Genomic DNA, 72,089 nt, shown 5'->3' with positions numbered 1-72,089 from the left:
CCTTAGAATAAGAATGCAAATTTTGCTTAACATGGAAGACGCATTTCTCTAAAATAAAGTTTTTTTCCTTGTCCAAAAGTCAATAAACTTTTGAATGAAGTTGTAATGTCCTTATAAGTAAGTGATTTTACTTAAAAATGTGTATCATAACATGAAAGATAAAATTTTTGAGGTAAGGTCAACGTGACTGTAATAATTAAGAAAAATTCTTTAAATTTAATAAAATTGTCTTTAAATTTGTTTCCTTTTTTTCCTTAAGATATGTTTTTCAACACTTTATTTTAAAGACGCTTTTTTACTTGAAACATAGCATAATTTCTACTGGAAGTCGAGTCTTAATATGGAAAATAAAATTGTCGTTAACTCCTTTTTAAAGGATTTTGATAACATCTGACGAAAAAAATCTAAAAAAATGAAAAATTAACATTTGCTTCCTAGAAGCAAGTACATAACCCCCAAATTTAAAAGAGAATTGCGTCTTTAAAGTATCCTTACTTGTATTCTCCGCTTCTTTGGCTCGGAATTAATACCCAAAATGTTAAAGTTAAATCCTTGGAACCGGGCAGGACATTCATATTTGCTTTACTACTGTACTATATCCTAGCATTCTCTTATTTCTGATATTAATTCTCGAAAATTTAATTAAAATTATGGATAGTTTCAATTTTGGTTGAAAACTGTGCACTGAAAAAAATATTGTCGTGAGGTCAAAGATTTCATGTCTTTAAAATACGAATACAAATTTTGCTTAGCATAGAAGACGCATTTCTTTAATATAAAGCTTTTTTCCTTGTCCAAAAGTCTATAAACTTTTCAATGAAGTCGTATTGTCCTTATAATTAAGTGATTTGACTTAAAAATGGGTATCTTAAAATTAAAAGAACAATTTATAGGCTAAGGTCAACTTGACTTTAATAATTCAGAAAAATTCTTTAAATTTAATGAAATTGTCTTTAAATTTGTTGTCTTTTTGCATCTTGACTACAAAGCAAAAAATCGTTCAAATATAGGACATGTTTTTCAAAACTTTATTTTAAAGAAGTTTTTTACTTCAAACATAGCATAATTTCTACTGGAAGTCGAGTCCTAATTTGGAAAATAAAGTTGCCGTTAACTCGTTTTTAAAGGACTTTGATAGCATATGAAGAAAAAAAGGCTGAGAAAGCGAAAAATTTTAATTTGCTTCCTAGAAGCAAGTACACAAAACCTAAATTTAAAAGAAAATTGTGTCTTAAAAGTATCCCTACTTGTATTTTCCGCTTCTTTGGCTCGGAATCAATACCAAATTTTTTAAAGTAAAGACGAAATCTTTGGAACCGAGTATGCTTTTTTCAGTACATTTATTTTAATTTTTTCTCATATTGAAAACTAATGACTTGATTTGTATTATTGCATGTTATCTACTTTTTTTGAGAACGAACATTTCTTAAAAACGCTGTTCGAAAATGTATTTTTACAATAAAGGGGAAAAAAGCGAAATTAGGTAACACTAGATCTGAGTAAGAATATTCGTAGGTATACCACGGACTGATTTCGATGGAGGTTGTTGCAAACATAAACATACACACACACATTACAAATATAACAAAACCTCTAGTCTACGTCTGTTGCAAAACAAAAAAAAAAACTTTCGGAGAGTAGTTACCAGTGCTGCCGCTACTACTTCAATCGAAGTATTTTGCTTCATTTTCACAAAATTTACTTCGTCACTCCTTCTCCAAAAAATCTGCTTCACTTTTTGTTCTGCTTCAAATTTTTAAATTTTTCCCCATATTACCCCGATATATAATTATGGACCTATATATAATTATGGACCGATGTGGACCAATTTTTGCACGGTTGTTAGAGATCGTATACTGAAACCATGTACCAAATTTTAGCTGGATCGGATGAAATTTGCTTCTCTTAGAGTCCCCGAGAGCCAAATTTGGGGTCCGTTTATATGGGGGCTATACGTAAAAGTGGACCGATATGGCCCATTTGCAATAATATCCGACCTACATCAATAACAACTACTTGTGCCAAGTTTCAAGTCGATAGCTTCTTTCGTTCGGAAGTTAGCGTGATTTCAACAGACGGACTACTTCAACTTTATTCAATCTACTCCACTTTTTTCCAAAATCTACTTCACTCAATTTTTCACTAGTGGCAGCACTGGTAGTTACCCCGATATATAATTATGGACCTATATATAATTATGGACCGATGTGGACCAATTTTTGCACGGTTGTTAGAGATCGTATACTGAAACCATGTACCAAATTTTAGCTGGATCGGATGAAATTTGCTTCTCTTAGAGTCCCCGAGAGCCAAATTTGGGGTCCGTTTATATGGGGGCTATACGTAAAAGTGGACCGATATGGCCCATTTGCAATAATATCCGACCTACATCAATAACAACTACTTGTGCCAAGTTTCAAGTCGATAGCTTCTTTCGTTCGGAAGTTAGCGTGATTTCAACAGACGGACTACTTCAACTTTATTCAATCTACTCCACTTTTTTCCAAAATCTACTTCACTCAATTTTTCACTAGTGGCAGCACTGGTAGTTACTTCTACTCTGTGTATAGATTTTCAATTCCAATCAGCGTTGTCGTTTTGGACCGATCGGACCAAAAATGGTCCAAAAGATTTCTAATTTTTAAATTTGGTCCGATGGTCGGATCAAATAGAATTTGGTCCATTTTGGTCCACTTTCATAAATTTGGTTGCTATCACATATTAAATAGTAGATGGTGCACCGCAAAGAATATTGTCGGGAGGCCAAATATTTCACATGCTTAAAATACGAATATGAATTTTGCTTAGAATAGAAGACGCATTTCTCTGAAATAAAGTTTTTTCCTTGTCTAAAAGTCTCTAAACTTTTCAATGAAACCACATAGTGGTTAGGGTATAATGGTTAGGGTATAATAAGTGATTGATTTTAGACCACAGTTGGTCGAATTCTATCCAAAAGGAACATTTGCATTGCCTTTTTGGCTACGGCTTTTGCTGCGTCGTTACGACTGACACACATTATATTTATGCTTACATAATATCTCTTTCATCTGTGTTATCAAGGAATCTGCAATATTTCCTTAATCTCTATAAAACTTTATTGTAATCTAAAAAATAATCGTTCTAATTTTTCAACTAAATAAATATTTAATAAAAAATTTGCTGGAAAAAAATGTGTGGTTTAAACTTGTACAAAAGAAATTAATCTCTAAATTCTTTTCACTTACTTGGTATGTAAGCTCAAATGATCAAAATAGATTTCCTTATAGCCACATAACCGTTTATATAGCACCTCGAGTTTGTTGGCTTTGTATGAATCTTCGCAAAACTTAAAATTCAATACATTCTTCTTTATGTGAAAATAATTAGAATAAGTGACTGTATTTTATCAGCATAAAAGGAATCTTGATGCCTGACTATGTCTAATGTCTAATAAATTCTTGTGGTTTTCATTTGATGTGGTTTAAGGATATTCTGAGTAGTGGCTAACCACCATTCAGTTTACTCACAGTTCCATGTGGTATTTAAATGTTTTCCATTCCTGTTATTTATTAGCAAGTTGTGCATCATAAAGGCACCCGAATTCACAAACATTGCATTAAAGTACACACAAACATTTACGAAAGATTTTCTACTAAGAGGTGATATTTTCTGATGTAGACGATCATGTATTTCTATGATAATAAGAAGGTATATATGTCATTAATATAGAAAGCCGTATCAGTCAAATTATCGCCACGGCCATGTTTTTCATGGAATTTTGTCATCGATAGTCCAACAAATTCTGTCCTTTAATTCTTCAACGGATTCTGCTTTGTTCAGACCATATATTTTAGATTGCTACAAGGGAAAACGCGCAAACAAGATCATAAAATATAGTTCTAAGTGGCCAATTGTGATAGTAAAGCTGATAGTTAATTCGAGGGCTTCCTTTAATATTTCGGGATTTGGTAACCCTAGCATTGCAATCTGTCAACTGACAGCTATCGCATACTCAGAACTTTTTAACATACGATATTTATTTGTGTTGTTTACAGCCACTTAGCAGCTACATCTCACCCAATCAGTTGTTATTCCAGAAACCATTGATGTTGTGAGCCAACTGATATTGCAAGATCGTCCTGTAAGCTATCGTGAGAGTATCTTAGGCATAGGTGGGACCAGCTTGCTTTGGATGCCACACAATTTGTCAATCACACAAAAAAGGATCGTTTCGATTGGTCGAAAGAAATTCTCCAAAAATGAGGTCGCGGTGTTTCGAAACACGTTTATGACATCGAGGCAGATGTTGAAGCGTGGATTTACGCGTATGAGCCCGAAAGTAAATAGCAGTCGACTGTATGGGTATTTCAAAATGGGTCAAATTCAATAAATGATCGCCTGTTTTTGTACCCTCCACCATAGGATGGGGGTATATTAACTTTGTCATTCCGTTTGATCCCATAAAGTATATATATATTCTGGGTCGTGGTGAAATTCTGAGTCGATGAAATCTGTTGAAATCATGCTAACATCCGAAAGAAACAAGCTATCGACTTGAAACTTGGCACAAGTCGTTTTTATTGACTTTTACATATAGCCCCTAACAACCATGCAGGAATTGATTCATATCAGTCCATAATTATATATAGCCCCATATAAACCCATTCCGAGATTTTGTTTTAGAGCCTCTTGGAAGAGCAAATTTCATTCGAGTCAGTTGAAATTTGGTACATTGTGCTGGTATATGGCCGTTAACAAACATGCCTAACTAGGTTCATATCCATCTATAGTTATATATAGCCCTCAGATGAATCGATCCCCAATCACAATAAAAAATTGGTCCATATCAAGTTCATAATTGCAACCCCCATGTAAACGGCCCATATCGATTCGTAATCGTGCAAAAGTCCATATCGATTCGTAATTATTTGTAGACTTACCTATACATAACTTTTTTGTCTAATTTATACCACGTATGGACTTACTCACAATTTAGAAAACGATGTTAAGAAGTTTTAAGATACCTTGCCATCGGTAAGTATTACCACAACGCAAGTAATTCGATTGTGGATGACAGTCTTTCGCAGAAGTTTCTACGCAATCCATGGTGGAGGGTACATAAGATTCGGCCTGGCCGAACGTACGACCGTATATACTTGTTTTTTTTTTTTTTTTTTCTTTGCAACAAATCTGGACTTGTCGCAATCGTACCACTAGAATACTGCAGAACAGTCAATTGTTTGCCAATTGTCTTCCGAAAAATCAGGAAAACTAACCGCCGCAGACGGATTACTCTTCACCACAACAATAAGAGCTCTCACACATCGGGCCAAGCAACTGAAATATTAAGCACTCAAAACATCGATTTGATGGGTCATTCACCGTATAGTCCTGACTTGACATCGAATGATTTCTTTTTATTGCCGTACATAAAAGATAAAATTATAGGTCAACGTTTTTCAACACCTAAAGGGCGGTTGATGCGTCCAATATGCATTTCATGGAGATACTTCAGTCAGAGTGGCAACTGGTTCAAACGCTTGCCAACGTGTATAGATATTAATGGGGAATATTTTGAAAAACAATAAAGCAATTTTCGATGATTAATCCCGAAATATAATAGGCAACCCTTGTACAGACATGAAAATTTTCTAGTAAAAGAGCAATGATCTTGTTGCTTGTACTGTCGCAATCCATTCTCTGTAACTGTCCACCCAAACTCATGAGCAGAGATGAGCACGTGAGCACGTTCGCGCACATTCACAAAGGAAATCCGTATGCACGCACAAAAAAAAACTAAAGACTCACACACACGAGTTGAATATTTTTATTCACGTCTACTCACGATCAGAAGAAGGTACTAAAGCACAAAAAATATCGTGAATCACGAAAACTCTGGAGATTTACATAGTGAACAATTAGCATTGACTAAAGCCATTGAAGTCTCAAAGGGGTCACCGACGTACAAAAGAAGTTAGACTCGAAAGATCCAAGGAGTTGCTTCGCTTGCACGAAATTGGCCAGTTACCACATTTGGGTTTTTACGACGAGAAGCCGTTCCAAATGGAGCAGTTCAAGTGACATTTCTGAGTGTTTCAAAGCTTCTTTAAGTGGTTTCACTGCAATATGGAACGCCGTTCGGACTCGGCCATAAAAAGGAGGTCCCTTGTCATTGAGCTTAGCAGCACTCACTGATAAGAGAGAAGTTCACTACTGTGGTATCTCAATGGACTAAGTGAGCCTGAAATATTGGGCTGCCACTATATCTAACCATGGTTGCTCCCCACTGTATCCATATTGGCAAAACTAATACTGAATATTATGGGAAAAAATCTAAAAGACAATAGTGAAGCCCTGGGATGACAAAAATTTCGGCCGCAGACCAAAAACATTCCAAGAGAATTCTGAACGCGTTAACTAAGACTGGCTTAAAAGGCTTCATTGCTACAACACGATGGACACCAACATTTTCGAATCTCAAGACGTGCCATTTTAGAGATTAAGGTTGCCTCTGACAAATACCAAAGGGTCGATCATCTCAAGACAGCTCTTTGCCGGGAATGGAGCAAAATTTCGCAGAGCCACTTTCGGGTAGCGTGTGATAGCTTTGTAAGCATTTTGAATGTCGTTATTTGTGCCAAAGGTATACAATTCGTACAAATCTAAATTGGTATAAAAATTTTAAGTTATTTTGCTTTTGACCAATAAAATATAAAGAATTAAAGAGAACACAGCGTTCAACTTTTTTGCATTACATATCCACCAGCCTTTACATCTAAGTGAATAAACTCTAATAGTTTAATTTTTTTTTCACTGTACACTCACAGACATTCAGTGAAAGCGTGTCGAACCAAAATTGCAGACGTTAACAAATTTTGCTACCATAATGCCATCAAATTGAATGAAATCCCCCTTCCTCTCCCTCTCTGACATATGGTGAAATTTTGTAAAGCAAGTCTTGTGAATGATGCGAATGGGTAAGAAAAAAGAAGCAGAAATCTCATTCTTTCTTTAATTTTATAATACAAATATTGTGTTAAAGCCCATAACTCTGTTAGTCGATTTCGCAAGAACAAAAACGAAAATGAAGATACAGCGGTAGAGCAAAACCCCAAAGTATGTGAAATTTGAGGCATGTGCGTAAGGAATGTAACCCACCAAAGAATATAAATGTTCAACAACTGTTAGGTGTGAATCATCCCCTTGGGTTATATTTATTAGCACGTCAATGCGGGAAAATGAATGCTTTATTTCCTGCATTTCCTAAATTTTTTAAACCTGCTTATGTTGGGATTAACTTTTAAGGTCTTAACTCCAAACATTCCACACGAAATAAAAGCTTGTGTTGCAAAAAAAAACTGAGTCCATTTTGAAATTTTTGGGAGATTAATTTGAAAGTTGCAATATGATGATTAACTGAAAAACAGAAATTATCGGTAGAGGTGATATTTTTGAAGAGTGCAGGTATGTCAAGTTCTATATATTTTCTAATATAGACTTCATACAATCAATATCTCGCTTTGGCGTAATAAGGACCAAGAGAACTTATTTCGATTGGCCCGATTCGGAATATGAAAATTATAAGCCTCTACAACGAAAAACGACAAACCAACATAGGATGGAGTATATACGAATTATTTTACATATATTTTATCGAAATATTCATTTCCATTCACGTAAATAGTGGGTATATATATATTGAAAGACTCTAGATCACATGATTTCTTTTTTTTTTTTTTCTTCGAAGGTGGACTATATTGGTCCATACTTCTATTGCAACCACTACACGATGGGAGTGTCAAAAGGTTGCAGTTGCATTTGTCACCCAAATAAATATCAATTTCCGATAATGTAAAGGGTGATTTTTGTATGTATTATATTTTTGGCGTAACTGGTTTAAACAGTTTTTTTTATACCCTCCACCATAGGTTAAAGGTTAAAGTGGCAGCCCTATTAAATTCCAGGCTCACTTAGACTATTCAGTCCATTGTGATATATATATATATATATATGATATATATATATGATATATATATATATTATATATATATATATATATATATATATATATATATATATATATATATATATATATATATATATATATATATATATATATATATATATATATATATATATATATATATATATATATATATATATATATATATATATATATATATATATATATATATATATATATATATATATATATATATATATATATATATATATATATATATATATATATATATATATATATATATATATACCTGGAATACCACAAGTGGCAATGGTTAAAGCTCTCCAGCGTTTAAATATGAACAAATCTTTTGTTTCGTCGTACCATTGCTCGTTACCGTGATATTGACAGTGTGGCATCGCGTTCAAAAAGTGGACGAAAAGAAACGGAAACAACCCAAATTGGAGCAAAAACTACGGATTTCACATGGGCTTTTCATAGGACGAATGTCCACCATTTCAACAATCGCTGCACTCAATTTACATCATTTATTAAGGTCCGAGGTTATTATGATCCGAATTCAGTGTTTTGGATATGAATTAAAACTGGTTTTTGATATTTTGCCAAATAAATAATTTTCACAATTTTTTATGATTTTTAAAGCATTATAATGCTTGTCCGAAACGTTAGGAGTAAAACATATTCAAAAATTCGCAATTTTTCTAGAATTGATTTATCTTTTTTTTTTTGAACAAAATTAAAAAAAAAAAAAAAAAAAAAACGAGTAAGGAAAGTCTAAAGTCGGGCGGGGCCGACTATATTATACCCTGCACCACTTTGTAGGTCTAAATTTTCGATACCATATCACATCCGTAAAATGTGTTGGGTGCTATATATAAAGGTTTGTCCCAAATACATACATTTAAATATCACTCGATTTGGACAGAATTTGGTAGACTTTTACAAAATCTTTAGACTCAAAATTTAAGTTGGCTAATGCAGTAGGGTGGAACACAATGTTAGTAAAAAAAATACGGGAAACATTTAAATCTGAAGCAATTTTAAGGAAACTTCGCATTTATCGCTCGATATATATGTATTAGAAGTTTAGGAAAATTAGAGTCATTTTTAAAACTTTTCGAGTAAGTAGTGGCGATTTTACAAGGAAAATGTTGGTATTTTGACCATTTTTGTCGAAATCAGAAAAACATATATATGGGAGCTATATCTAAATCTGAACCAATTTCAATCAAATTTGGCACACATGACTATATTACTAATTGTACTCCTAGTGCAAAATTTCAACCAAATTGGGCCAAGACTGGCTTCTGGGGCCATATAAGTCCTTATCGGGCGAAAAATATATATGGGAGCTATATCTACATCTGAACCGATTTCAATCAAATTTTGCATACTTGACTATACGACTAAGTGTTATGTTTGTACAAAATGTCAAGCAAATCGGTATAAAACTCTTGCTGCTGGCTCCATATTAGTGCATATCGGACGAAAGATATATATGGGAGCTATATCTAAATCTGAACCGATTTCTTCCAAAATCAATAGGGTTCTATTTTGACCCAAATTAGGAACATGTGCCAAATTTGAAGGCGATTGGACTTAAATTGCGAACTAGACTTTGATCACAAAAATGTGTTCACAGACAGACGGACGGACGGGCGGACAGACGGACATGGTTATATCAACTCAGGGACCCACCCTGAGCATTATTGCCAAAGACACCATGTGTCTATCTCATCTCCTTCTGGGTGTTACAAACATATGCACTAACTTATAATACCCTGTTCCACAGTGTGGCGCAGGGTATAAAAATTCAGTGAAGCCAACCATTTCAAACTGCCATGAGGCACTTCACAGCGAATAATATATCTTGCTTATATTCCATGAGAAAAAAATCCATTTTCGTGATTTTCGCATTTTATCCTAAAGATAATTTTTCATTTTAAGATTTTCCGCAAACACGTATTTGGTATTGGTGTCATCCCATATTTTCACAATAAAAAAAAAAACTCAAATTGCCAAAAACAAAATAAGCTTACAATAGGAAGAACTAAGTATATAAATTACCTATGCCCCCAAGCCATTACTCTAGATGATTCAGAGTTCTACCTTAGAAAACATTGCATAAGAATAATTTATTATCATAAAATGCTCGAAGCTTTGATAGCAAATGAACGGAACAGGAAGTTGTCTAGCTTGAAGGTGCAATTGCAGGACACGAAGAGAGCAAAAAACGGAAGCAACGACTATGACACAACCAACGAGGAGGATATGAGGAAGGACAAAGATGAAGTGTTCACAAGTTTGATGATATTTCAAACGCCCTCCCGCCAGCAATTGTAACGCAATAGTATTGTGTACATTTTTGTAATGGTAGAACTTAGTAATGCAAAACCTCCAACAAAATAAAAAAAAAAAAACAACGACAACAACAGAAAAAAAACTCAGATAAATTTTGTGCTTAATCTACATTTTGCATTGACAAACATTTTTTTTGCACATTTACCATTGCCACCAATTCCACTGCCACTGTCATTGTCATTGCTAGTCAGCCAGTGTTGAGCACAGAAATCATCACTGCCTTTAAGCGAAGACAGGCCGAACAGCGAGTATGTTCCCCTACACTCTACGTTCTCACACAAACAAGCAAACTACAGTTGTATTGAAAAACATACAGTGACTTTGTTGTCACAAACCATGGTATTATTTCATTCATCCATCTTCTGTTGGTGTGTGTCAGCTACGCTCAGAATGCAATCCATTACAGATAGGTTTTTTATACCCACCACCATAAGGTAATGGCGCGGTAAAAAAAGTTTGCCATTCCGTTTGCAACACATCGACATATAGATTTCCAATCATATAAAGTAAATATTTTCTGAATCTGAGAGAAATTCTAAGACGATCTAGAGATGTCCGTCTGTCTGTTGAAATCAAGCTACAGCCTTCAATAACACAGATATTCGTGCGAAATATGGCTCAGATTAGGGTTTGTAATCAGAATCAAAGGTTGACTTTTCGGCATTTTAAAAATTTTGAAAAGTCGACTTTTCGAATTTTTGACTTTTTGGAGAAGTTGTCTTTTCGACTCTTTGATAATTCTCAAAGTTTGAAAAGTTCGATTCCTTAAAATATTCGACAATTTTTGAAATAAATAATTTTATGAACACATACTATCACACCCAGCAAAAACAGCGTCGACAAAAAAGTAATGAAAATATTCTTTTTGGATCCGGAAGTGGTGCAAAATTGACGCAGAAGCGATGAATTTAACGTGGGCTTGTCATAGGACGGAAGTTCTCCATTTCAACAGCCGTTGCACTGAATTTGCATCACTTCTTTAGGTGTGATCCAAATTCAATGTTTTGGATGTAAATTAAAAAATTCTGTGATATTTTGTCAAACAAATAATTTTTATAATTTTTTTATAATTTTTAATGGATTCTAACGCTTGTCGGAAACGTTTGACCTCAAATATTTTCAAGAATGCACAATTTTTTTGGATTGGATTTAGCATTATTTTTCGACAAAATTTAAGTGATTTGTACCATTTTATGAATTCTTACTCCGTTTTTAACGTATTTGAAACAAAAAAAGTTAAAATTACCCATTAAAAGTATGAAAACAACCAAGTTATAAAAAAATTGAATTAAAAGAACTTCCTGGGTAGTTAAAATAAAGAATATCATTGGGAGTGCATCTGCTGGAAGTGCTTTAAAAGTTCTGCCTTTGGAAGAACTTCCAAATTTTTTTGCTGGGGAGTTAACAGAGAGAACTGGAAGCCACAGTGGTGCAATGGTTAGCATGCCCGCCTTGCATACACAAGGTCGTGGGTTCGATTCCTGCTTCGACCGAACACCAAAAAGTTTTTCAGCGGTGGATTATCCCACCTCAGTAATACTGGTGACATTTCTGAGGGTTTCAAAGCTTCTCTAAGTGGTTTCAGTGCAATTTGGAACGCCGTTCGGACTCGGTCATAAAAAGGAGGGCCCTTGTCATTGAGCTTAACATGGAATCGGGCAGCACTCAGTGATAAGAGAGAAGTTCACAAATGTGGTATCACAATGGGCTGAATAGTCTAAGTGAGCCCGATACATCGGGCTGCCACCTAACCTAACATAGAACTATTTGTACTTGTCGATTTTCTAACCAATTTTAAAGAATATCAAATTTCGATAAATCGAATTTGAAGATTACAAATGGTCGGTTTTGACAGAAAGTCGCTCAGTCGCAAGGTACCCTTATAAACAAAGCTTCATAATATTAACGAAATTTGTCATTATTAATGTCCATTCACATAGTCCCAACAAATGTTTTCGTTATATTAGTGAACAAATGGCGTTGGCTGAATTTTAATTAAATTTTCTTCCTGTGTAGATGTTCGCCTCTCAAGCGGTAGTTTAAGTCCAGATAGGTCCATTATTTGTATAGCCCCCATATCGCCCAATCTCTCTTTCTGAGAATCTAGATGTCGTATTTTTATCCGATTCGCATGAAATTGAACATCTGGAGAGGGCCTAACATATATATTGGTTTTGATTTTCCCCAAAATCAATAGGGATCGTCTTTGAGCCGAAAAAAGACCCTATGCCAATTTTGAGGACGATTGGACTTTGCACACAAAAATACATCGGCAGACAGACAGACGGGCATCGCTAAAACGACTCAGAATTTAATGCTAAGCCGATCGGTATTCTAAAAGATGGGTCTATGACTAATCCTTCGCGGCGTTACATACAAATGGGAGCCACCGTGGTGCAATGGTTAGCATGCCCGCCTTGCATACACAAGGTCGTGGGTTCGATTCCTGCTTCGACCGAACATAAAAAAGTTTTTCAACGGTGGATTATCCCACCTCAGTAATGCTGGTGACATTTCTGAGGGTTTCAAAGCTTCTCTAAGTGGTTTCACTGCAATGTGGAACGCCGTTCGGATTCGGCTATAGATAGGAGGTCCCTTGTCATTGAGCTTAACATGGAATCGGGCAGCACTCCATTGTGTGGTATCACAATGGACTGAATAGTCTAAGTGAACATGATACATTGGGCTGCCACCTAACCTAACCAACATACAAAGGCACAAACTTATTATACCCTGTACCACAGTAGTGGTGAAGGGTATAATGAATTACTTCTCTCCCCCTAAAAACCCTAAACATTTTGTGTAGTTGTTTTCTATATAATTCATTGGGGTCCTATTTCATTTAGGTTTTGGGGGCTAATTTTCGGAACACATTATACGACTTTAAAATCGCGGTAGTCCAAGTTAGACTCTATATATTGAATAATGTCTCAAATCCCACTTTGGACTATGTCCATAAAGATTTATTTTCATAAAGCAAGCGGGTCCCAAAAATGATATGATGTTATTCCACAAAACACATACAGATAATATTTTATTTAGGGTTTGGGGCTCAGAGAACTACCTTCTGACTAAATCATTATTTGATAACAAAATTTGAATCACTGCTTCCTAGTTGTGAATCATTTGGAATTTTTGGGAAAACGGGCTCCTGCTACAAAAAAATTTATCAAAATTCTACACAGGTCGTTCCAGGTAGGTTTCGGTGTCTTCTCAAAAGACATGTACGGAGTACAATGTCATCTATATGCGATGGAAAAAGAACTCTTTGGGTAACTACTCTGGCCCACATATAAGCCGAAGGAAACTTTGGATGCATATTGCTTTAAGGACCTGGTACTGGAGCACAGGGAAAAACTATAAGGATGGACAATGACAAAAAATAAGAAATGAAATGAACAGTTGTAGTGGTCCTCTAAAAACAGGCTGATTAACCTACGCTAGCTCACCGACGTCAGTTAAAAAATTAATTGATCTAATTAAAACTTAAATCGATTCAATAATTTATTTAATCAAAAATTATTGAAACAAGCATTCCTTAACTTGAATATTTTCTCAAATTTAAATAAGATTTTAAATTAAAACAAGTAAGTAAAGTCTAAAGTCAGGCGGGGCCGACTATATTATACCCTTCACCCCTATGTAGGCCAAAATTTGTGTTACCATATCAACTACTTCACATTTGCTGGAAGCTATATAAAGGAGACATTTTTTTTACTTTTACAAAATCTCTAGAATTAAAATTTAAATCGGCTAACGCTATCCAGTTAATTGGAGGAAACTTCCATTAAAAATGGGTCTAAAATGTGTAACAGTCTATCATATTTCCCCAACTCTGGTGTACATATATATGGGAGCTATATATAATCTGATTTTGACTAAATTTGACATGTATAGTTAGAATAAAAGTTCTGCTATCTATGCGAAATTTCACGTAAATGGGAGTATAAATTTGGCCCCCCTGGTCATATGAGTGCAAATCGGACGGAGGATATATATGGGAGCCATATCTAAATCTGAACCGATTTCAACCAAATTTGGCACAATTACCGATCATATGAGTCTAAATCGGACGAAAGATATATATGGGAGCTATATCTAAATCTGAACCGATTTGGCTGATAGATTTTCGAGGTTCAAAAAATATTTGGATGTACGGCATTTCAAGAAAATCGGTTAATAAACACGCTAACTATGACCAAATCGGGGATAAATATATATGGCAGCTATATCTAAATCTAAACCGATTTTTTCCAAAACCAATAGCGATTGTCTCTGTCCCAAGAAACGGCCCTATGCCAAATTTGAGAACGATCGGACTTAAATTGCGAGCTGTACTTTGTGCACAAAATTACATATACAGACAGACGGACGGACAGACAGTCAGACAGACAGACGGACATCGCTAAATCGACTCAGAATTTAATTCTAAACCGATCGGTATACTAAAAGATGGGTCTATGACCACTATTTCTTGGCGTTACATACAAATGCACAAACTTATTATACCCTGTACCACAGTAGTGGTGAAGGGTATAAATATTGATGACACATTTTTCGAACACTCATATTTTACGAGGGCTGCTCGGAAACTTCTTAGCCTATCAATGAAAGAGAATAGTTAGTTTTTCAAAAATATTTTTATTTTTCAATATAATCTCCTGAAACTTCAATACACTTAGTCCAACGCTTTTCTACCAATTCTATCCCTTGATTAAAATGGTTTTCCTCAAAGTCTTCAAAATAGTGGTTTACAACTGTAATTGCATCTTCATTTGAGGTAAAACGCTTGCCAGCAAGGATTTTTTTTAGATTTGGGAGCAAGTAAAAGTCACTGGGAGCTAAATCAGGAGAATAAGGTGGGTGGTCAAGCAACTCGTACTTTAATTCGTTGATTTTAGCCATTGTTAAAACACTCTTGTGTGCTGGTGCGTTGTCTTGATGAAAATTTATTTTTTTCTGTTGTATGCCAGGTCGTTTTTCTCGTATTTGTACATTTAATTGATCCAAAAGGTTGCAATAGTACTCTGAATTTATTGTTTTACCCTTTTGCCGATAGTCAATCAATAAAATACCTTTGAAGTCCCAAAAACCGTTGCCATAACCTTACCAGCCGATTGAATTGTGTTTGCCTTCTTTGGGGCACTTCCTCCAGCTTCAGTCCATTGTTTGCATTGTTCTTTTGTCTCTGGAGTATAGTGGTTGATCCATGTCTCATCCATAGTTATGAAACGACGCTTAAAATCCATTTTATTTCGCTTAAAACGATCCAAACAAGCTTGAGAAATGTTCATTCTTATGCGTTTTTGATCGACTATTAACAAATGCGACACCCATCTTGCAGAAAGCTTTTTCATCTGCAGTTCTTCATGCAAAATTAAAAGGACTCGATCATTTGAGATGCCCGTGATATTAGCAATTTCACGCACTTTTATTCGTCGGTCATTTAAGACCATATCATGCACTTTGGCTACAATTTATGTTGTTCTTGTTGCTGTTTTTGGACGTCCACTACGTGGTTCATCTTCAATGCTTGTTCGACCATGTTTATATTCACCAACCCAATTTTTTACTGTTGCATATGAAGGACCACTTTCACCTAACACATTCACCATATCATTATGAATTTCTTGTCCCGATAAACTTTTTTATGTAAATATTTAATGACGCACGCATTTCTAATTTTTCCATTGTAAAAAAATGGCGGATGCGTCTTTTTTGAACACTTGTTTCTGTATGAAGGAGTTGCCAGATCGAAACAAAATTTAACATGTGTTCATAAAAAAACACTTAATTTTTTTCTGTTTATAGGGCGCTTTTTGTGCTAGGATAAGAAGTTTCCGAACTGCCCTTGTAGAAGTGACAATATTTAAATTCACAATATTTAAACAGAAAAATATTTATGAATATTATTTATTGCCCAAAAATTTTTCCCTTTTAGAAGGTTTCTCCATAAAAGCGATCTCGTTTTCGTGTCTAAAGAAATTATTATAAATACCTGATGGATCTAATTTACACCAAACCAATATTGTATACCTGAAAGAAAATTAAAAAAAAATGTTACAAAAATGTATTAATTTTAACATGAAAATTGATTTTTTAAGTTGCGGTAATGCTTGACGATGGCAATGTATCTTAAAACCTCTTAACACCGTCTTCTAAATTGTATGTAAGTCCATACGTGGTATATATTAAATCAAAAACAAGTAAGGAAAGTCTAAAGTCGGGCGGGGCCGACTATATTATACCCTGCACCACTTTGTAGATCTAAGTTTTCGATACCATATCACATCCGTCAAATGTGTTGGGTGCTATATATAAAGGTTTGTCCCAAATACATACATTTAAATATCACTTGATTTGGACAAAAGTTTATTTATGATTTATCGCTCGATATATATGTATTAGAAGTTTAGGAAAATTAGAGTCATTTTTACAACTTTTCGACTAAGCAGTGGCGATTTAACAAGGAAAATGTTGGTATTTTGACCATTTTTGTCGAAATCAGAAAAACATATATATGGGAGCTATATCTAAATCTGAACCGATTTCAACCAAATTTGGCACGCATATCTACAATGCTAATTCTACTCCCTATGCAAAATTTCGGAGCAAAAAATTGGCCTCTGTGGGCAAATGAGCGTAAATCGGGCGAAAGCTATATATGGGAGCTATACCTAAATCTGAACCGATTTGGCTGATATTTTGCAAGTTTTTCGAGATTTTCGAGGTTGATATACACGCCAATTATGACCAGATCGGTGAAAAATATATATGGCAGCTATATCTAAATCTGAACCGATTTTGCAAAATCAATAGGGATCGTCTTTGAGCCGAAACAGGACCCAATACCATATTTTAGGACAATCGGACTAAAAATGCGAGCTGTACTCTGCACACAAAAATACACCAAAAGACATACAGACAGACGGACATCGCTAAATCGACTCAGAATTTAATTCTAAGTCGATCCGTATACTAAAAGGTTGGTCTATGATTACTCCTTCTTGGCGTTACATACAAATGCACAATCTTATTATACCCTGTACCACAGTAGTGGTGAAGGGTATAAAGATCGATTAAATACGTATATAATTCAGTTTGACAAAATTTTCTATAGAAATAAAATTTTAACAAAATTTTCTATAGAAATAAAGTTTTGACAAAATTTTCCATAGAAATGAAATTTTTCATAGAAATAAAATTTTGGTAGATTATTTTTGGCTCGAGTGGCAACCACGATTATGAACCGATATGGTCAAATTTTCTTGTGAGTGGAGATCGGCTATATATAACTATAGACCGATATGGACCAATTTTGGTATGGTTGTTAGCGGCCATATACTAACACCTCGTTCCAAATTTGAACCGGATGGGATGAATTTTGCTCCTCCAAGAAATTCCGGAGGTCAAATCTGGAGAACGGTTTATATGAGGACTATATATAATTATGGACCGATATGGACCAATTCTGACACGGTTGTTAGAGACCATATACTAACACCATGTTCCAAATATACACTGGATCGGATGAAATATGCTTCTCTCCGCAAGCCAAATCTGGTGATCGTTTTATATGGGAGCTATATATAATTGTCAACCGATGTGGACCAATTTTTGCATGGATGTTAGAGACTATATGCCAATACCATGTACCAAATTTCAGCCGGATCGGATGAAATTTGCTTCTCTTTGAGGCCCCGCAAGCCAAATCTGGGGATCGGTTTTGTATGGGGGCTATATATAATTATGGACCGATGTGGACCAATGGTTGTTGTTATACCAACACCATGTACCAAATTTCAGCCGGATCGGATGAAATGTGCTCCTGTTCGAGGCGCCGCAAGCCAAATCTGAGGGTACGTTTATATGGGGGCTATACGTAAAAGTGGACCGATATGGCCCACTTGCAATACCATCCGACCTCCATCAATAACAACTACTTGTGCCAAGTTTCAAGTCGATAGCTTGTTTCGTTCGGAAGTTAGCGTGATTTCAACAGACGGACGGACGGACGAACATGCTCAGATCGACTCAGAATTTCACCACGACCCAGAATATATATACTTTATTGGGTCTTAGAGCAATATTTCGATGTGTTACAAACGGAATGACAAAGTTAATATACCCCCATCCTATGGTGGAGGGTATAAAAAGATCGATTAAATACGTATATAATTCAGTTTGACAAAATTTTCTATGGAAATAAAATTTTAACAAAATTTTCTATTGAAATAAAATTTTGACAAAAATTTCTATAGAAATAAAGTTTTGACAAAATTTTACATAGAAATGAAATTTTAACAAAATTTTTAATAGGAATAAAATTTGAACAAAATTTTCTATAGAAATAAAATTATGACAAAATTTTCTATAGAAATAAAATTTTGACAAAATTTTCTATAGAAATAAAATTTTGGTAAATTTTTTGGCTCGAGTGGCAATCAGGATTATGAACCGATATGGACCAATATTTGTGTGATTGGAGATCGGCTATATAAAACTATAGACCGATATGAACCAATTTTGGTTCATATCAAATTTGAACCGGATCGGATGAATTTTGCTCCTCCAAGAAGCTCCGGAGGTCAAATCTGGAGAACGGTTTATATGGGGGCTATATATAATTATGGACCGATAAGGACCAATTCTGGCACGGTTGTTAGAGACCATATACTAACACCATGTTCCAAATTTCAACCGGATCGGATGAAATATTCTTCTCTTAGAGGCTCCGCAAGCCAAATATGGTGATCGGTTTATATGGGGGCTATATATAATAGTCAACCGATGTGGACCAATTTTTGCATGGTTGTTGTTATACCAACACCATGTACCAAATTTCAGCCGGATCGGATGAAATGTCCTTCTGTTCGAGGCGCCGCAAGCCAAATCTGAGGGTCCGTTTATATGGGGGCTATACGTAAAAGTGGACCGATATGGCCCATTTGCAATACCATCCGACCTACATCAGTTGCTATTGATGTAGTTCGGATGGTATTGCAAATGGGCCATAGTTTCAAGTCGGTAGCTTGTTTCGTTCGGAAGTTAGTGTGATTTCAACAGACGGACGGACGGACATGCTTAGGTCGACTCAGAATTTCACCACGATCCAGAATATATATACTTTATGGGGTCTTAGAGCTTTCGATGTGTTACAAACGGAATGACAAAGTTAATATACCCCCATCCTATGGTGGAGGGTATAAAAATTTGAACTTATAGTTAGTCTAAGGGCGTTTTCGTTTCGCAAAAAATATGTTGCCTTGGTGTTACACTACTTTTTTCGTCATTGTGTTTTCACTCAAATGATAGTGTCATTCCAAAATTATTGTTAATTCATAATATTGTGAGGGATACAGGACCCAAAAGCTATAACAGTGTCCTTCATATTTTGCAAACAATTTCGAGAATGTTGCACCTTTTTTACCAATCGAAATCGCCATAAGTAAGGTATTATTACCTAATTAAAAATTTGGAAAAGTCGACTTTTTAATTTTTTAAGTCACACTTAACGATTTCTCTAGTTTTTTGATATTTGGAAAAATGGATTTTCGATTATGACAAAATCGACATTTTACGCATATAAATTTTAAACTTCTCATAAAGTACCCAGCAAAAAAAAGCGCTGCCAAAAAAGTAATGAAAATATTATTTTTGGATCCGGAAGTGGTGCAAAATTGACGCAGAAGTGATGAATTAAACATGGGCTTGTTATAGGACGGAAGTCCTCCATTTCAACAGCCGTTGCACTGAATTTGCATCACTTCTATAGATGTGATCCGAATGCAATGTTTTGGATGCAAATTAAAAAATTCTGTGATATTTTGTCAAATAAATAATTTTTATAAATTTTTTTATAATTTTTGAAGGATTCTGACGCTTGTCGGAAGCGTTTGACCTCAAATATTTTCAAAAATTCACAATTTTTTCAGATTGGATTTAGCATTTTTTTCGACATAATTTAAATGATTTTTACCATTTTATGAATTCTTACTCTATTTTTAACCTATCTGAAACAAAAAAAGTTAAAATTATCCATTAAAAGTATGAAAAAATCAAGTTATAAAAAATTGAATTAAAAGATCTTCCTGAGTAGTTAAAATAAAGAACATCATTGGAAGTGCATCTTCTGGAAGTGCTTTTAAAGTTGTGCCTTTGGAAGAACTTCCAAATTTTTTGCTGGGTATGGGGCCTACAGGTTGATGATGATTGTCTTTAACTGTTTTCATATTATATAACGACATAGCAGAAAAGTTTGTGGACCTAATATGAAATACTATTCATAGAAAGAAAGTTCATGATCTTTACTTTAAAAGTTTTACTTTTTAGATTTAAGACACGAATCGTTGAAATTTTTGTTCCTCCGCTAAAGTCATATGTTTTTTAAGTAAGGCAAATTGCCCCTAGAGTAATGGAAAACATTTTTGATTTAAGGAAATAAACTTTAAATTAACTGAGATATTTAATTTTTGGATTAAAGATAAAAACTCTCAAATATAGGCTAATATTTATTTTGAGGATTTTGCATTTTAGATTTAATTGTGTGCTTTTTGTTTTTAATTAAGAAAATATTTTTTACTACGAAGGATCCAAGTACACATTTTTTTGAGTGTATGATATATGAAATGCAATTATGAGTTGTAGTTATTATTGCCCTTCAGTTAACGATTTTCGTATTAGTTCCGAGGCCAATTTATTATCAGGCTCTCTTAGACTATTCAGCCCATGATGTGGCTTCTTTAAAATAATAATAATTTTGAAGAAGCTATAACGGAGATCTTCCTCAAGATCAATATGCCCCAATTCTGCATCATTGTCAACGTCCCGTACCAAATTTCTACCGGATCGGATAAAATTTGCTCTTCCAAGAGGCTTAGCAAGAAATCTGGGCGTCACATCGACCAATATCAATAACAAATCGCTTGTCGATAGCTTGATTAGTTCGCAAGTTAGCGTGATTTCCACAGACGGACGCACGGACATCACTATATTGTCTCAAAAGTTCACCACAACCCAGAATGTATATACGTTATGGGGTCTGAGACCAATATTTCGATGTGTTACAAACGGAATGACAAAGTTAATATATCCCATAGGGTCGATGGTATAAAAATTTTGTGTAAAATGCATGTTCTAAAATTTAGGTAGGTACGATAAGAGCATTTTTCAAATAAAAGGTAACCTCTATATACATGTATATCCATGTTCCATTTTACGCCAAAGACGACCTTTTCATTAAAACTACTATTATTCGACTTTAGGACTTATTCCAAAATTATCCAAACTCGATTAGTCGAAATTGTAGATTTGAAAAATATAGACTTCGTTTTTTTTCTTAGCAAAAAGTCGTTTGTCGACTTTTGTACCCGTAATCAGGAGAAGATCTTTTTATGTAAACTCACTTAAGCTTTTTCGTACCACGTATCACAGTTTAGAACATTTCGTCCAACCACTGTTAATCGTGCAATTTTTATTGGAAACACATCATAGTTGCTATTACTGGCAATTGTGGTAGTAGGAAGTATTACCACATTGTCATTACTTAAGTGGGTTTTAATGAAAAAAAAAAAAACAACAAGAACTTACAGATATAAAACCCATTGTGGTATTTCAATGTTAACTGCCTTGACCATGGTGTCATTGAACAATTTTGTATTACCAATGCCGATAATGGACATTATGTCATTCTGTGGTAATGTTGGTATAACCTCGACCTACCATCACTGAGACAAAGTAGAACAAACCCTCACAACTATTTTCAATTTGCAAATAAAATATGAGAGAATAATGGGATGTCAAATTAAATGTGATTTTCGATAAATATTTAGACCTGTGATTGTGATTATTAAAAAAAATTATATGGGGAAGGATATATGGACCAATTTAAACAAAATTTGAATAGCTCTTTATGGGCCTTAAATAACTCTGTGTATCAAATTTTAGGCAAATCGGATAAAAAGATAAGGGTATGGGCTATATTTCTGCATGATACATAATGTTGATGTTTTAGCGCGATCAAATATATATACTAAAAAAATAGTGAACCCAACAGGAAGAACATTTTTGGTTAATTTTAGAAAATTTTAACTAAACAGTATTACAAACGCTGATATCACGTCGATATCACCAAAATAATGTGTTTGGACAAATTCAAGAAAATTTATTAGACATAATTAATTTTTTCACTTGTTAACGAAAATGTTGTAGTTTGAAGAAAAAAGTGGAGTTCAAAATTGCAAGAATGTCTTTAGAGCCATAAGAAGTTCAACATGGATCCATTTGTAGTAAAATTGACAAACTTAAAAAAATTAACTATTTTGTGAGAAGTACGAATTTAGTAAATCTTTATTCGTCATTTTGTATAACTTGTTCCGTTCATTAGTTCATTTAACTAACGTACGCAAAAAAATTATTAGAGTAAATGAAACTTTATTCAAACATAATAATTTCATGAACTAAAATAAAGTTAGGTTAGGTTAGGTTAAAGTGGCAGCCCGATTAAGATTCAGGCTCACTTAGTAGTATTCAGTCCATTGTGATACCACATTAACTAAAAGTACATATGGGCACTTCTAGTTCTAACCGCTGAACCTTCTTGATTAAAAGTTAAGTTAGCCTTAGCGAAATATTGGGTTCACTTATTCTTACAACTTTTGGCAAGGTAAAACAAATTAAACCAATATTTCCCTGCAATTCAAAACGAAAAGCTGCCCGGAAAATCGCCTTTTCGAATGTTTGAAAAAGTCAACTCTATAATGCTTAAATTCAGATTTTGACCTTCCCTTAAAGATTTTGGTATTGATTTCGTGGCCAAGATGATGCTTCTTAAAAAAAAAACATTTTTAAGGGAACTATATAGCTTTAAATTTACACTAAAAAAAGCTTAACCGTTTCCAAAGATTATATTATTACTCTAATGAGATTGTTTTTGGTTCCCATCCAAAGAAGCGGAGACTTGAAGTAAGGATACCTCTAAGACACAACTCTTTTTTTAAATTTGAATTATGTGTACTTGATACTACCCAGCAAAAACTCATATTACCAGGTATGAGTACAAGTATGCCTGCGCCAAATTATGTACATATATCAGCAGTAATACTTTTACATGGGAATGATATTGGAGGAAAGTACTGCGGTGCAAACATACCAGCAGCCGAAAAATAAGTACTTCATCGCAAGCATACCAGCACTCCAAAAATAATAGGTTTACCATAAATAGAATCAAAACGAGCGAGTGAGTTGCTGCTCTCATAACTATTTATAGATTTTATTATCTCTTATAAGTTAGTTTCGTATTCGCGGTCTTTTACTACCCCTTTCTCTCCCTCTGTTCATATTTATGGTACCATTTGTACTTTGAAAATCTCTATGACGCCAAGACGAATCCAACTCAGACCTGTTGTTTTGTAATCCAATACAATATACTCTACTCCACGGCATGGATTTATTCAATGAAGTAATTTTGCAATATAAATGATGTACTATACAACTTAAGAAAACAAGGGTGGTATTATAAATTAATATGTTTTTCGCTACTATTAATGATGCTCACAATCGCTATTCTATTCTATATTCTATTAAAAACAAATGTCAAGAAAAAAACAAATTTTCAACAAAAATTTAATTAATTAATATTTAATACGAATAAAAAAACAAGTATTAGAAAGAACGCAATCAGGCTATTTTAAGTGCAAATTTTGGACAATTAAATTTTACAAAAAAATAGAAAACTAATAAAAAATAGAAAATTAATAAAAAAAGTAAAAAATAATAATAACAAGTATATACGGCCGTAAGTTCGGCCAGGCCGAATCTTATGTACCCTCTGCCATGGATTGCATAGAAACTTCTACTAAAGACTGTCATCCACAATCGAATTACTTGGGTTGCGGTAACACTTGCCGATGGCAAGGTATCTTAAAACTTCCTAACACTGTAACATATACCACATAGTCCATACGTGGTATGTATTAAACTAAAAAGGCCGATTAAATACGTATATAATTAAGTTTAAAGTTTCTATAGAAATACAATTTTGATAACATTTTCTATAGAAGTAAAATTTGGAAAAAAAATTTTCTATAGAAATAACATTTTGACAATGTTTTCTATAAAAATAAAATTTTGGTAGATTATTTTTGGCTCGAGTGGCAACCATGATTATGAACCGATATGGACCAATTTTTGTGTGATTGGGCTATATATAACTACAGATCGATACGGACCAATTTTGGCATGGTTATTAGCGGCCTTATACTAACACCACGTTGCAAATTTCAACCGGATCGGATGAACTTTGCTTCTCCAAGAGGCTCCGGAGATCAAATCTGGGGAACGGTTTATATGGGGGCTATATCTAATTATGGACCGATATGGACCAATTCTTGCGTGTTTCTTAGAGACCACATTCTAACACCATGTCCCAAATTTCAACCGGATCGGATCAATTTTGCTCCACCAAGAGGCTCTGGAGGACAAATCTGGGGATCGATTTATATGGGGCTATATATAATTATGGACCGATATGGACCAATTTTGGCATGGTTGTTAGAGACAATATACAATTCAATCGGATCGGATGACTTTTGCTCCTCTAAGAGGCTACGGAGGTCAAATCTGGGGATCGGTTTATATGGGGGCTATATATAATTATATAGCAAGTCGAACCTTTTCTAAGGTGACGACATCAAAAGGAGGCAATCACTCTCGAAAGAGATTCAAGGAACGAAGAAATGCTTTGTTTATCCTAAAGAAATTAGGATCAGTCGAACCAAGCACGTTGTCGGCTAAGCAAAGCGATTCCTTAAAATGGGCTCAAGGAATTCTTGAAGCTGGAAAAAGGGAACGATCACCGGATGAGCTACCATCCTCTAAACGGGATCAAAGATCGTTTGCCTCAGTTGCAAAAGACAGCCTTGTGATGGCTATTATTAATAAAGGAGCATTGGACGGTATGATTCCAAGGCAAAAATGGGGGGAAATTGAGAACGCGATGTCTGGTGTCTACTCAGAGGTGCGAAAAAAGTTTCCCGGACCAAGTCCTCGACAGCAAGATGCTGGATGGTATCAAGGACGATATAAGTTAATAGCTTTTGCAGACCAGAGGTCTATGGATTGCTTTAAAGCTGCATTGATGCTAATTGGTGAAGTTTGGGAAGGAGCCGCTTTGGAGTTAGTCGATAAAAAAGACATACCGGCTAAACCTAGAGCACATGCATGGATACCGGCAAACCCTCCTGATCCTGAGTCAATACTAGAGAGACTAAAAGAATGTAACCCAGATCTTCCAACCGCCGATTGGAAGGTTGGTCGTTTGGATGAGGTGGATGGACCAAGACGACATGCGGTGTTTATATTAAATATAGAGTCGCTGCCACATCTAGCCCAGACCCAAGGACGCGTAAGTTATGGCTTTCATGATATCCATATGAAGGTATACAAAAGCGATCAGCCAAAGGATACCGAAACGGACAAGCCTCCGGTAGAGTCAGCAGTGAAAAAATCTCCTAGCGAAGCCGAAGGAGACATAAAACCTGCAGACTATGGCGAAAATCATATGCGGGAAGTTTCTACAGGCTCAAGCCTCACCAAAGCTGAACCGCGGATTGTTGCGAGAGTCACCGAGATCTGTGAAGAGGAAGCCCTTGATGACTCAATTGAAGCGGCTGATGTGACGGTGGTTGAAAATTTGGATGGTTCTACGGTTCCTCCAGATAAATCTTCACCATTGTAAGGCCGCTTGTGCTGCCTTAAAAGTTCTCCTGATGAAAGGAGACATAGATATAGTTCTTATTCAAGAACCATACATATATAAGAACAAGATCTGTGAATTAAGCACTCCGGGTTTCAAACTTTTGCATAATACCGGTAACGATATAAATCGAGCATGTATAATTGCTAAAAACGAACTAAACTTGTTTCTGCTTCCTTCATTGAGCAATGCAGACACTGTCGTAGCCAGTCTAGAGATATCCACATGCAAATATTGGGTATCTTCGGTCTACATGGGACATGATAGGGATATGCCACCCTGTGCCGTTAAGACCTTAGTTGATGAGTCACTAAAAACAAAGACAAAACTCATTATGGGATGCGATGCAAATGCACATCATAGTATTTGGGGAAGTAGTGATACTAATGCAAGGGGAGAGTCGCTAATAGAGTTTATTTTGCGTACTAACCTGGTAGTTTGCAATAAGGGAGATGCACCAACCTTCGTCACCAGGAACAGACAAGAGGTTTTGGACGTAACGTTGACCTCTCCGGAACTGAATGATAAGATATCTGAGTGGCAAGTTTTGAGGGAACATAGCTTCTCAGATCATCGCTACATCAGTTTCAGATTGGCTGTTCGTACTTCAAAGACCATATTTCCGCCAAATGTTAGGAAAGCTGATTGGAATAGGTATAGGGAATCGTTCAATTTGATGATACCGGAAGTGCCGGATACAAATATGAGCACTGTGCAAGATATCGAACACGCAGTGGAGCGGATTACTAAGGCCTTCAACATTTCACTGAAAGCTGCATGCCCTAGAGGAAAGCCAAGGGGAAAAAATCGGCCGCCATGGTGGACTACGGAGTTAAGTAATATGAGGAAATCCTGCAGGAAGCTCTTTAACAAAGCAAAGTCCACAAGAGCTCCGGAGGATTGGGACACTTACAAGATGAATCTGAGAGAATATAAACGAGAACTGAGAAGGTCTCAACAAAACTCTTGGGATGATTACTGTAGCAGTATTGAGAATACGTCAGAGGCTTCCAGACTACGGAAGGTACTAGCGTCCACTAACACCGCTCCAGGTTTCATTAAAACATCGGAGGGAAATTGGACAACGTCCAGTGAGGAGACGTTGGAGGTACTTTTGGACACACACTTCCCTGGAAATCAGACGGTTGAACCATGTTCCGGCGGTGTAACAGAGGCTCAGCGATCATTTCCTATCGAGGAAATTGTGTCGGAATCTAGAATAAAATGGGCTTTAAATAGCTTTGGACCATTCAAATCCCCCGGACCTGATGGAATTACTCCGGCGGAGTTACAGGCAGTGGCTGAAAGAATTATCCCCTGGTTGACGGTGATCTAAAGGGTGATTTGTTAAGAGCTTGATAACTTTAAAAAAAAAAAAACCCATAAAATTTGCACAATCTCATCGGTTCTTTATTTGAAACGTTAGATTGGTCCATGACATTTACTTTTTGAAGATAATTTCATTTAAATGTTGACCGCGGCTGCGTCTTAGGTGGTCCATTCGGAAAGTCCAATTTTGGGCAACTTTTTCGAGCATTTCGGCCGGAATAGCCCGAATTTCTTCGGAAATGTTATCTTCCAAAGCTGGAATAGTTGCTGGCTTATTTCTGTAGACTTTAGACTTGACGTAGCCCCACAAAAAATAGTCTAAAGGCGTCAAATCGCATGATCTTGGTGGCCAACTTACCGGTCCATTTCGTGAGATGAATTGTTCTCCGAAGTTTTCCCTCAAAATGGCCATAGAATCGCGAGCTGTGTGGCATGTAGCGCCATCTTGTTGAAACCACATGTCAACCAAGTTCAGTTCTTCCATTTTTGGCAACAAAAAGTTTGTTAGCATCGAACGATAGCGATCGCCATTCACCGTAACGTTGCGTCCAACAGCATCTTTGAAAAAATACGGTCCAATGATTCCACCAGCGTACAAACCACACCAAACAGTGCATTTTTCGGGATGCATGGGCAGTTCTTGAACGGCTTCTGGTTGCTCTTCACTCCAAATGCGGCAATTTTGCTTATTTACGTAGCCATTCAACCAGAAATGAGCCTCATCGCTGAACAAAATTTGTCGATAAAAAAGCGGATTTTCTACCAACTTTTCTAAGGCCCATTCACTGAAAATTCGACGTTGTGGCTCGTTAGTAAGTCTATTCATGATTAAATGTCAAAGCATACTGAGCATCTTTCTCTTTGACACCATGTCTGAAATCCCACGTGATCTGTCAAATACTAATGCATGAAAATCCTAACCTCAAAAGAATCATCCTTTATAAACAATGTGTAAACTTAGCATATATTCCAGAAAAGTGGAGGGAAACAAAAGTCGTCTTCATACCTAAAGCAGGAAAAGCCTCTCACTCGAGTGCGAAGGATTTCCCACCAATCAGCTTATCCTCATTCCTACTTAAGACCCTGGAGAGGATGATAGACATGTATCTTAGAACTAGCGTGGATTCAGGTTTGCTCTCGAAACGACAGCATGCATACTCGAAGGGCAGGTCTACTGAGACCGCATTGCATGAACTGGTCAGCTTTATTGAAAGCTCACTATCTGTCAAAGAATACACAATCGTGGCGTTTCTAGACATCGAAGGGGCGTTCAATAATGTCCATCCGAGCTCGATATTAAATGGACTGAAAACTCTGAATGTTGATCCAGGTATACTTAGGCTGTTAGACGAACTTCTAATGAAGAGACGTATTTCAGCCACACTAGGGCAAGCAAACATACAAAGGTATGTGAACAGAGGCACACCCCAAGGAGGAGTTCTATCACCTCTTCTTTGGAATGTTGCTATAAACGACCTTCTGGTTTCCCTAGAAAAAGAAAGGATACAAGTGGTGGCATACGCAGATGATGTGGCGCTAGCAGTCAGGGGAAAATTCCCATCAACAATTAGAGATATTATACAGAGAGCCCTCCGGATGACTGAGAAATGGGCGAAAGATAATGGTCTTGGTGTAAATCCAGCAAAGACAGAAATAGTCATGTACTGCAAAGATCGCAAAACTCCCACGGTTAGGCCCATTTCCTTAGGGGGTACTGAATCTGGTGGCAGGCACTTCAGAAACCGACTTGTTTATATAAAGTTCAGCGTATGGCGAGCTTATGTATCTCAGGCGCATTTAGTAAGACAGGAACAGACTCCCTTAATGTCATGCTACATCTATTGCCTTTAGACATTTTGGCCAAACAGTCAGCTGCAACAACGGCTGTGCGGTTGCGTGAGCTATCGCTGTGGTCGGAAAAAATGTACGGTCATAGTTCGGTCCTCAAAGTAATGCCAGATGTGCCTAACGTAGTGGATTACACCCTGGCAAAACCACTTTTCGACAAAAAGTTTGAAACTCTAATTCCCAACAGTGAGGCGTGGTGTGCACAGACCCCGGGGAATAAAAGATATATAGATTTCTATACTGATGGCTCCAAATTGAATGGACAAGTGGGGTTCGGAGTATATTCTAAAGATCTGGAAATTCGAATAGCGAAAAGATTACCTAATCACTGTAGTGTTTTTCAGGCTGAAATATTGGCAATAAGAGAGGTGGTGAATTGGCTGAGAAGTAATGTTCCAACAAATATTGGCATTAATATATACTCAGACAGTCAACCTGCAATAAAATCCTTGGACTCTGTGTTCTTTAACTCAAAAACGGCCATAGACTGCCGCAAATCTCTCAACGAGATGGCTGAGCAGTACAATATTCACCTAATATGGGTGCCTGGTCATAGGAACATACCGGGGAACTGTGAAGCAGATGTGTTAGCAAGGCTAGGAACTACCTTACATATTCCAGGGGAACTAGAATCTGTTGGTATGCCTCTGGCCACCTGCAAGCTCTTACTGCGTGAGAAGGCTGTTATGATGGCCAATATTCGATGGGAAAATTGCAAGGGTTGTAACGATACCAAGCAAATATGGCCCCATTTAAACTTAAACCGCACACTAGATATGCTAGTGTTCTCAAGGCGTCAGATAGCACTCCTAATATCTGCTATAACGGGTCGCTGCCTGATAGGCGAATTTGCAAAAACTATAGGTGCGAAGTATAATGACTATTGTATAAGCTGTCATGACGTGGAGGAAAAGGAATCATTTAAACACCTCTTGTGTGAGTGTCCTGATTTTTGTGTAAGGCGTAAGCGAATTTTAGGAGCATATAGCTTTAGATTACTGGCTGACCTGGAAAACGTTAACTTAAGCAGTTTGTTAATGTTTTTGGAGCAATCTGGTTGGTTCCACAAAAGTAAATAATAGAGAAGGTTCAGTGGTTAAGACTAGAAGTGCCCATATGTAATAGGTACTTTTAGTTAAATGTGGTATCACAATGGACTGAATAGTCTAAGTGAGCCTGAAATTTAATCGGGCTGCCACTTTAACCTAACCTAACCATATATAATTATGGACCGATATGGACCAATTTCTGCATGGTAGTTAGAGACCATATACTAACACCACATACCAAATTTCAGCCGGATCGGATGAAATTTGCTTCTCTTAGAGCTATCGCAAGCCAAATTTGGGGGTCCGTTTATATGGGGGCTATACGTAAAAGTGGACCGATATGGCCCATTTGCAATACCATCCGACCTACATCAATAACAACAACTTGTGCCAAGTTTCAAGTCGATAGCTTGTTAGCGTGATTTCAACAGACGGACGGACGGACGGACGGACGGACATGCTCAGATCGACTCAGAATTTCACCACGACCCAGAATATATATACTTTATGGGGTCTTAGAGCAATATTTCGATGTGTTACAAACGGGATGACAAAGTTAATATAATAATTAAAAATAGAGTCTCAGAAGGATTCGAACCCGGACCTCAAGATATGATTTTAATTACTAGTATTAATAAAAGGAATTACATTTGTTATTGGTAATTTATTATTTTAAAATCTCAGGTAATACTACAAGTAGTAAGTTTTTGATTACCGGTATTACTGGAAGAATCACTAGTGCTTACACAGTGTTTGCTGGGTAGGAAACAAATTTTAATTTCTTCACTTTTTCAAATTTTTTATTCATATTCTATAAAAATCCTTTAATAACGTGTTAATGAAAACTTTAATTTCCAAATTCAGACTCTATTTCAAATAAAAATTATGCTATTTTTTTCAAATAAAAAAGTTTCTAAAATAAAGTATGTTCTTCAACCTATTTTCTATTTTTGAACGCTCTTTTGCTTCGTACACACAGAGAAGAAACATGATTGTCACAATCATATTCGAAGAGCAAAATAATGTGATAGGAGCTATGCGGCGACCATGTAACATTTTCACCTGCAACCATGTTGACTCAGTGAACATGGTTCTACGAAAAATAAAATTGTTCTCATCTAAAATGTTATTATATTGATAAAAAGAATTTTGTTTGAATCAAAAGACAATGGTCACGATCTAAAATGTTATGGTATTCGTCACAAATGTTTGTCTTCCAATTAAAAGAACATGGTCACAACCTCAAATGTTTTGATCTTTATGAAAAAAAAACTTTTTTTCGTCGTCGAAAAAAGAACGCCACTTGAGAAAATAAAACGCAAATTTAGCTTTATTTATTTGTTCTTATTTATTTATAAACTAATTCATTGTTTATTTGTATTTATAATGTCGAGCAAGCAAACATCACATATTTTTATACACTCTATTTTGGTTTAATTTCAACAATAAGTAAACATTCCATATTTACTTAATGCTCATCAAATGTACAAATATGTAACATGTAACTGCAAATAAAAACAAGTATATACGGCCGTAAGTTCGGCCAGGCCGAAGCTTATGTACCCTCCATCATGGATTGCGTAGAAACTTCTTCTAAACACTGCCATCGAATTACTTAAGTTGCGGTAACGCTTGCCGATGGCAAGGTATCTTAAAACCTCCTAATACCATCTTCTAAAGTGTATGTAAGTCCATACGTGGTATATATTAAATCAAAAAAGATCGATCCAATACGTATATAATTCAGTTTGACAAAGTAGACATACAATTTTGACAAAATTTTCTACAGAAATACAATTTTAACAAAATTTTCTATAGAAATAAAATTTTCACAAAATTTTCTATTGAAATAAAAATTTTGACAAAATTTTCTATAGAAAGAAAATTTTGACAAATATTTCTACAGAAATAAAATTTGAACAAAATTTTCTATAGAAATAAAATTTTGACAATGATGAAAATTTTATTATGAACCGAATAAAATTTTAACAAAATTTTCTCTAGAAATAAAATTTTGACAAAATTTTCTATAGAAATAAAATTTTGGTAGATTATTTTTGGCTCTAGTGGCAACCATGATTATGAACCGATATGGACCAATTTTTGTGTGATTGGACCAATTTTGGTATGGTTGTTAGCGACCATATACTAACACCACGTTCCTAATTTGAACCGGATCGGATGAATTTTGATCCTCCAAGAGGCTCCGGAGGTCAAATCTGGAGAACGTTTTATATGGGCGCTATATATAATTATGGACCGATATGAACCAATTCTGGCACGGTTGTTAAAGATCATATACTAACACCATGTTCCAAATTACAACCGGAATGGATGAAATTTGCTTCTCTTGGAGACTTCGCAAGCCAAATCTGGGGATCGGTTTATATGGGGGCTATACATAATTATGAACCGATGAGGACCAATTTTTGCATGGTTGTTAGAGACCATATACCAATATCATGTACCAAATTTCAGCCGGATCGGATGCATTTTGCTTCTCTTGGGGCTCCGCAAGCCAAATCTGGGGATCGGTTTATAAGGGGGCTATATATAATTATGGACCGATGTGAACCAATTTTCGCACGGTTGTTGGAGACCATATACCAACATCATGTACCAAATTTCAGCCGGATCGGATGAAATTTACTTCTCTTTTAGGCTCAGCAAGCCAAATCTGGGGATCGGTTTATATGCACTCAAAAAAAAAGTGAACTCTCTATTTCACTAAAGCCAATTTAACTTTATATTAGTCCATAGAATCATTATGTTTGGAAAAAGTTTACTTTACTCAAATAATTTTTTGCGTACGTTAGTTAAATGAACTAAAACACAGGAAAAAATTATACAAAAATAAAGCATAAAGGTTTCCTAATTTCGTATTTCTCACAAAATAGTTCATTATTTCTTTAAATTTGTAAATTTTACCAAAAATGTGTCCATCATGAACTTCGTATGGCACTAAAGACATTCTTGCAATTTTGAACTCCAAGATTTCTCTTAAAACTACAAAATTTTCTTTAACAAGTGCAAAAACTTAGTTATGTCTAATAAATTTTCTTGAATTTGTCGAAAAATATTTACTTATTTTTACCATATCGGAGTGATGCCAGCGCTTGTAATACTGTTTAGTTAAAATTTTCTAAAAAAAATCAAAATTTTCTAAAATTAATCGAAAGTTATCTTTCTTGGTGGGTTCACTGTTTTTTCAGTGTGGGGGCTATATATAATTATGAACCGATGTGGACCAATTTTTGCGTGGTTATTAGAGACCATATACCAACACCATATACCAAATTTCAGCCGGATCGGATGAAATATGCTTCTGTTAGAGGCTCCACAAGCCAAATCTGAGGGTCCCTTTATATGGGGGCTATACGTAAAAGTGGACCGATATGGCCCATTTTCAATACCAACCGACCTACATCGATAACAACTACTTGTGCCAAGTTTCAAGTCGATAGCTTGCTTCGTTCGGAAGTTAGCGTGATTTCAACAGACGGACGGACGGACGGACGGACATGCTTGGATCGACTCAGAATTTCACCACGACCCAGAATATATATACTTTATGGGGTCTTAGAGCAATATTTCGATGTGTTACAAACGGAATGACAAAGTTAATATACCCCCATCCTATGATGGAGGATATAAAAATGTGCGTTTGGTTACATAGCAACGTACCGGGCGCATATGACCGCATGAAGTTGACGAACTTTTAACTTTCCAATGCGTGGGGTGCGTTGACAAAACTAAACAAAAAGTTGGTATTCCGACGCATGTGTAACCCAATTGAAAAATCGTATTTGTCAGCTCATTCAATGTAATGTAGGCACCTTAAGGTAAGGACTCAAATTTCAAAGTTTCGTCTCCTCAATTTAGGGAAAACAATTCTCAAAGCAAAGAACTTCATTTTAATACAATTTCTTTATGATAAAGAAATGTGTCCTTAATTACGCATACCAACATTTAGGTGGTGTAATCATTCATATTAAGTCACAATATTGTTCAGTGTAGATTATACTATTGTAATTGTCTCCAGCGACATTCTTGCATCAGGCGTTCAGCCACCCTTATAGCATGAACTCTTTTACGCGATAAGTGATTCAAATTAACATAAATTTGATGCTAATGTTTCTAAATCACAATTTTCATTTCTATCTTGCCCTTATTTACGGCTATGACCTAACATATAAATAATAGGCCGTGAATTCAAAATGCTAATTCTGACTTGTTAAGCATATTTGGATCTATCGATGCAATTATTCATTTACTCGAATATCCTCTGCATGCATTTGGTTGAGGCTACGGGCAGTATGTATTTGTTTTTTTTTTTCGATATTTCATGTCGCAATGCATTGAATCTATCGACACACTGAAAAATTATTGCCAAGAGGCTAAAGATTTCATGTCTTTAAAATATGAATGTTAATTTTGCGTAGCACAAAAAATGCAATTTTCTTATAAAAACATTTCCTACTTTTTATATTTTTATTGAGGGCATTTTGTCCTTAGAGCAAGGCGATTTCTTCCTTTTCTGTCAGTGCATATCGTACAGAGTTATTGTAACAAATATCGAAATTCTCTCATTGTTTTGAGGGAAAGCATCCGCCCTCCCCCTGAAGTTGTTGGCAACAAGTATGTTTTTCGAACTTACCCATTTATAACCCCCGCAAGAGAATCCCTAATACCACCCATCCAGCGTTGCCAATTTAGCTTTTTTCCCGCTAGATTTGGCTTTTTTTGAAGACGTTTAGCGGGAAAAAAATGCATTTAGCTTTTAGCTTTTTTTCTGGCTTTTTTTCATGACCCTTTTAGCTATTTTTGGCTTTTTTTATTTTCGACATGTTTCTATTGGAATATGGATAAATCGGCGTTTTTATCTAAGCCTTGCTGCAAGTATAAGGGTTTCCACATATTTCAAAGCTCAGATGAAACATTAATAATGAGTCCAGCCATTATGCGGGCATTTTTGTAGCAAATCCACCTTGTTGTAAAGTTTTTTCATTATATACATAAAAGTTATCGTAAACTTTAAATCTACTATTACCATACAAATTTGTTAGATAAACTGTCAGTAAATTATTGGGAATATTATCATTTGACTCGTTTATCCTTTTTATGTTATTATAATATTCTAAAGTTATTACGATATTACTAAATTAAAATAGTAGATGTGAATAGCTTTGTGCACTGAAAAAATATTGTCGTCTCCTTAAAATACGAACGCGAATTTTGGTTATAATGGCATTTGTGAATTTCTTTTATATAAACTGTTTTCCTTGTCCAAAAGACGATAAAGTCGTTTTCTCCTTATAATTAAGTGATTCAACTTAAAAATGGGTATGTTTTCATGAAAGAAGGAAGAATTTATGAAATAGTCTTTAAATGTGAGGAGTTTTTGCATCTTAACCACAAACCAAAATAGCGTTCAAAAATAGAAGATGTTTTTCAACACTTTATTTTAAAAACGTATATATACAAAAATTTCTACTTGAAGTCGAGTCTGAATTTGGAAATTTAAGTTGGCGTTAGCTCGTTTTTAAAGCACTTTGATAGCTCATGAAGAAAAGGAAAATGTTTTTACTGGGAAATGTAAACTATAGGTATTTTCTACAATTTAAATAAAAGTAATGTATTTCGAATTTTTTACAATTTCAAATCCAAACTAAAATTTTATTTAAAAAAATGACAAATCATTTTTTACCAAATCCAAAGCATGCTTAGATCATTTAATATTTTAAAATAACAAGTAAATAAAATAGAGGTGTTGGGAAGGTAGCTCCCACAAAACGAAGGACTTCCAGTAAAAAATTTGTGATAGTAATCAAAATGTATCGAATACGCAAACAGAGCTAATATGCCTTAGATATTGTTACAGTCTCACAGAAGTGGAATTAAAATGAAAATAATATGCATTGTAAGTGAAATAAAGCCTTTAAGATTGTTAAATTTCAATCAAAAATGTGACTTTTGATACAAAAAAATTTAGCTTTTTTTCTAGCTATTTTTTTTAGCATTTTTTAGCTTTTTTAGCTATTTTTTTGGGCAAATCTAGCGGTTTTTGGTGAAACAATTCTGGCATCGCTGCACCCATCCTTAGTGGGTCTATATTTTTCATCTTGCTATTCATAAAACAGCCAAAATATAAACAAACTTTTTCATTTATTCAAACCATTCAATGGACTGGCAAGCAGGACGTCGAATGATGGACGATGTGCGAGTTACATTTGTTTCCCCACCCTCAATGTTGATATATTTTTTTGCCAATGGAAGGATTGTGGTCGAATAGTGCCCAAGGACATAACACCAACACACACATACGCACACAAAAGGTTGAGTGTTCAGTTGGCGGCCATAGAATGAGCTTTGGCAGTTATTTGCATAAATTTCCAATGCTATAATAAAGCGAGACAAGGATGGAATTACAATAACGGCTTCAATGATAATGACATCAAACTGTGATGCATGAAATATGAAGAGGCCAGTCACAATGATGATATTGACTGCATTGGCCTATTCAACAACAACGTTGAATAAGGCTACTAAGGTTGTCAGTTTACGTTTATTTGAATTGTGGCCTCCCCCTGCGATAGGTTAACTTGGTTTTAGCATTTATAGCTAAGAGTCGGACCTACTAGGGTGGGTGGTGCCAAATGTGTTTAACTTATGAAAGCACATCAAATGGGCGTAAAGATTGGCCAGATCGCTATTCATTTGCTCTCCTTTAAGGTTTTGAAACCTTGAGCTATGTTTAGGGAATTGTTGAATAATTTATAGAATGACTCATAAAAACGTAGAATCTACACTAGTAGAAAAATCTTTGTAATATTAACGAACTTTGGGCCTATGAAACAGTTTCATACACCCACAAAAATAATGCTTTACTCTTGAACGAAATTTTAGACAAACGAAATTTCTCTTTATTATAAAGTATTTCCTTTAAGAGCAACTAAACTCGGAAATATGACAAGTATAAAGGGTGATACGGTCAAAATTTGGTCAATATAAACTTGACGTATTTCTTTCAATTTTGCATTTAAAAAACCTGAACACTCCTCATTTTGAAAGTGTGTGTGTGTGTAGAATGTTGCTCTTATTTTGATTTTGGAATTCACTCTTCAGTTGTGAAAATGCCGCCCAAGCAAGAAGAGCAGCGTATCAAAATTTTGCTCGCGCATCGCGAAAATCCGAGCTACTCGCACGCAAAGCTGGCAAAATCGCTAAAAGTTGCCAAATCAACCGTTACAAATGTAATTAAAGTGTTTGGGGAACGTTTGTCGACAGCCAGGAAGTCTGGATCGGGGGGAAATCGAAAAGCGGAAGCCGCTGAGACGACAAAGAGAGTTGCCGGTAGTTTCAAGCGAAACCCTAACCTCTCTCTCCGAGATGCCGCAAATAAGCTGGGTGTATCGTCTACAACCGTGAATCGAGCCAAAAAACGAGCCGGACTATCGACTTACAAGAAGGTAGTGGCTCCAAATCGCGATGATAAACAATATACGACGGCCAAAGCGCGATCCCGGAGGCTGTACACGACGATGCTGACGAAGTTTGACTGCGTGGTAATGGACGACGAAACCTACGTCAAAGCCGACTACAAGCAGCTTCCGGGACAGGAGTTTTATACGGCAAAAGGAAAGGGAAAGGTAGCAGATATTTTCAAGCACATAAAACTGTCAAAGTTCGAAAGAAATATCTGGTTTGGCAAGCCATCTGTATCTGTGGCTTGAAAGCAGCATTTTCATAGCTTCCGGGACTGTCAACCAAGAAATTTACGTGAAAGAGTGTTTGAATAAACGTCTGCTGCCTTTCCTGAAGAAACACGGTTGTTCCGTACTGTTTTGGCCGGATTTGGCATCTTGCCATTACGGTAAAAAGGCCATGGAGTGGTACGCCGCCAACAACGTGCAGGTGGTTCCCAAGGACAAGAACCCTCCCAACACGCCAGAGCTCCGCCCAATTGAGAAATACTGGGCTATTGTCAAGCGGAACCTAAAGAAGACCAAAAAACTGCTAAGGACGAGCAGCAGTTCAAGGCAAACTGGCTTTGTGCGGCGAAGAAGGTGGACAAGGTGGCTGTACAAAATCTGATGGCAGGTCTCAAGCGTGAGGCCCGGCAATTCGGATTTGGAAAAGCGAAAGCCTAACTGAATATTTTTCCTGAATTTTATACTAATTGAACTTGAAAAAGAAATTTAATTTGATTTTTTAAATAAACGATTTCACCGATTTACACGCGTTTTCAATTGACCAAATTTTGACCGTATCACCCTTTATGATCATTTGTGATCATGTATACTGATAAAAATATTATCGTAAGGTCCAAGATTTCTTGTCATTGCAAAACGAAAGCGAATTTTAAGTATAAAGGACAAATTTCTCTGATATAAAGTTTATTTCCTTGTCCAAAAATCGATAAATTTCCAATGAAGTCATTTTGAAGTCATCATAGTTAAATGGTTCTACTAAAAACTGGGTATCTTGACATGAAAGAAAAATATATTGGATTAAGATCAACTAGGCTTTAAAGGTTTTAAACAATTCTTCAAAATTATTCAAATCGACTTTAAACTTGGTAACTTTTTGCATATTGACTACAAGGCAAAAAAGCGTTCAAAAATAGGACATGTCCTATAACACTTTATTTTGAAACAAAGTAAAATTTCTACTTAAACACGAAGATGAATTAACTTCTTATCGGCTGTAAAAGAGCGCACGTTTATCACAAAATGTTTATTCTTTTCTTCCAAAAAATGTCGTTGCAAATAATACAATTTTTTATTTTGGATTTTCTTAGACTAATTCTAAAACTGGCTTTTAAGATATCTATGTACGCAAATAAAAATCCGACGTTTCGTTCGTAATTTCCAACTTCTTCTGCGATGATTTTTATTGAAATCTGACAACAGTAGTAACAACAAGTATATACGGCCAGGCCGAAGCTTATGTACCCTCCACCATGGATTGCGTAGAAACTTCTTCTAAATACTGCCATCCACAATCGAATTACTTAAGTTGCGGTAACGCTTGCCGATGGTAAGGTATCTGAAAACCTCCTAACACCGTCTTCTAAATTGTATGTAAGTCCATACGTGGTATATATTAAATAAAACAAGTATATACAGGAGTAAGTTCGGTCGGCCGAATCTTAAATACCCACCACCATGAACCAAATATTAGGGTTTCCTTTGAAATTTCAGGAGGGCTTGAGGTCTTCAGGACACTTCCCGAAGATAAATTTAAAGATTTCACCTATGAGGACTATATAAGATTCTGGATTTATAAGAACCATTTTTGTTTGAGTTTTAGAGGAAGCATTAACATCTCTTGTAAGTGTGTAAGAAAATTATAAAATAACGTCTTGATTTGAAATCTTAAATCTGCAGATTTTCACCCTAGAAGTAAAATCTGGAAATTTTACATTGAGTTTCAAGCAATTTTCACACACTCAAGAAGTGAAGTCGGTCTATATCAGCGTTGCCAGAATTGTTTCACCAAAAACCGCTAGATTTGTCCAAAAAAATAGCTAAAAAAAGCTAAAAAATGCTAAAAAATAGCTAGAAAAAAAGCTAAATTTTTTTTTAAAAGTCACATTTTTGATTGAAATTTAACAAACTTAAAGGCTTTATTTCACTTAAAATGCATATTATTTTCATTTTAATTCCACTTCTGTGAGACTGTAACAATATCTAAGGCATATTAGCTCTGTTTGCGTATTCGATACATTTTGATTACTATCACAAATTTTTTCCTTCGTTTTGTGGGAGCTACCTTCCCAAAACCTCTATTTTATTTACTTGTTATTTTAAAATATTAAATAATCTAAGCATGCTTTAGATTTGGTAAAAAATGATTTGTCATTTTTTAAATAAAATTTTAGTTTGGTTTTGAAATTGTGAGAAATTCGAAATACATTACTTTTATTTAAATTGTAGAAAATACCTACAGTTTACATTTCCCAGTAAAAACATTTCCATTTTCTTCATGAGCTATCAAAGTGCTTTAAAAACGTGCTAACGCCAACTTAAATTTCCAAATTCAGACTCGACTTCTAGTAGAAATTATTGAATGTATACGTTTTTAAAATAAAGTGTTGAAAAACATTTTCTATTTTTGAACGCTATTTTGGTTTGTGGTTAAGATGAAAAAACTCCTCACATTTAAAGACTATTTCATTAATTCTTCCTTCTTTCATGAAAACATACCCATTTTTAAGTTGAGTCACTTAATTATAAGGACAAAACGACTTTATCGTCTTTTGGACAAGGAAAACAGTTTATATAAGAGAAATTCACAAATGCTATTATAACCAAAATTCGCGTTCGTATTTTAAGGAGATGAAATCTTTGGCCTCACGACAATATTTTTTCAGTGCACAAAGCAATTCACATCTACTATTTTAAATTAGCAATAACTTTAGAATATTATAATAACATAAAAAGGATAAACGAGTCAAATGCTAATATTCCCAAAAATTTACTGACAGTTTATCTAACAAATTTGTATGGTAATAGTAGATTTAAAGTTTACGATAACTTTTATGAATATGATGAAAAAAACTTTACAATAAGGTGTATTTGCTGCAAAAATGCCCGCATAATGGCTGGAATCATTATTAATGTTTCAACTGAGCTTTGAAATATGTGGAAACCCTTATTCTTGCAGCAAGGCTGAGATAAAAACGCCGTTTTATCCATATTTCAATAGAAACATGTCGAAAATAAAAAAAAGCCAAAAATAGCTAAAAGGGCCATGAAAAAAAGCCAGAAAAAAAGCTAAAAGCTAAATGCATTTTTTTCGCTAAACGTCTTCAAAAAAAGCCAAATCTAGCGGGAAAAAAGCTAAATTGGCAACGCTGGTCTATATGGAGGCATTACTAAATGGACCGATAAAAACTAAATCCGACACACGTTTTTGTGAGCCTATAATACCAGAATATTTACAATTTCAGGCAAATCAGATAAAAACTACGGTTTCTAGAACCCCAAGACCCCAAATCGGGAGGTCGGTTTATATGGGGACTATATCAAAACCTGGACCGATATAGCCCATCTTCGAACTTGACCTGCCTGCAGACAAAAGACCAGTTTGTGCAAAATTTCAGCACGATTGCTTCATTATTGAAGACTGTAGCGTGATTACATGAGACAGACAGACAGCAGCCAGACAGACAGACAGACGGACATCGTTATATCGTCTTAGAATTTCTCCCTGATTAAGAATATATATACTTTATATAGTCGGAAATCGATATTTCGATGTGTTACAAACGGAATGACAAACTTATTATACCCCCGTCACCATTCTATGGTGGTGGGTATAAAAAGATCGATTAAATACGTATATAATTCAGTTTGACAAAATTTTCAATAGAAATAAAATTTTGACAAAATTTTCTATAGAAATAAAATTTTAACTAAATTTTCTATAGAAATAAAATTTTCACAACACTTTATATAAAAATAAAATTTTGACCAAATTTTCTATAGAAACAAAGTTTTGACAAAATTTTCAATAGAAATAAAATTTTGACAAAATTTTCTATAGAAATAAAATTTTGTTAGATTATTTTTGGCTCGAGTGGCAACCATAATTATGAACCGATATGGACCAATTTTTGTGTGATTGGAGATCGGCTATATATAACTATAGACCGATATGGACCAATTCTGGCACGGTTGTTACAGATCATATACTAACACCATGTTCCAAATTACAACCGGATTGGATGAAATTATCTTATCTTGGAGACTTCGCAAGCCAAATCTGGGGATCGGTTTATATGGGGGCTATATATAATTATTGACCGATGTGGACCAATTTTTGCATGGTTGTTAGAGACCATATACCAACACAATGTACCAAATTTCAGCCGGATCGAATGAAATATGTTTCTCTTAGAAGCTCCGCAAGCCAAATCTGAGGGTCCATTTATATGGGGGCTATACGTAAAAGTGGACCGATATGGTCCATTTTCAATACCATCCCACCTACATCAATAACAACTACTTGTGCCAAGTTTCAAGTCGATAGCTTGTTTCGTTCGGAAGTTAGCGTGATTTCAACAGACGGACTGACGGACGGACGGACGGACATGCTTAGATCGACTCAGAATTTCACCACGACCCAGAATATATATACTTTATGGGGTCTTAGAGCAATATTTCGATGTGTTACAAACGGAATGACAAATTTAATATACCCCCATCCTATGGTGGTATAAAAAAAATGCCTTCGATAAAACTTAGATATACCACCAGATAAATCCAGTTCCAAATTAGACTTAATTACCCTTCTTACAACGACAAAGGAAATTTTCAGAACTGTTTTCTAAACGTTTCGAACAGAGATGAAAATACATACATTGAAAAATATATTGTCGTGAGATCAAAGATTTCATGTCTTTAAAATACGAATGCAAATTTTGCTTAACATATAAGACGCATTTCTGTAATATAAAGCTTTTTTCCTTGTCCAAAAGTCAATAAACTTTTCAATTCGTATTGTCTTTATAATTAAGTAATTTCACTTAAAAATGGGTATCATAACATGAAAGAAAAAATGTTTGGGCTAAGGTCAACTTGACTTCAGAAAAACTCTTTAAATTTAATGAAATTGTCTTTAAATTTGTTGTCTTTTTGCATCTTGACTACAAAGCAAAAAATCGCTCAAATATAGGACATGTTTTTCAACACTTTTTTAAAGCGGATTTTTACTTGAAACATATCATAATTTCTACAGGAAGTCGAGCCTTAATTTAGAAAATAAAGTTGTCGTTAACTCGTTTTTAAAGGACTTTAATAGCATATGAAGAAGAAAAGATGAAAAAACGAACAATTAACATTGGCTTCCTAGAAGCAAGTACACAAAACCCAAATCTAAAAGAGAATTGTGTCTTAAAAGTATCCTTACTTGTATTCTCCGCTTCTTTGGCTCGGAATCAATGCCAAAATTTTTAAAGTAAAGACAAAATCTTTGGAACCGGACATGCTTTTTTTCAGTACACCGAAAAAAAAAGTTTACTATATTTTATGAAAAATGAACTAACCCATAGTAAGAATGACCATGATTTGGCGCCAAAGATTTTTTTCATCTAGATAAGTTCATGATTTTCTTATAAATTAGTTCATGTATTGCATCGTATTTTAGTTCATTATTACTATGCTGTGGGAAGAATATAGTTAAACTCATTCAAAATATTCCTGCTATCCGGAAAAATGAAAAATTTTTTTGGGAAACCTGTATTAAGAAATTGGGTTGAAATAAACTGTTTGTCGGTATAATTTTCAAAAAAGTAGATAAATTAAGGAATCAAAGGTACAACAAGCCTGTATACAACTAAGAAATTTTTCGTACAAAACAAGTCAATTTTCTATAACCACCAGTATTTTATTCCAAAAAATTATTATTATATTACAAAAAACTATGGGTTATTATATAGAATAAAGGAAATATTTTTATTAGTACGTTGGATGCAGTTACTTGTCGGTAGTTAGTAATTGCTTCTTCAAAAGAGTAATATTCCATGTTATTAGGACTAAACTAATTAATTTAAATTTCCATGTTTTCTATCCATATGAAAGATATATGTGGCATAAGTTGCTATATTCAATTGAATTGTCCAATTTCATCGATTTTGGCTAACTTTTGTTGGGCGGATTTGTCTTATAAGCATCTGAAATTGCAAAGTTATAGAAAATATAAGAAAAATATTATCAAATTCTATCGTTCATATTGATTTTTAACTTACGGTTTTCAAGAGTATTTCCTAGAGCCAATAAGGATATCAGCTTAATTAGAATTAAACAGTAAGACTATTCAAAAAATTACCATTACAAGACCTGTCTACCTGCAAGTGAAAATAATTATTTTTAATAAATTTTGGTTTTATTAAAAACGGACAAAAAACCGTTTATAGAAAAACTTACCACATTGAAAAATCCATCCAGTAGGTATTGGAATCATATCCATGGACTAATGGGACGTTTTTGAAATTATTCTCGGAATATATTTGAAATAAAAAATATTATAAAATTAGACATAATTTCCACTTGTCAGTATAGCATTTAGTATTTAAGGTGTATATTAAGTTCGAGTTTAGAGGCTAAAATCGCAATTTTCATGATAAGTTTTCTTTAATAATCCATTATAAAAACAATAATCTTTATAAAAAACTTGGTTTGGGCTATTCTCCATCAAGTTATACATATTTAAATTTGTATCGAAGACGTATAATTTTACACTTTTCTTAGTGATTTATTTTTAATTTTTGGCGGCTAAACTCGAACTTAGTACTCACCTGTAGGAATTGCTGTAACATAAAATATATAGATTCAAAAAAATGGTTGCATCTCCAACCTGTGATCCAGATGTAAAATAAATATAGATCGTCCTATTACCACTCATGTTGTATATTTTTTATGTAAATCAATTAAAATTATTTAAAATAATTTTAAACTATTAACAGAAATATACAGTTCCTTAATTTGTTATCAATAAAAAGCGTTTTTGATTTCTCTAACATCAAATCATTCACTTCTCAGTTTCTAAAATGTTTCGAAATAAATGTATTTTCATTAATAAACACCAATACCGCGCGTACAATTTTGCAAAATTAAATCCACTTGTGCACTTCATAAATGCATCAACATAACTGAATGCAACAATAAAACTCAAAGACACAAATAGTCATAACGGATACATAGCTGCCGTAAAGAAAAACAACTCCACACACACACGATCCCTTTCTGATCTCGCTATTGCAAGAAAACAACTCTCACCACAAAAGATACCAACAACACACAAGGAACATTCCATTGTCTCTAGAATCAAAACAACCAACAACAGCATAAATGACGCAATAACAAACACAATCATACGAGATATACACAAAATGCCTCTAAAAACACTCCCACATGGTGCACTCACATTTTCCAGTAGCACAATTATTGATTAGTTTGAATTCTATCTATAAGTTAAGGTAAAATATATACCAAATCTATGAGGAATCTATAAAAAATTATAAAAAAAAACCGTCAAGGATTATATTAACTACTTTTTATTCTACTTTATCTAAAATTTTCAATGTAAGGAAAAACACTCCAACTTATAATAAAAAGGAAAATAATCTGTAGGTAGCCATCGTACGAATCGGTAATGTCGTTAAGTTAATGTTTACTACAAAAATTTTTTTCCATACAAAATTTTTTCTTAGTAAATTGTCCACATTTCGTAGTAAGATTTTTATATTGGCCATGTATTTTTATAATAGAATCAACGATGCATTAACTACTGTGTTGGAAATTTATTTAAGGAAAAATCCTTCCCATTTCGTAGTTAGTGAACTAAAAAACATTTACTGAATTTTTATAAGTTTTCCTTTAGCTAAGTTAATTTTCGTTGTGGTTACGAAAAATGAACTATATTACAGTAAATTTGTTGAACTATGTGAAAGTTAAAATGGTCCTTAAATTTACAAGACACTTTTTTTTCTGTGTATATTATTGAATAATATGTCTAACTTTGTATAAATCAGCCCATATTTGAATATTGCTATCTGCAAAATGTAATGATTTTCAATTGGAAGGACAATCGACAAAATGGTATAGGGAAATGTATAGAAGGTGACATTTTTCTCTACTTGTTTTTTGTGTGATTCATAGACCCCAACTATTCAGGTCAGATTTCTTTTATTATTAGAAAAATATGCTTAAATATTCCTCGTATTAACTTTCCCGTTTTTTTATTAATCCAAGTTAGCATTTGTCAAGATTTCTTTACTTTTTGTAAAATTATATTTTCTTCTTAAAATGGTAGCTAAGATTTCCATAAAACAGCATGTTACAAACCCTGTCTATTCCCTCATTTATATCGCAAATTATCCAAGCCCTAGGAGCCTTCAACCATTTCACTCTATTTGCGGAAAATTTCCCTCCCCCATCCTCAAATGCTTCATTTGGCCAGCAGTACATAAGACAAACATAATTTATCTCTAGGACGAGGAACTACACTTTTTAATGACTTTTTTGAGGGGCAGCATGATAAGGAGAAAATTTATAATTAACAACAATGGAGATGACCATAAGGAAAATATTCTCTCGTTGGGGGAAACATTTAGGACGTCCTTGAAAATAAGATTAATTTCTGTTGCCATTGATGTGGACAAAAATGAAAATGAAAACCAACAACCTTTTCAGTTTGTTTTTTGTTTGCACTTCAAGAGATAGCTTTGGAGAGATTTGTTTTATGTGAAATATTTAGGTAAACAAAACCACAGAAGCTGAATTGTTATATTAGAGAAATTGAGGAAAAAAAACCAAAAGAGTGCCATCATATTTTCTGTTTTTTTTAGCCAACTTGTTTAATTCAATTTAAAACAAAAAAAAAGAATATTGTTTAGTTTATTTTTATTTCACAAGTATCCTCAATTTTATTTAAGCCCAATCTATGTAAACAGAGATAAACGTGAATAATTGTAACCGATAAGTAATATCATAAAGTTCCCAGCAATCTTTTTAATAGTCTTTAGTAAATAATAATGAGGATGAATTTGGTTAATTTTGTATGTAATTCTGTAGCGTTCTTTCGTCTTTATGTTCAAGAAATTTTTAGTACAAAATGTTATAAAGATTAGATGAAGACAAGTATATACGGCCGTAAGTTCGGCCAGGCCGAAGCTTATGTACCCTCCATCATGGATTGCGTAGAAACTTCTTCTAAACACTGCCATCCACAAACCTCCTAACACCATCTTCTAAATTGTATGTAAGTCCATACGTGGTATATATTAAATCAAACAAGATCGATCCAATGCGTATATAATTCAGTTTGACAAAGTAGACATAAAATTTTGACAAAATTTTCTACAGATATATTTTCTATAGAAATAAAATTTTCACAAAATTTTCTATAGAAATAAACTTTTGACAAAATTTTCTATAGAAATAAAATCTTGGTAGATTATTTTTGGCTCGAGTGGCAATCATGATTATGAACCGAATAAAATTTGAACAAAATTTTCTATAGAAATAAAATTTTCACAATGATGAAAATTTTATTATGAACCGAATAAAATTTTAACAAAATTTTCTCTAGAAATAAAATTTTGACAAAATTTTCTATAGAAATAAAATTTTGACAAAATTTTCTATAGAAATAAAATTTTGGTAGACTATTTTTGGCTCTAGTGGCAACCATGATTATGAACCGATATGGACCAATTTTTGTGTGATTGGACCAATTTTGGTATCGTTGTTAGCGACCATATACTAACACCACGTTCCTAATTTGATCCGGATCGGATGAATTTTGCTCCTCCAAGAGGCTCCGGAGGTCAAATCTGGAGAACGTTTTATATGGGGGCTATATATAATTATGGACCGATATGGACCAATTCTGGCAAGCTTGTTAAAGATCATATACTAACACCATGTTCCAAATTACAACCGGATTGGATGAAATTTGCTTCTCTTTGAGGCTCCGGAACCCAAATCTGGGGATCGGTTTATATGGGCGCTATATATAATTATGGACTGATGTGGACCAATTTTTTCACGGTTGTTAGAGACCATATACCAACACCATGTACCAAATTTCAGCCGGATCGGATGCAATTTGCTTCTCTTTGAGGCTTCGCAAGCCAAATCTGGGGATCGGTTTATATGGGGGCTATATATAATTATGGACCGGTGTGGACCAATTTTTGCATGATTGTTAGAGACCATATACCAACACCATGTACCAAATTTCAGCCGGATCGGATGAAATATGCTTCTCTTAGAGGCTCCACAAGCCAAATCTGGGGATCGGTTTATATGGGGGCTATATATAATTAAGGACCGATATGGACCAATTTTTGCATGGTTGTTAGAGACCATATACCAACATCATGTACCAAATTTCAGCCGGATCGGATGAAATTTTCTTCTCTTTGAGGCTCCGCAAGCCAAATCTGGTGATCGGTTTATATGGGGGCTATATATAATTATGAAGCGATGTGGACCAATTTTTGCATGGTTGTTAGAGACCATATACTAACACCATGTACCAAATTTCAGCCGGATCGGATGAAATTTGCTTCTCTTTTAGGCTCCGCAAGCCAAATCTGGGGATCGGTTTATATGGGGGCTATATATAATTATGGACCGATGTGGACCAATTTTTGCATGGTTGTTAGAGACCATATACCAACACCATGTACCAAATTTCAGCCGGATCGGATGAAATATGCTTCTGTTAGAGGCTCCACAAGCCAAATCTGAGGGTCCCTTTATATGGGGGCTATACGTAAAAGTGGACCGATATGGCCCATTTGCAATACCATCCGACCTACATCGATAACAACTACTTGTGCCAAGTTTCAAGTCGATAGCTTGTTTCGTTCGGAAGTTAGCGTGATTTCAACAGACGGACGGACGGACGGACGGACATGCTTAGATCGACTCAGAATTTCACCACGACCCAGAATATATATACTTTATGGGGTCTTAGAGCAATATTTCGATGTGTTACAAACGGAATGACAAAGTTAATATACCCCCATCCTATGATGGAGGGTATAAAAATATGGACAGTTGATGCACTAGAATGTGATGAACATCACATTCAGAACCACCAAAAATGTTATTTGGTTCCCTACACTGAAAAAAAGCATGCCCGGTTCGAAAGATTTTGTCTTTAATTTAAAAATGTTGGTATTGATTCCGAGCCAAAGAAGCGGAGAATACAAGTAAGGATAATTTTAAGACACAATTCTCTTTTAAATTTGGGTTTTGTGTACTTGCTTCTAGGAAGTATATTTTAATTTTTCGGGTTTTCAGCTTTTTTCCTTCATATGCTGTGAAAGTTCTTTAAAAACGAGTTAACCACAACTTTATTTTCCAAATTCAGACTCGACTTCCAGTAGAAATTATGCTATGTTTCAAGTAAAAAACGTCTTTAAAATAAAGTGTTGAAAAACATGTCCTATATCTGAACGATTTTTTGCTTTGTAGTCAAGATGCAAAAAGATAACAAATTTAAAGACAATTTCATTAAATTTAAAGAATTTTTCTGAATTATTAAAGTCAAGTTGACCTTAGCCCAAACATTTTTTCTTTCATGTTATGATACCCATTTTTAAGTCAAAGCACTTAATTATAAGGACAATACGATTTCATTGAAAAGTTTATCGACTTTTGGACAAGGAAAAAAACTTTATATTAGAGAAATGCGTCTTCTATGCTAAGCCAAATTTGTATTCGTATTTTAAAGACATGAAATCTTTGACCTCAGGACAATATTTTTCTCAGTGTAGCTTGTCACATGAATATATTATATAGAAAATTCGAATCATCTACAAAGATTTTGTTTCACCACGGTGCAATGGTTAGCATGCCCGCCTTGTTTACACTGGGTCGTGGGTTCAAACCCAGTTTCGGCCAAACACCAAACAGGTTTTCAGCGGTGGATTGTCCCCTCTCATACTGAAAAAAGATCCCTCTCATACCGGTTCAAAAGATTTTATCTTTACATTAATGATTTTGGTATTGATTCCGAGTCAACGAAGCGGAGAATTGGAGTAAAGACAAATTTAATTCTCTTTTAAGAAACAAAGTTTAATTTATTTTTCTTCATGTGCTACTTCAGTTTCCAAATTCGGTCTTGACTACAAGTAGAAATTATGCTTTATTTCAAGTAAAAAAGTCTTTAAAATAAAATGTGGAAAAAACTCCTATTCTTAAACGCGTTTTTGCTTTTTAATCAAGATAGAAAATGTCAACAAATTTAAAGACGATTTCATTAACTTTGAAAAATTTTTCAGATTTCCTACAGCCAAGTTGACTTTAGTTAAACAACATTTTCTTTCTCTTTTGGATACCAAGTTTAAGTCGGCTCACATCTACCAGGACAAAACGACTTCATTCTACTTTTGGACAAGGAAAAAAACTTTATATCAGAGAAATGCGCCTTGTATGCTAAGCAAAGTTCTGAGTCGATATTTTTCAGTGCATTAATGCTGGCAACATTTCTGAGTACCCCAAATCTTATCTAAATGGTTTCACAGCAATGTGAAAAGCCCTTCGGATTAGGCTATAAAAAGGAGATCCCTTGTCATTGAGCCTAACATAGAATCGGACAACTCTCAGTGATAAGAGAGAAGTTCACCACTGCACTATGGGCGGAAATTGAAAATTTGCGGCAAAAATTATTTACAATCAATGTAGTATCGCCAAACAGGATATATCGATATATCTTATCAAAATCAAATGTTACCAACAAAAAGGGAGTCAATTCCCCTTATTCCAGGCGCGTTACTATAGAGGGGTCGAAATTGTAATTCCATTTGGAGTACTATAGAATATACTCTTAGATGGAGTTTAATTTATACTTGCATATTTTCCTTATTAAGAAAGCGCATTATCCCCAGAACTTGTTGTAAATAGTATAAACCAGTTGTCATTTTATTAAATTAATTTTATTAATTAATATTAAACAAATATTAACCATCAAAATCACTTTCTTCGGTATCTAACTCTAATTCCGACCGTCTGTGTTTGTTGTTCGCAGGATTCCGGTCGCAATTATTAACCGATTTTGATAAAATTTGGTACAACGTGTTATCTTGGTCAAAGGACAAACACTGTTGAATTTGGAAAAAATTGGATCTAAGTTAGATATAGCCCCCATATACATGTATCGCCCGATTTCGACAAATGAGTCCATACTGCGCTTATTTACTACCCGATTGTCTTCAAATTTAACACAAAGTAATTTTTTATATTACCCTTAAAGTGTGTAAAATTTCATCAAATTCGGTTCAGATTTAGATATATCTCCCATATATATGTATCACCCGATTTTCCCAAATTTGACTATAAAACCCTTACATTTATTTTAGTATGGGCAAATTTGGGCAGACAAACTTTACCGTACGTAAAAGTATACTTTCTCACGAACAATTATAATCAACAATATTCATTAACAATCGTTTAACATTTCTAGTTTTATTCCTCGCAAATATACGTATGTACTAAAATTTTCACATATAAACAGCACTTTTGAATCCACAAATTCAAGTTCAAAAATAAAAATATTTTTTAAAGTGTTTACAATATTTTGAACTACTAAACCTCCTCTTAGAATCTACATTTAAAAGTTTTCTTTATTCACTTTTATTGCGAAAAAAATAAGCACGAAATTTTTAAATTTTTGCTCTCCTTGATTACACGCAACTTGCATAAATTTTGGCAAACATTGGCAGCCTTTTTCTCCTGAACAGGGTTGCCAAGTTTTAAATTAACTTTAGATTTGTACTCTCCAAGATGTTCTATAGTAATTTCAATTGGAACATCCAATAATTTTTCATTTTGAAAATTTGACTTTTTGCCGCTGTTTTGTGATTTCCGCCCATAGTGCACTGTGGTATCATAAAGGACTGAATAGTCTAAGTGAAATATTGGGCTGCCACTACACCTAACCTAATCTAGTAATGTGTGCCAAATTTGGTTAAAATCGCTTATCATTCAAATAAAGCACCCCATATGCAGAAAAAGAATTCCGTAGATAAACTAACATCAAATTTTTATTGCAAAAAAATTATTTGTTACTTAAATTTTATTATATTTTTCGAAATTTTCCGTAGGTTAATATTTTATGAACTAATCGTGGGTATAAAGTTCAATAACCGTACACATAAGTTCAATATGAACTAAGGCAAAAGAAAATGTTCATATAATTCCCAAAAATAGTAAGAATGATTTGCCGCAAATGACTTCGTTCTTTATTATACCCTCCATCATAGGATGGGGGTATATTAACTTTGTCGTTCCGTTTGTAGCACATCGAAATATTGCTGTAAGACCCCATAAAGTATATATATTCTGGGTCGTGGTGAACTTCTGAGTCGATCTAAGCATGTCCGTCCGTCCGTCTGTTGAAATCACGCTAACTTCCGAACGAAACAAGCTATCGACTTGAAACTTGGCACAAGTAGTTGTTATCGATGTAGGTCGGATGGTATTGAAAATGGGTCATATAGGTCCACTTTTACGTATAGCCCCCATATAAAGGGACCCTCAGATTTGGTTTGTGGAGCCTCTAAAAGAAGCATATTTCATCCGATCCGGCTGAAATTTGGTATATGGTGTTGGTATATGGTCTCTAACAACCATGCAAAAATTGGTCCACATCGGTCCATAATTATATATAGCCCCCATATAAACCGATCCCCAGATTTGGCTTGTGGAGCCTCTAACAGAAGCATATTTCATCCGATCCGGCTGAAATTTGGTATATGGTGTTGGTATATGGTCTCTAACAACCATGCAAAAATTGGTTCACATCGGTCCATAATTATATATAGCCCCCATATAAACCGATCCCCAGATTTGGCTTGCGGAGCCTAAAAGAGAAGCAAATTTCATCCGATCCGGCTGAAATTTGGTACATCGTGTTGGCATATGGTCTCTAACAACCATGCAAAAATTGGTTCCCATCGGTCCATAATTATATATAGCCCCCATATAAACCGATCCCCAGATTTGGCTAATGGAGCCTCTAAGAGAAGCATATTTCATCCGATCCGGTTGAAATTTGGTACATGGTGTTGGTATACGGTATCTAACAATCATGCAAAAATTGGTCCACATTGGTCCATAATTATATATAGCCCCCATATAAACCGATCCCCAGATTTGGCTTGTGGAGCCTCTAACAGAAGCATATTGCATCCGATCCGGCTGAAATTTGGTATATGGTGTTGGTATATGGTCTCTAACAACCATGCAAAAATTGGTCCACATCGGTTCATAATTATATATAGCCCCCATATAAACCGATCCCCAGATTTGGCTTGCGAAGTCTCCAAGAGAAGCAAATTTCATCCAATCCGGTTGTAATTTGGAACATGGTGTTAGTATATGATCTTTAACAACCGTGCCAGAATTGGTCCATATCGGTCCATAATTAGATATAGCCCCCATATAAAACATTCTCCAGATTTGACCTCCGGAGCCTCTTGGAGGTGCAAAATTCATCCGATCCGGTTCAAATTAGGAACGTGGTGTTAGTATATGGTCGCTAACAACCATACCAAAATTGGTCCAATCACACAAAAATTGGTCCATATCGGTTCATAATCATGGTTGCCACTAGAGCCAAAAATAATCTACCAAAATTTTATTTCTATAGAAAATTTTGTCAAAATTTTATTTCTAGAGAAAATTTTGTTAAAATTTTATTCGGTTCATAATAAAATTTTCATCATTGTCAAAATTTTGTTTCTATAGAAAATTTTGTCAAAAGTTTATTTCTATAGAAAATGTTGTTCAAATTTTATTTCTGTAGAAATTTTTGTCAAAATTTTCTTTCTATAGAAAATTTTGTCAAGATTTTTATTTCTATAAAAAATTTTGTGAAAATTTTATTTCTATAGAAAATTTTGTTAAAATTTTATTTCTGTAGAAAATTTTGTCAAAATTTTATGTCTACTTTGTCAAACTGAATTATATACGTATTGGATCGATCTTTTTTGATTTAATATATACCACGTATGGACTTACATACAATTTAGAAGATGGTGTTAGGAGGTTTTAAGATACCTTGCCATCGGCAAGCGTTACCGCAACTTAAGTAATTCGATTGTGGATGGCAGTGTTTAGAAGAAGTTTTTACGCAATCCATGATGGAGGGTACATAAGCTTCGGCCTGGCCGAACTTACGGCCGTATATACTTGTTTTTTTTTTATACCCTGCGCCGCTCTTTGGAACAAGGTATTATAAGTTAGTGCATATGTTTGCAACACCCAGAAATGGACGCGAAAGACATGTGGTGTCTTTGGTAATATTGCTCAGGGCCGATCCCTGAGTCGATCTAGCCATGTCCGTCTGTCTGTGAACACATTTTTGTGATCAAAGTCTAGGTCGCAATATAAGTCCAATCACCTTCAAATTTGGCACGTGTTCCTTTTTTGGGTCAGAATAGAACCCTATTGATTTTGGAAGAACTCGGTTCAGTTTTAAATATAGCTCCCATATATCTCTCGCCCGATATGTACTTATATAGCCTCAGATGCCAATATTTTTTCCCCAATTTGCTTTAAATTTTGCACAGGGATTACAATTAATATTTTAGCTAATCGCGCCTACACTAAAAAAAATTGTCGTGAGGTCAAAGATTTCATGTCTTTAGAATACGAATGCAAATTTTGCTTAGGATGTAAGACGCATTTCTCTAATATAAAGTTTTTTTCCTTGTCCAAAAGTCAATAAACTTTTCAATAAAGTTATATTGTTCTTCCAATTAAATGATTTTACTTAAAAATGTGTATCATAACATGAAAGATAAAATTTTTGGTCTAAGGTTAACGTGACTTTAATAGTTCAGAAAAAATCTTTAAAATTAATAAAATTGTCTTTTAATTTGTTTCCTTTTTGCATCTTGCCTACGAAGCAAAAATTCGTTAAATAATAGTATATGTTTTTCAACACCTTATTTTAAAGACGTTTCTTACTTGAAACATAGCATAATTTCTACTGGAAGTCGAGTCTTAATTTGGAAAATAAAGTTGTCGTTTACTCGTTTTTAGAGGAATTTGATAGCATCTGGCAAAAAAAGTCTGAAAAAATGAAAAATTTACATTTGCTTCCTAGAAACAAGTACACAAAACCCAAATTTAAAAGAGAATTGCGTCTTTAAAGTATCCTTACTTGTATTCTCCGCTTCTTTGGCTGGGAATCAATACCCAAATTGTTAAAATAAAGACAAAATCTTTGGAACCGGGCATGCTTTTTTTCAGTGTAAGTTGGTTGAAATCGGATTTAGATATAGCTCCCATATATAACTTTTTGGACCGATATGCCCCAGAAGCCAGAGTTTTGTAGCTATGTATGACTAATTTGGCTGAAATCGGTTCAGATTTATATATAGCTCCTATATATATCTTTCTCCCGATTTTCAATCATATGACCACAGAGGTCAAAGTTGTAATCCGATTTATATGAAATTTTGCACAGGGAGTATAAATAACAATGTAACTATGCATACCAAATTTGGTTGAAATCGGTTCACATTTAGATATAGCTCTCATATATATGTTTTCTGATTTCGGCAAAAATGGCCAAAATACCAAGATTTTCCTTGTCAAATCGCCATTGCTAATTCGAAAACTTGAATGAATGGCTTAAATTTTCCTATACTTCTAATACACGAACAGAAAACCCATGTTTGGACATGGTTGCCGCATCCATTTTTTGCTTATCCAGAGCATGTAATTGCCACGAAAACCATGTATTTTGTCTTTGTAAAAATAGTTTTCGAGCGGAGAAAAATATATGGTGGCAATAAGCATTTGAATGGTTCTCAAATACCGCAAACATGTTCTATCATTTGAATGATAGAATTTGAGACCATTAAATGGTTGGGAAAATCATGTACCTGACCATTCATTTTTTTACTTTTTACAGGGAAAAAAGTATTTTGAGAGGTTAAGTATAGACATGTCTAGAACCATTACATGGCCATAAAGACGATTTACATTTTTTTTGTGACCATTTAATTTTTTTTTTACTTTTTTTGCGAAAAGAATTTTATAAAAACATTGAGCAGGTACACACGATTTTCATTTTGCGCGTCAGTCGTGTGTTGATTGTTTCTTGCAATGGACGGAGAATACGGATTTACTGTATTTTGTGTTAATTTATTTATTCAGAAGTGGCACGTGGTGGTGAACACAAAAAAGGAAAGTGTAATTGAAAAATTAATCTGGTTTTTGTTCTGCATTTTTATACCCTGCTCCACACTGTGGAACAGGGTATTATAAGTTAGTGCATATGTTTGCAACACCCAGAAGGAGACGAGATAGACACATGGTGTCTTTGGCAAAAATGCTCAGGGTGGGCTCCTGAGTCGATATAGCGATGTCCGTCTGTCCGTCTGTCCGTCTGTCCGTCTGTCCGTGAACACATTTTTGTAATCAAAGTCTAGGTCGCAGTTTTAGTCCAATCGACTTCAAATTTGGCACAAGTATGTGTTTTGGCGCAGAATAGATACCTATTGATTTTGGAAGAAATCGGTTCAGATTTAGATATAGCTCCCATATATATCTTTCGCCCGATATGGGCTAATACGGTCCCAGAAGCCAGAGTTTTACCCCAATTTGGTTGAAATTTTGCACTAGGAGTTCAATTAGTAGTGTAGTCTAGTGTGCCAAATTTTATTGAAATCGGTTCAGATTTAGATATAGCTCCCATATATATCGTTCGCCCGATTTACACTCATATGACCACAGAGGCCAATTTTTTGCTCCGATTTAGTTGAAATTTTGCACAGGGAGTAGAATTAGCATAGAAGCTATGCGTGCCAAATTTGGTTGAAATCGGTTCAGATTTAGATATAGCTCCCATATATAGCTTTCGCCCGATTTACACTCATATGACCACAGAGGCCAATTGTTTGCTCCGATTTAGTTGCAATTTTGCACAGGGAGTAGAATTAGCATTGTAACTATGCGTGCCAAGTTTGTTTGAAATCGGTTCAGATTTAGATATATATCCCATATATAGCTTTCGCCCGATTTACACTCACATGACCACAGAGGCCAATTTTTAACTCCGATTTAGTTGAAATTTTGCACAGGGAGTAGAATTAGCATTATAGCTATGCGTGCCAAATTTGGTTGAAATCGGTTCAGATTTAGATGTAGCTCCCATATATAGCTTTCACCCGATTTACACTCATATGACCACAGTGGCCAATCTTTTACTCCGATTTAAGTGAAATTTTGCACAGGGAGTAGAATTAGCATTGTAGCTATTCGTGCCAAATTTGGTTGAAATCGGTTCAGATTTAGATATAGCTTCCATATATAGCTTTCGCCCGATTTACACTCATATGACCACAGAGGCCAATTTTTTGCTCCGATTTAGTTGAAATTTTGCACAGGGAGTATAATTAGCATTGTAGCTATGCGTGCCAAATTTGGTTGAAATCGGTTCAGATTTAGATATATCTCCCATATATAGCTTTCGCCCGATTTACACTCATATGACCACAGAGCCCAATTTTTAACTCCGATTTAGTTGAAATTTTGCACAGAGAGTAGAATTAGCATTATAGCTATGCGTGCCAAATTTGGTTGAAATCGGTTCAGATTTAGATATATCTCCCATATATAGCTTTTGCCCGATTTACACTCATATGACCGTAGAGGCCAATTTTTAACTCCGATTTAGTTGAAATTTTACACAGGGAGTAGAATTAGCATTGTAGCTATGCGTGCCAAATTTGGTTGAAATCGGTTCAGATTTAGATATAGCTCCCATATATATGTTTTTCTGATTTCGACAAAAATGGTCAAAATACCAACATTTTCCTTGTAAAATCGCCAAAAGTTGTAAAAACGACTCTAATTTTCCTAAACTTGTAATACATATATATCGAGCGATAAAGCATAAATAAACTTTTGCGACGTTTCCTTAAAATTGCTTCAGATTTAAATGGTTCCCATATTTTTTTTACTAACATTGTGTTCCACCCTAGTGCATTAGCCCACTTAAATTTTGAGTCTATAGATTTTGTAGAAGTCTATCAAATTCTGTCCAGATCGAGTGATATTTAAATGTATGTATGTGGGACAATCCTTTATATATAGCCCCCAACACATTTGACGAATGTGATATGGTATCGAAAATTTTGATCTACAGAGTGGTGCAGGGTATAATATAGTCGGCCCCGCCCGACTTTAGACTTTCCTTACTTGTTATGGTATAATTTATTTTTATTTGCAGATACATGATGTGTGTGTTGGTACATCTGATGCGCATGTTTGCTTGCACGACATTATAAATACAAATAAATAATGAATTAGTTTATAAATAAATAAAAACAAATAAATAAAGTTAATTTTGTGTTTTTTCTCAAGTGGCGTCCTTTTCTCGGCGACAAAAAAAGTTTTTTCATAAAGATCAAAACATTTTGGTTGGAACCATATTTTTTTAACTGGAAAAAACATTTTTCATGACTACAATAACATTTGAGATTGTTAACGTAGCAATTATTTTCTGTGTAATTAGTATGAACTGATATCCAGATGGCGTATTTATACTTTCGTTAAGCACTTGTTTAGCTATCTGTCAAATCAATTGTCAAACTTAGTTTTAAGTAACATTATAATAAACTCTTTTCTTTGGATTGAACCACGAAACTGGTAAGACTTCTTTTTTCCACTTGGGGTTAATTCCACCATAACCGCCTATATCTGTCTTGCATTTCTTCCTGCTCTTGAGCAATTGTGAACTCAAGCTGTGGCGATATTTCTACAGAAGGACTAATGGTCTTCAGTTATTCTCTACACCCAAATTGAGTATCCTTCAGCCCCCACATTAACATTTGGTCCTAACGAACCGGATAAAGGATATTTGGGTACCGGTTATAAAACATCGGCCGCAGAAATCATTTGTTCCACGTCACTTTGGATCGCCTCAGTAAATTTCGCTGTTCCAGGTTTGCATTTTATTCGCCGGTATGTATGTTGATACATTCTCTCCCTCGGCAGTGAAAGGGCAAACAGAACAAACGGCATAAAATTCATACGTTGTTGAATATTTTTACTGATTTCGTGGTGCTTGTGTTAAGAAAATTTTCACAACAATCTATTCGGAATAGCTTACAAAATCAGTAAAATATTAAAAATTTAATTTCCCGTTCGTGTATAGCGGTTGTTGAATAGCAAACGTGAGTGGTGAAATATTTAGAGTCCAAAGAACAACTACTCTAATCCCTTAAGTGTCCAAAAAACCACCTAAACTTTAGGGGTGTTGGAATTCAAAGTCAAATCTTACAAAAGTGATTCGTATATTCTAGAAAAATCCGAAGAAAAAAAGAAAGAAAAAGCGAAATAAAGAATTAGGTATGCCACATGTTTCTATAGAGGTGTTAATATCAAGTGCGGCCTCGTATTATCATTGTGAAGGTCATCCATAAGAAATATTTCAGAAGAGTTACGTAATGCATTTGAAATAAAATAGCCCATCGGCAACAAAACCACGTTTTCCCGCGAAAATCTTATATTGAAATCGTTATCGATACATATGTTACAACAGAAAATGTGTATACCCACAAATTATGTTATTGATGACGTCACCTCTATTCTGTGACGAACACATATATTTGGATATATCTCCATACGCTCACTCTTCAACTCCCCAAAGTTCGGTATGTACAAGTCTATCTTTTTTCCTTTATGCGTTACAGTTATTCCAAAATTTTCAAGTTGATATATCATCTCTCTCGGAGAGCGAATTCGCCTCAATTCTTCTTCTTCTTAAACCATTTTCTGGTGACTACTCAAAACATTTTGCTATTCTTCCAGCAGATGCTAAGTGATAAACATTATTTGTTTGTGCTCTTTACATCCATTTTCTTCGAAGACAAAAATACGAAGTCCTGGAAATAATTTGAAAATTGTTTCTGTTTAACCACTATACTGAATTTCTATCGCTACGAGATTGCAACATGAATATAAATTATTGATCAACAATAAGCTTCAGTTTTCATTACTCTTGTTCTTCCTTTTTATACCCTCCATCATAGGATGGGGGTATATTAACTTTGTCATTCCGTTTGTAACACATCGAAATATTGCTCTAAGACCCCATAAAGTATATATATTCTGGGTCGTGGTGAAATTCTGAGTCGATCTAAGCATGTCCGTCCGTCCGTCCGTCCGTCCGTCCGTCTGTTGAAATCACGCTAACTTCCGAACGAAACAAGCTATCGACTTGAAACTTGGCACAAGTAGTTGTTATTGATGTAGGTCGGATGGTATTGAAAATGGGCCATATCGGTCCACTTTTACGTATAGCCCCCATATAAAGGGACCCTCAGATTTGGCTTGTGGATCCTCTAACGGAAGCATATTTCATCCGATCCGGCTGAAATTTGGTATATGGTGTTGGTATATGGTCTCTAACAACCATGCAAAAATTGGTCCACATCGGTCCATAATTATATATAGCCCCCATATAAACCGATCCCCAGATTTGGGTTGCGGAGCCTAAAAGAGGAGCAAATTTCATCCGATCCGGTTGAAATTTGGTACATGGTGTTGGTATATGGTCTCTAACAACCGCGCAAAAATTGGTTCACATCGGTCCATAATTATATATAGCCCCCATATAAACCGATCCCCAGATTTGGCTTGCCGAGCCTCAAAGAGAAGAAAATTTCATCCGATCCGGCTGAAATTTGGTACATGATGTTGGTATATGGTCTCTAACAACCATGCAAAAATTGGTCCATATCGGTCCTTAATTATATATAGCCCCCATATAAACCGATCCCTAGATTTGGCTTGTGGAGCCTCTAAGAGAAGCATATTTCATCCGATCCGGCTGAAATTTGGTACATGGTGTTGGTATATGGTCTCTAACAATCATGCAAAAATTGGTCCACATCGGTCCATAATTATATATAGCCCCCATATAAACCGATCTCAGATTTGGCTAGCGGAGCCTCAAAGAGAAGCAAATTTCATCCGATCCGGCTGAAATTTGGTACATGATGTTGGTATATGGTCTCTAACAACCATGCAAAAATTGGTCCACATCGGTCCATAATTATATATAGCGCCCATATAAACCGATCCCCAGATTTGGGTTGCGGAGCCTCAAAGAGAAGCAAATTTCATCCGATCCGCCTGAAATTTGGTACATTATATTGGTATATGGTCTCTAACAACCATGCAAAAATTGGTCCACATCGGTTCATAATTATATATAGCCCCATATAAACCGATCCCCAGATTTGGCTTGCGATGTCTCCAACAGAAGCAAATTTCATCCAATCCGGTTGTAATTTGGAACATGGTGTTAGTATATGATCTTTAACAACCGTGGCAGAATTGGTCCATATCGGTCCATAATTATATATAGCCCCCATATAAAACGTTCTCCAGATTTGACCTCCGGAGCCTCTTGGAGGAGCAAAATTCATCCGATCCGGTTCAAATTAGGAACGTGGTGTTAGTATATGGTCGCTAACAACCATACCAAAATTGGTCCAATGACACAAAAATTGGTCCATATCGGTTCATAATCATGGTTGCCACTAGAGCCAAAAATAATCTACCAAATTTTTATTTCTATAGAAAATTTTGTCAAAATTTTATTTCTAGAGAAAATTTTGTTAAAATTTTATTCGGTTCATAATAAAATTTTCATCATTGTCAGAATTTTATTTCTATAACAAATTTTGTCAAAATTTTATTTCTATAGAAAATTTTGTTCAAATTTTATTCGGTTCATAATCATGGTTGCCACTCGAGCCAAAAATAATCTACCAAGATTTTATTTCTATAGAAAATTTTTTTAAAATTTTATTTCTGTAGAAATTTTTGTCAAAATTTTCTTTCTATAGAAAATTTTGTCAAAATTTTTATTTCTATAGAAAATTTTGTGAAAATTTTATTTCTATCGAAAATTTTGTTAAAATTTTATTTCTACTTTTTCAAACTGAATTATATACGTATTGGATCGATCTTTTTTGATTTAATATATACCACGTATCGACTTACATACAATTTAGAAGATGGTGTTAGGAGGTTTTAAGATACCTTGCCATCGGCAAGCGTTACCGCAACTAAGGTCATTCGATTGTGGATGGCAGTGTTTAGAAGAAGTTTCTAAGCAATCCATGATGGAGGGTACATAAGCTTCGGCCTGGCCGAACTTACGGCCGTATATACTTGTTTTTTACTGAAATTTTTACCGTTATAACTCAAATACAATTTACGTTCATATTGGATATGCTTCTCTCATTACATCCATAGAAGTACACACCCAGAGAAAAAAATCTGTAACCTTTTACCAAGCCTGAATATTTGCCGACTTTTTATTTATAATTTTTGTGGTTTTCTCTGCAACTATACAATTACTTATAATCTGGGTTATTGTTCATAAGCAGTCATAGACATATTTTATGTTACACATTGTTGGCACGGTACACAATCCAAAGAATCCAAAAACCTATAGCCTCTATAGGCTAGATTCGCACATTTGGTCTCCTTTCTCAAAAAACCCAAGTCTTTTTGTTCTTTTCTTAATAATTAATTGCCATGTCTGCCTTAGAGCGATTTATTCGAGCCAATGATAAATTGATCAATTTTGAACAACAATTGACTGATTCCGTTATCACAGATTCATCGATATTTGCTCTTGAAGTTCATCGCGATGAATTGAAGGCAATATGGATCGCAATAAAATCTTTGTACGAGAAATGCGTTGATCATTTTGACAAACAGGAGACAAAATTGGCAGATGATGGTAGGGAGGATGATTCAGATTCAGATTCTGCCACAGGCAATACTGACCTGGATAGCATAAACTCCCGCTACCACGCCTCTTATGACACATATGTGCGCATCGTATCCAAACTAAATTCCAATATTCATGAGCGGGGCAGGTTACCATCCATTGCTCCACACAATGTTCCAACATCCAATTTTCACCTGCCTGCTTGTGACACAGAATCATTCCGTGGGGACTATCAATCATGGCCATCCTTCCGAGACATGTTCTCGGCTGTTTATGTCAAGAATTCATCTCTATCTAAGGTCCAAAAATTGTTCCACTTGAGGAAGAAAACTGAGGGGGAGGCCCATGAAATAGTCAAGAAATGTCCCTTGACCAATAGTGGGTTTGATATTGCGTGGGCAAATCTAACCGACAGATTTGAGAACAAACGTATGCTCGTTCACAGCCAACTCAGAGTCCTCCTTAATCTAGCCACTATTACATCTGAGTCGAGTGAGGGCATAAAAGGTCTTCAGAGAGACATAAACAGCTGTATTTCATGTCTAAAGCTATACGATGTTGACGTGTCGACATGGGATGCTATTTTTGTTTATATTTGCTCGTCAAAACTTCCGCGAACGTCCTTGTCGCTATGGGAGCAATCAATTAAGAACAAAAAAGATGTTTCAAAATGGTCCGAGCTGGATTCGTTTCTGTCCAGCAGATATCAAACTTTGGAAACTATCAGCGAGATAAGTGGTGTTTCCACACCAAATCTACCCCACTCCAATTGTAATGCTAAAAAGCAGAACAATTCTTCCACAAGAAAGGTTCATAGTAACCTTGCTAAGGTGTCATCGTCACAGAACAACCCAACGTGTAACCTTTGTATCGGAGAATCACACCCTATCAGAAAGTGTCCCAAGTTTCTTCAGATGAATGTAAACGACCGGATGTCGTGTATAAAAAGGTTAAATTTGTGTATTAATTGTTTCGCAAAAAGTCACAATGTAAAAAAATGTAAAAGCCCATACAGCTGCTTCTCGTGTCATCGCCGACACAACTCCCTGCTCCATAACAATACCTTGACCCCCGTTAGTATAGATTCTACCCCCACTATTCATAGTCAAGTCAATGAGGAACTACAAGACCCGCAAATACAGTCCACTTCATCCATAGATCCTCCTGGCTTCCCTTTGTCCTCTGAAGGTAGAATCCAGTCCTGTTTTGCCTCCCACTCTCAAAACGTCCTTTTAGGCACAGCTCTGGTGCAAATAACTCATCTAGGCATGAGATATATAGTCAGGGCATTAATTGATTCAGGGTCTCAAACCTTTTTATCGGAAAGAATCTTCCAACTTCTAAAGCTTCCGTTCCGGCCTGTTGAAGCCGAAATATCCGGACTCAATGGTGTTACTTCAGCAAACGCTAGAAAGTTGGTAAATTTGACTGTCTGTCCACGCTTTGAATCTGATGTCGAGCTAAACATTACTGCCTTAGTTGTACCGCAACTCTCAGGCAATCTACCAACTAGCCCAATTAATTCTTCTATTCTACAGCAACTTCCTGGCATACAATTGGCTGATCCTATGTTCTACCAATTTGGCCGCGTTGATATGTTAATTGGTGCCGACCTGTTCAACAATATTCTGCTTGAGAATGTAAAGAAGAACATTTGTGGTTCTTTAGTTGCACAGGAAACTGTGTTTGGGTGGATAATCACCGGCCCTGTTGTATCTCAATCCACAATTTCTAGCTTCTCCACAATGGTTTCATTTGTTACCGAATGCACCTTAGAAAAACAGCTAAGGCGTTTTTGGGAGGTGGAGGATGTTCCTCAACAACCGATGCTTTCTCAAGCTGACTCATTTTGCGAGGCATTATATACTGAGACGACCACTCGAGATGAAGATGGTCGGTATATAGTCGCATTACCATTTAGGCCAGAATTTTTAGAAGGATATAGAATTTTGGGTGACTCGAGGGCTCTTGCGGAGAGACAATTTTTACGAAATGAGGCTAGGCTTCTGAAAAACGTTGAACAGAAAAGTAATAACTACGAGATATACAAGTGGACTGACTCCTCCATTGTTCTATCTTGGCTTCGTAAGCCAGCGTGCCATTGGAAAGTATTCGTTGCTAACCGAGTGTCGACAATTACCAACAAAGTGGGAATCGACAACTGGTCCCATGTAGCTTCCAAATTCAATCCAGCGGACTTAGCAAGTCGAGGAGTTTGCCCTCAAGACTTGCTCGATAACCAACTTTGGTGGCATGGACCGCCTTGGCTGGAACAGCCCCCTGAGCTTTGGCCTGGTCAAGGCTATGAGCCTGAGGAAACGAACTTAGAACAAAAGAGCGTTAGGGTCCACCTCGCTGTATGTTCAGATAAAGTGGATATTTTAGAAAGATTTTCCTGCTATAGTCGTGCAATTAAGGTGCTTTGCTATGCCTTCCGGTTCTACCAGAGAACACATCCCACACATAGAGAACATTTTAAATATAGGTCCACATGTCTGACATCCGTAGAATTCTCTCGTATGAGAAATAAACTGATCGTTCTGGCCCAAGAGAATTTCTTTCCAGAGACAGTCAACGCCTTATCCAAACACGAGAATATTCCCAAGTCATCTTCAATTCTTAATCTCAATCCATTTTTAGATGACAATGGAGTGATTCGTGCATCCGGTAGATTAGCATTTGCCCCTTCGCTCAGTTATGACGAACGATTTCCCATCATCATGCCTTACAACTGTCAATTCAGTCGTCTTCTAGTAAAATTTGTCCACCACTTATGTCTTCATGGTGGAAACCAACAAGTAATTAATCTTGTCCGTCTTCAGTTTTTGATACCCAAACTTAGAAATTTAGTTAAGTCCACAATACACCAGTGTAAAAAGTGCGTTCTCCATAAGAAGAAAATTCAACAACAGCTCATGGCGGCACTTCCTCCAGAAAGGACAACGCTTCGTCGACCATTCCATTCAACAGGCATCGACTTCGCAGGACCCTTCGAAATTAGAAGTTTCGCGGGCCGAGGGTATAAAATAAACAAAGGTTATGTGTGTGTGTTTATTTGCTTTGCAACCAAAGCTATACACTTAGAGGCCACTTCTTCCCTTTCCACCGCTGCCTTCTTGGCAGCATTCCAAAGGTTCGTCTCGAGAAGGGGGTGTCCTTTAAATGTCTATTCTGACAACGGGACAAATTTCATTGGAGCCTCCAAAGAAATTGCCCACGATTTCCTTTCATCATCTAAGTCTTCTCTTCTTTCGCAGTTCGCTCCTCAACAGTTATCATGGCATTTTATCCCTCCAGGGGCACCCCACATGGGTGGCTTGTGGGAGGCAGGGGTGAAAAGTTTTAAAACCCATCTTAAAAAAGTTTCTGGATCATTTAACTTTACTTTCGAAGAGTTTTGCACCCTGTTGTCAAAAATAGAAGCCTGTTTGAACTCCAGGCCAATTTCCACAATATCCGACGACCCTGCTGATCTGAATCCCTTAACGCCAGGTCATTTCCTTACTGGAGGTCCAATTTTAGCCCCTCCGGAACCCACTTATGACAATGATCCAGAATCAGTAGTTAATCGTTGGCAGAGGGTAAAAGTGTTACATCAAAATTTCTGACAACGCTGGAAAATGGAGTACTTAAAAGAACTCCATAAGAGGAATAAGTGGAAGAATCCCACAGACAATATTCGTATTGATTCTATAGTCGTTATTCGTGATGAAAATTTGACTCCCAACGAATGGCGATTGGGGCGAGTTATCAAACTACATCCGGGAAAGGACAACCGTGTTAGAGTGGCAGATATTTACACACAAAAGGGTGTTATCACTCGTCCTGTCGTAAAGCTAGTTCTACTTCCAACTCAATAAGAATCGGTACAAAATTTTAGTCTTTAATACCCTATACATATACTTTATTTCCAGAATGCCAAGAATCGTCAAAAATCGAACCCCAACCATTGGGCGAAACCAACCACTAATGAAGATAAATTTCAAATGTCGTATTTGTCATCACTTTCATGCCTTACGAATGTGTAAAAAATTTCTTTCCATGACAACTGCCCAAAGGAAGCAAGCAGTTGAGCGATTCAAATATTGTGGGAACTGTTTGGCACACCAGCATTCTAGATCCAGTTGCTTTACAAAATCCGGATGTCATATCTGCCGACGAAATCATCACACGCTACTTCACGAGCGTGACCGAAGCAATCGCGAGATTGCAGTGTCTGTGGTACCCACTTCATCTAACGTGCTTCCTCAACAATCGGTAACTGTTCTGCCAACAGCATTAGTAAATTCGTGTACTTATTGATACTGGTTCTGCAGTTAGTCGGATATCTAAATCCATTGTCAACAAATTGGCCATCGCCACTAGCTGTGTAGCCGAAACTGTCATGTGCCAAATTGTAATTCGTGCGAACACCGATCGGCACACTCGAATCACAGCCTGCGTTCGGGTCGATAATAGAATTTCTTTGAAAACACCATCCCAGTCCCTGCCTAGTACCTTTAAGGATAAATTCTTAAACCTTGTGCTTGCTGATCCCACATTCTACGAAAGCAACCCGATTCAAATGGTTCTGGGCGCCGACATCTACCCAAAAATCATTCTTGGCGGGGTTATGCCCAATCATGATGGCGTTCCTATGGCGCAAAATTTTATCTTTGGGTGGTTGATATCTGGAACCTGCTCTGCCTAGGCAATAAACGAAATCCAATCTCCACAAATATACCTCATATATAACATTGAAAAAACTTTGATAATTTGAAATATTTTTACTTGACTATACTAATAATTGAAATACACTCAAACTTACTAAGGAACTGACTAGAATGAATTAGATCTCGAAGTTACTTAAATACAACATTCCTGTAATTTTGATGGTACCCATCAAGGGGGCCGAAATGTTAACGTAGCAATTATTTTCTGTGTAATTAGTATGAACTGATATCCAGATGGCGTATTTATACTTTCGTTAAGCACTTGTTTAGCTATCTGTCAAATCAATTGTCAAACTTAGTTTTAAGTAACATTATAATAAACTCTTTTCTTTGGATTGAACCACGAAACTGGTAAGACTTCTTTTTTCCACTTGGGGTTAATTCCACCATAACCGCCTATATCTGTCTTGCATTTCTTCCTGCTCTTGAGCAATTGAGAACTCAAGCTGTGGCGACATTTCTACAGAAGGACTAATGGTCTTCAGTTATTCTCTACACCCAAATTGAGTATCCTTCAGCCCCCACATTAACAGAGATCGTGACCATTGTTTCTTGATTCAAACAAAATTCTTTTTATCAATATAATAACATTTTAGATGAGGACGATTATATTTTTCATTGCACCACCGTGGTGCAATGGTCAGCATGCCCGCCTTGCATACACAAGGTCGTGGGTTCGATTCCTGCTGCGACCGAACACCAAAAAGTTTTTCAGCGGTGGATTATCCCACCTCAGTAATGCTGGTGACATTTCTGAGGATTTCAAAGCTTCTCTAAGTGGTTTCACTGCAATGTGGAACGCCGTTCGGACTCGGCTATAAAAAGGAGGTCCCTTGTCATTGAGCTTAACATGGAATCGGGCAGCACTCAGTAATAAGAGAGAAGTTCACCAATGTGGTATCACAATGGACTGAATAGTCTAAGTGAGCCTGATACGTCGGGCTGCCACCTAACCTAACCTAACCTTAGAACCATGGTTGCAGGTGAAAATGTTACATGGTCGCTGCAAAAATAGCTCCTATCATATTATTTTGCTCTTCAAATATGTGACAATCGTGTTTCTTCTCTGCGTGTACATAGCTATCGACCGATAAATCATAAATACACTTTAACAAAGTTCCCTAACAATTGCTTCAGATTTAAATGTACAAAAACCTCCATATAGCACCCAACGCATTTGACGGATTTATATGGTATCGAAAATGTGGATGTAAAGTGGTGCAGGGTATAATATAGTCGGACCCGCCCTACTTTAGACTTTCCTTACTTGTTTTTATTGTTTCATCTATAAGAAAGTGTAATTTCGTGAACTGCTGGTAAAAAGTTAGTTCATTCTTCCAGTTTACTTCTTTCGATGTGACCAAAATACCCACATATTCTACACAATTTCATGTCTAGTTTCAAAGATTTTATCTTTATAATACAAATGATTTTGGTATTGATTCCGAGCAAATGAAGCGGATAATTGATTGCGTACTTGATTCTAGGAAACAAGTTTTAATTGACTAGATTTTTCAGCTTTTCAAGTTTCCAGTAAAAACATCTTTAAAACAAAGTATTGAAAAACATTTTTTTGTTTGCTTATCTACTTTGTAACCAAACTACAAAAAGTCAACAAATTTAAAGACGATTATATGAAAGAAATGCGTCTTCTATGCTAAACCAAATTTGTATTTAAGAATCAGTAAAGATTAAGTTAAGCCTCTTACTTCTGCAAATGCGCTTTTGGCAAATTGGATAAAAATGGCTTCAGATTGAACAATATCCGACATGTACAGTATTGCCAGTATGGGGTAATTTTCCCCAAATTGGGGATATTTTTTATACCCTAACCACATAGTGGTCATGGTATAATAAGTTTGATCGGCCAAAAAATGTGCCTACCAGAAATATTGATTTTAGACCCCATAAAATATATACCGATCGACTCAGAATCACCTCCTGAGTCGATCTAGCGCTTGGTGTCCGTCCGTCTGTCCATGTATTTGTTGTTCACAGGATTCCGGTCGCAATTACTAACCGATTTTGATGAAATTTGGTACAGGGTGTTTTTTGGGCACAAGGACGAACGCTATTGAATTTCGACAAATGGGGTCACGTTGCGCTGTTTTTCAAACGGATCGTTGGCAACTGAATTTGGCAACAGGTAATCTTTTTCATCGCCCTTCAAGTCTGCAAAATTTCATCCAAATCGGTTCAGATTTAGATATAGCTCTCATATATATTTATCGCCCGATTTTCCCAAATTTGGCCACAAAACCTTTATTTATCAACCGATCTTACTCAAAGTTGGCTAAATATAATCTTCTATAGCACTAACTATATGTGCAAAAAATCATCGAAATCGGTTCAGATTTAGCTATAGCTCCCATATATATGTATCGCCCGATTTTCCCAAATTTGGCTACAAAACCTTTATTTATCAACCGATCTTACTCAAATTTGGCTAAATATAATCTTCTATAGCACTAACTATATGTGCAAAAAATCATCGAAATCGGTTCAGATTTAGCTATAGCTCCCATATATATGTAACGCCCGATTTTTCTAAATTTGGCCATAAAACCCTTATTTATCAACCGATCTTACTAAAAGTTGGCTAGATACACTCCTCTATAGTACTAACTATATGTGCAAAATTTCATCGAAATCGGTTCAGATGCAGTTATAGCTCCCATATATGTGTCACCCGATTTTGAAAAATTCGCCCATAATAACCTTATGTTTGACCATACAGGCCTCATTTCTTAACTGATCTTACTCAAATCTTGCACAAGGTAACCTTTTGTGGTATTAATCAAACCCGCAAAATATTATGCAAATTGGTTCAGATTTAGATTTAGCTTCCATATATATGTATCGCTCGATTTTCCCAAATTTTGCCATAGTACTCTTATTTATTACCCATGTTACTCAAATTTCATTTTGATGTACTAGCCGATCATATTTATACGTACTTGTAACTCTTACATAAGAATATTGCTAGATTTTTACAAATTTGGATTTATTAGCCACACTAATTGAGCGATTTTCTCTTTTTTAATAATGGGCTCAATATTAGTGGCATACTAACTCCGTAGGTGCAATATCAACACAGCCAGTGTTGCTAGAAGCAGGGTAAATTCCCTATATGTAGGGTTTTTCTAATATTTGGCGTCTTGTAGGGACGTAGGGCCACAATGTAGGACATTTTCACTCAACACAATTTGTAATAATTTTTACATTTTGGTGGCTCTAGAGGAGGAAATTAGAAGCCGGCAAGGCTTGATCTTTAACAATGTGTGATAAACTTTATTCCTGTAGAAAATTTTGTCAACATTTTATTTCTATAGAACATTTTGTCAAAATTGTATTTCTATAGAAATTTTTTTCAAAATATTATTTCTATAAAAAATTTTCTCAAAATTTTATTTCTGTGGAATTTTTCCCAAAATTTTATTTCTATAGAATTTATTGTCAAAATTTTATTCCTATAGAAAAATTTCTCACAAAAAATTTGTTTATAGAAACTTTTTCCAAAATTTTATTTTTATAGAGATTTAACAAAAAAGATTACTAATTTGGTTAGAATTCTACCAACTGTGGCAACCGTGGTGGTAATACAAATTTATATTCTAAGTTATACACGTTGCATATTCATGTTTTAAGATAATAAAGTACTTAGAACCATATTTGTTTTGTAATTTTTTTTAAATTTAACGAAAAATATAGTAGGGAAAATTGTTTGGGAATGTATGGGAAAGTAGGGAACTTTTTTGTCCTTGTAGGGTAAACCGAACATTTTCCCTGGCAACATGGACTATGAGCAATAGTCAGATTGACACAAAGCACCCATAGACATGTAGCCCTTAATTTTCTTAAATATGCAATTGCGGTTTATCTCCCATACCTATATCAATGTTACCCCACAAATGCTTATGATTACTAATTCAGTAAGGGTGGTCTAGGGTATGATATAGTCGGGCCCGCCCGACTTTCTACTTTACTTACTTGTTTGTAGATGGGGACGAAAGTTTTAAGTTGAGGACTTAGAGTTTTGGTGGTGACATTCCATAAATTTGAATATTTTTGTGGGGATTTTTCTATCGAAAACTTTTCAGTATAATAAATTTCCAAGAACACCTTTAATTTCTACACTATTAAAAAAGAAGTACAGCTTATCTTCAAAATTTAAAAATATTCCATGGCATACCATAGGGTGCAATCGGAACATTTGGACTAGAATGTGACACAGGATTTTATTGTGGCAGCCCAAGGTTTATTTTATAATTTCACTCATTTCGTTGGACTCGGTCCTAAATTTTTGTCCCCCATAAATGATCATCAACGATTTGGACAATATCTCATAAATATAAAAATGATGAAGATGGCTCGCCTTCTTTTTTATCTACCAACCAATTTTACTATTTGAATATTTAACAAGTATATACGACCGTAAGTTCGGCCAGGCCGAAGCTTATGTACCCTCCACCATGGATTGCGTAGAAACTTCTTCTAAACACTGCCATCCACAATGAATTATTTAAATTGCGGTAACGCATGCCGATGGCAAGGTATCTTAAAACCTCCTACCACCGTCTTCTAAATTGTAAGTAAGTCCATACGTGGTATATATTAAATTAAACAAAGTTAATATACCCCCATCCTATGAAGGAGGGTTTGAAAAGACCGATTAAATACGTATATAATTCAAAATTTTGACAAAATTTTCTATAGAAATAAAGTTTTGACAAAATTTTCTATAGAAATAAAATTTTAGCAAAATTTTCTATAGAAAT

The 72,089-nt window shown here is 35.3% G+C and overlaps 1 protein-coding gene across 1 annotated transcript; it reads left to right on the top strand.

Moving 5' to 3' along the window:
* The first annotated feature begins 36,800 nt into the window (after window positions 1–36,800).
* LOC142242533 (uncharacterized) lies at window positions 36,801–66,207 on the top strand. Its single transcript, XM_075314112.1, has 2 exons — window positions 36,801–36,903; window positions 62,414–66,207. The coding sequence occupies exons 1-2, from the start codon at window positions 36,801–36,803 to the stop codon at window positions 66,205–66,207; spliced, it is 3,897 nt and encodes a 1,298-aa protein (XP_075170227.1).
* Window positions 66,208–72,089: the final 5,882 nt, after the last annotated feature.

Source organism: Haematobia irritans, unplaced genomic scaffold (assembly GCF_050003625.1).
Source record: "Haematobia irritans isolate KBUSLIRL unplaced genomic scaffold, ASM5000362v1 scaffold_35, whole genome shotgun sequence".
Taxonomy (NCBI): domain Eukaryota; kingdom Metazoa; phylum Arthropoda; class Insecta; order Diptera; family Muscidae; genus Haematobia; species Haematobia irritans.
Note: the sequence above shows the minus strand (reverse complement) of the source record. Positions and strands in the feature narration are given on the sequence as shown.

Bases quoted from the DNA above. Each gene is read 5' to 3' on its own strand.
- LOC142242533 (XM_075314112.1), top strand. From the start codon at position 36,801: ATGATGATATTGACTGCATTGGCCTATTCAACAACAACGTTGAATAAG. The intron at 36,904-62,413 runs GTTAACTTGGTT...TGTCTGCCTTAG, and splicing joins GTGGCCTCCCCCTGCGATAG to AGCGATTTATTCGAGCCAAT.